At 45.1% G+C, this 72,089-nt stretch overlaps 1 long non-coding RNA gene across 1 annotated transcript; it reads left to right on the top strand.

The window, feature by feature from the left end:
• Positions 1-30,022: 30,022 nt before the first annotated feature.
• Positions 30,023-59,954, top strand: LOC146196167 (uncharacterized). Its single transcript, XR_014706088.1, has 5 exons — positions 30,023-30,196; positions 39,726-39,781; positions 43,804-43,881; positions 52,121-52,286; positions 56,236-59,954. It is a non-coding gene; the product is annotated as an uncharacterized LOC146196167 (long non-coding RNA).
• The last annotated feature ends 12,135 nt before the right edge of the window (positions 59,955-72,089 follow it).

The raw sequence follows: 72,089 nt of genomic DNA, 5'->3' as shown, positions 1-72,089 counted from the left end.
GACATCAAGTTATTTGTATCCATGTACTGTATGCAGTCATGGCTGATTGTTATAACAAAATGACAGGCGGTTAGTGAAGGACATTACAACATTTTTGCTGAAGTTGATGTCCATCTGCTAAGGATTGCAGCAACCACAGAACATATCAAAGGACTTATTCAGAAAGAGGTGATCATTTGCAGTGTTAATAGTGTGATACAATACAGAATCATAGTCATATAGACGGATCTTCGAGACTATATTATAAGGCAAACTATTAGTGCAGAGTAAAAATAGCAGAGGGCCAAGCCGAGAGAATTGGGGAACACCTGAGGTTACATCAACTACGAAAGAATCTATGGAACTGGAGCAAACAGACTGGAAGTGATGTGAGAGGAAATCGGCAGTCCATTTAACGAGGTGAGAGTTATTGAGGATGAGCTTCAGTGTACATAACTGTTGGTATGAAGGACCGTATCAAAGACTGAGAAATTGGTGAATATGGTGTCCGTTTGGTTTCTGGCATCTATGTTAAAAAGAATGTCATGATGACAAGAGCAAATTTGGTTGACTGAACTAAACTAATTGTACGAAATCTGCTACGAAACCCGTGTTGAGTCACTGAGCGAAGACTACTTGTTTCAGATGATGTATTCTAAGATCCTACATGAATTCGCAGTTAAAGAGATGGACCTATAGTTTGAAAGAATTTGCTTGTTGCCGGATTTAGGGAGTGTAAGTACAGTGGCGAATTTTCACGAGGAAGCGATGATGTGAGTTCAAATATTTAAAAATATATATATCAATGATATCGTGATAGTGCTGTTGTTAGCGGGATAGAAATGCGCAAATTACGTCAAGATATACTGCGGTTTACTAAAGAAGTGGGACAGGTGGAGAAGAACTGCTTTATGGTCAGAAATGCAATCAACAGCCACATACCGGAAGTCGGTTTCTTCTAGGTTGAGGCTTAGGAATATTAGGTCTAAAGGCGAATTAATCATCTGGTGACATAAATATTTGGGTAAATCCAAGAAGCTACAATATCGGTATCACGTATTTGCTGTAGAAGCGTCGCGACCAGAATGAGACACCAAAGGCAAGCAAATGCCGGGCACAATAAAATCAGCCTTGAAGATGATCTTGGTAATAGAAGACTATGTAAGAATCGGCCAACAGCATGCAATATATCAAGGGAGGATCTGGGGGGAAGCTAAAAATGGCAATATAACAGTCAGCTGTCCTAAATAAACTTTGCATTATACTGACTCAGTGTTTCAAATAGCAGGTAGTATAAAAATTTAAGATTTGAATGAAGGAGTAAGGGTACACCACCCACTGCTCTCGTGCGGTGAACATCTATATCAACGTAACCAGGTGGAGTTAATATATAGTTAATATGTAAGGTTTTAGTGGTGCCAATAGTGTAAGGGCCCGGAAGTTTGTTACAGATGCTTCTAGCATTAGACGCATGACATGGAAACTGGTTTGAGAGATAGGTAGCCGTCAAGGGGATAACTGAGGAACCTCAGCAGATTCAGACACATCATGGAAAGTGTCCCGTTTTAAGCTACCTGAAGCTTCATCCCATGTGTACCTGACATCGTCATTAAAACCGTGGTCATCGGATGCGTCATCTTTGAACCATTACCACTAAACATCACAAAGTTTAAGTGACAACTCAGCTGGTTCGTAATGCTGAACAGTGATAGTCGAAGAGTTTTGGTAGTAGCTTTAACTGGGAGTGTGGTGTGCAGGTTAACACCTGCGTATGGTCAATAGTTTATCCTTATTAGCTTTATATCTAGCGTAAAAAGCTTAGACAGGGAAAGTTCACAGGTACATAGTGTGGGTGCAGCGTTGGCACTGTTCGTTTGCCGGCTAAGTAAGCAGTCATAGGGTGTGGTGGTTACAGAGCGAAGTGGTGCAGGATGCACTAAAATCATTAACAATATTCCAATGCACACGTCATGATTTCTGGACAGGTTGATTATGCAATGGTCGCCGCCAAACCATGGCCTATTCATAAAGACCTGTGAGCTAGCGTTATCTGCCAGTAATGTGCCACCAGCCCTGGGACCTTCCATCCACTGTTGTTGATTTTATCTGTTTGATTAGTCAGTGTCGAATCTTATAGGGTCGCTGTGACTGGGTTCTCTCCTTATTTATCTGAGATATATTGAGGGTCGTACCTGCAGCGGCACCATCCAAAGTGACGAAGGGGAAGAATAAATTCGGGGGTAATATATACGTGCAGAGCAATACAGTGCAATCGAAACAATATTAAGAATGACATCAGTGCCCTACGTAAGGAATAAGAAAAAAAGAAACGGGCACAACAGTAGCGTCGGTACAATCTATAAATCTTTATTTTAATGTGCGCAGGAGAAACCATAAGGTCTTGATTCTGCAACAAAAATAGGAATATAAATGCACAGCAAGCTTTGCGCACACAAAAATAAGACAGAAGAAAAAATTGCACATGAAATGGAACTTATATAACATGAGTCACGTAGAGAATGAAATCAATGAGTCACATGTCTCGCAGAGCACATCACGAAAACGATAAACAGGGGGAAAGAACAAAATAACAGTTGTTGACTATAGTAATACAAAAGTACACGGAAGATAACCATTTCAGGAACGACAAATGTATAGCGTCTGAAATGCTAGCTAGCAATACAGTGAAATGCTATAAGTAGATAAAATTGAACGCGGAACAGCCAGATTCAAATATACAGTGTCAATGTTAAAATGTAAATAAGAAAATGGTAAAAACTGTAAGTTTACAAGCACATTAAACAATGAAAAAAAGCAAAGCTGACGTAAATACAATATAAAGACTAAAAAATGGAAGGTATTTGTGGTAAAGTACTGTTTAGAATACAACACTACGAACCGCTATATATAGGGTTTTGAATATTTGGGGGCTGGGATTTAAAAAATTCCTATGCAAAATCTACTGCCCCATTCGAGCTGAAATAACGTTCACAAAGTAGCAAACTATCGTCTACGTTATCTGATAAGTGATTCAACATCGGTACTTGCCTAGATTTTCCGAAATCGAGAAAAAACTGCTCTCGGCAGCGTGCACAATTTTCGCAGAAGAGTGTTGAAAAGCTATTTTGACATGGTGCGTCATCTGTCGGGCAGCGAGGCAAGCGCGCCAACGGCCGGGATGGAGCTTGTCTCACTGCTCGACAGATGACGCGTCATGTCAAAATAGCTTTTCGACTCTCTTCTGCGAAAATTGTGCACGCTGCCGAGAGCAGTTTTTTCTCGATTTCGGAAAATCTAGGCAAGTACCGACGTTGAGTCACTTATCAGATAACGTAGACGATATTTTGCTACTTTGTGAACGTTATTTCAGCTCGAATGGTGTAGTACATTTTGCATAGGAATGTTTTAAATCCCAGCCCCCAAATATTCAAAACCCTGTATATATATATAAAGAGCGGGTTTCGGAAGATGTCCAGAAGAGGCCACAAGAATTAAACCACCTCTGGCGCATAGGGGATGGGGAATGCAGAAGCGGAGAAACGTGCTCAATAATACATAAAAGAACTCCTCTCAAAAGGGATAAAAGCACAGATGAAAAGTATGAAAGGTATGAAGTGGTGAAAAGTAGAAAAATATTGTTACGGGGGTAGTTCAGGTTGAGGTTGCAGAGAGCGGAGACGGGAGACAAGGCTTTCACACAGCAGGCCTTTTCTGCAGGCACTAGCCGACACTGCTCGAACGTCGTCGTCGTCCTCGTCAAAACTCCCGAGATTACTTTTTTTCCCCTTCTTATGCGCATATCAGTGCATGCATCGCCTAACGGAACACTACCCCGCCGGCTGAAAAGGACCGTCCCGGTACGTACTAGCGTCCAAACCTGGCTCCGTGTAGGTAGTACGGCTTTAGGCGTGCAAAATGGATAGTCTCTGTGCGTAGTTTAGAGGTATGGCGTGTGGGATGCAAGGGCGCAATTTCGTATGCCACTGGAGGCACTTGTCGTAATTACGGTATGGTCCTAGAACTCAAGAGACTTCTGATGCGCGTACAAGAATAGAGTGAGAAGTTTGGGCTTAAACTGAACATTAAAAAGACAAAGATCATGGCGTCTTGCCCTATCAAGTCCTGGAGTATCAATGGACAAGAAGTGGAAGCTGTGACAGATTTTCTCTTCTTGGGCTCCAAGACTACCTCGGAAGGAGACTGCAGCCATAAAATTAGGAGACGCCTGCTTCTGGGAAAGAGAGCAATGGTTAGCCTTGACTGCCTAGTAAAGAACAGAGACATTAGTCTGCCAACCAAGATCCGTCCCAGGTAGCACAAAGTGGGCTATGAAGGGTGGGCCCCGGTGGGTCCGTTGTAGGCAATGCAGGACAGCCCCAGTGGGCTCAATGTGGGTGCTGCACGAGGGGCTGACGTAGGCCCGAAGCGGGCTGTCGACAAAGCCCCAATGGGCCCCACTAGGGGCCGATGCAGGCAGCCCTTGCGGGGCTGCCCACATTTTTTCGGCATTGTTAAAAGGGCACATCCCGCCAACTCCCCGCGATGGTCCTACTTTGGACCGATTTGGGCAGCCGCTTTGGAGGAACATTTTTTTTTTATTTCAGTTAGCCCCTCAGAAAATGACATAGGACCAATGCGGGTTCTATAGCGCTAGCCGCACCTGGGCTTCCCCACATTATTCTCATAGTGGTCCGACGCAGGAAATTGATGGAAAGCCCTAGTCCAAGTTTTCCCAATCAATATTTATGCACATAATTAAGTAATTATTTTATACATGTCTGCACTTTCTAAACAGCCACAATATTAAATTTTACAATAATTCATACCATTCACCTAGCCGAAATGACTTCATGTACATCTTGTTCAGGCTATGGAGATGTGTTCGGAACAGCAATATTGTGCTGGGAGTTGCAGGCTGTCCAAAGCAACCACCTAAGAGGCATCAGTTAGCAATCAGTTTGTTTTAGTATTTGCAGCGCAATTTGCATGAGCGCGAGAACTAAAGCCATGTAAATTTCTAATCGACTAAACATGGCAACAGCTGTTATATAAATCATCTATAATAGTAATTTAGGGCAACATCTATTGCAAATAAAGGTTGGAAACAATGATTACGCAATTGCACGCACGCCTTCTAGCCCCACTATGGCCGATGTGGGACCTAAAGGGGTTTTTTGTGGGCAGCCCCAATTGGGCTGGGTGTTGGTTTTGAACCTAAAGCCCACTTGCTGTTGCACGTGCCTTCAAATTCCCCACAAGGGACCAATTTTGGTATCATGCGGCCCCATTACGGCCCATGTGGGATATAAAGCAGTTTTATGTGGGCAGCCCCAATTGGGCTGGACGTTGTTTTTGAACCTAAAGCCCACCTGCTGTTGCACGGGCCTTCAAAGTCCCCACAAAAGACCGATTTTGGTACCATGCGGGCACGCCCGCCTTCCAGCCCCATTACAGCCTATGTGGGACCTAAAGCGGTTTAGCTAAGGCTGCCTCATTTGGGCTTCACGAGGGCTTGCCCAAATTGAGCCCTTATTCATATTTCACCTGCCCTCAAATAACCTACAAGGGGCCGATTGGGGCAGCATGCGGGTATGACCGTTTTCTTTCCCCACTACGGCCGATGTTGGTCTCACAAAGATTTAATGGGGGCGGCCTCATTTCGGATCTATGAGGGCTTTCCCATAAAAAGCCCACATTTAGGTTGGATTGCCCTCAAATATCCGGCAAGGGACCCTTGTGGTCTGGATGCAGGAATGTGCGCTGCATTTGCTCAAGAAACGCCGCTATGGGACCCTTGCAGGAGGAGCAACGGGCAAGCCCAAATGGGGCTTGCCCACGTTTGTCCCATCGGGTACCAATGAAGGTTTTATGATGGTTGCCCCACCCACACTTGCCTACATCGGACCTACTGGGGCCCCACATTCTGTGCTACCTGGGGTATAACTCGTGCTATGGTCTTTCCAGTTGTGATGTATGGATGCGAGAGTTGGACTGTGAAAAATGTTGACCGCCGAAGAATTGACGCGTTTGAATTGTGGTGCTGGCGAAGATTCTTGAGAGTTCCTTGGACTGCCAGAAGATGAAATCAGTCGATATTGTCGACCATAAAACCTGACTGCTCATTGGAGGGTCAAATTCTAAAGTTAAAGCTCAGCTACTTTGGTCATCGGATGAGAAGAAAGGAGTCGCTGGAGGAAGATTTGATGCATGAAAAGGTTGAGGGTGGCCAGAGAAGGGGTAGGCAGCGAACGCGATGGTTAGATGGCATCCTCGAGGCACTGCAGATGAAGTTATGTGATGTTAGGAAGATAGTGAGAGACCGGAAAGCGTGGCGTGACATGGTCCATAGGGTCACGAAGAGTCGGACACGACTGAACGACTGAACTGAACCTGTATAACAGGGCAAAAAGTTTTCCGAGAAGCCAACGCGGCGAGCTGGGAGTTAAACTAAACGTGCGAAGTCTTGGGGAATCGATGGACTTCCCTATACAGCAGGTGTTCTTGCTGTTTCTTCTGCTGCCTTCGCTCGTACCGAGTGGTGTTGGTGACCACCGCTGCGTCCGTGGCTCAGTGACACATTACGGTGCGGAGATGACGACTTCTCTTCTCGGACTGTACACGTTTATTTACACTTTTTACAATTGGCGTACTTACACAAATGTCGTCGGATGCGACATCAAACGTAGAGGGCTAACTGCGACTGGTGAATGATCTGAGGTCAGAGGCTAGCAGAATCAGGCCTTGGCCTCCTGCTACACTTTAGGCCGGAGTCCCTTGAGACCTCCGTCAGCCTTGCTCCGAGCCCAACTCTCTTCCAAGCCCAACTGTCCAACACTCGCTTTCTTAGCGTTACCCCAAAATTCCAGTTTTGTCCGTTAACCAATCAACGTACGCCACTCTGTGGCCAATAACATGCAGTCCTTTAAAATGGGCTGGCCAATCATTGTGCCACACATACCCTCTCCTACGCATGTCAAATAAAACACACACAAAGCACGCACTAAGCGGCGAGTGGTTGCGCACGCAAACACATACATCTGCAACTTTTCCCTCTCCGAAATCCTCCCACGCAAGAGGCGCCAAACAGTCGCAAAGACAAACGGCGTCAACGGTTACACTTCCGAAAATACACAAAAACACACACGCGCAAAGCTCAGGCCCAAACATTCCGATCCCTGCTCTTGGTCGGTTGCGCGCGGGCGGCGGATTCAAAGGGACACACAGGCGTCTTCTCGGGAAGACATGTCAACAGCGCGTTCTCCCCAGGTCCGTGTTACGCCGCGTTTCGGGATTTATGGCCTCCGCGCCCTGTCCACTCGAACCGGGAGACACCGCAGTTAGCGCCGAACCTACAACCACTGCGCTTATGCTGTGCGCTCTGACTGCACTGTTCTGCCTCCCTCGCGGCACGGGACGGAGAGAGCCGGCGGCGTCGCCCGCTGCCATGTGTTCTGGGCTCACTTCCGAGAAGCGGTCGCCCGCGCGACCATCATAAATCTGCCCGCGTCAAGCTGCCCCTTGACCTTGGCGGCCCCTTCGGAATCTCGCTTCTGTGCGAAGCCCGCAAACTTAACTCTTGCGGCATTAGCTTTTTACTGAGGAAGGCGATAGGTTTCTCAGAACCATCCAGCTCCTGACTCAGACATGCACCTACCCCTTTTTCCGAGGCATCAGTAGTTAGCACGAACGCCTTACCTGTCTGTGGGGCACTTAATGTCGGAATTGCCTTCAACGCAACCTTTACATTGTTAAAGGCTCTTTCAGCCTCTGAGCTCCATGGAAGATTGTTCGGCACGCGTCGGTTCGTGAGATCGGTCAGAGGGCGTACAACTTCGGAGTAAGATGGTATGTACTCCCGGTAGTAGTTGAAGAGGCCCAAAGCGCTACGTAGTTCCCTTTTCGTTGAGGGACTCTTAAGCTCTGCTAAAGCGCTCACTCTCTCTGGATCTGGGGAGTGTGTGCCAGATCCGACCACATGCCCAAGGTACCTGACTTTAGGCTGAGCTAAGCGGCATTTTTCCGGGTTAATCGTTAGCCCCACCGATGCTATCATGGCAAGAACCGCTTCCAGGTGCTGCATATGTAGCTCCCAAGTCTCAGAGTAGACGGCTACATCATCTATGTAGGCGCACGAATAGTCTCGGTGCTTTCGCAGGATCTCGTTCATGTTCCTCTGAAACGTTGCCGCCGAGTTACGAAGTCCGTACGGCATCACTCTCCACGCGTAAAGACCACTGATGGTCGCAAATGCGGTATGCTTCTGAGAGCCTGGTTCGATCGCGATTTGCCAGTAACCTCTCGTCATATCTAGAATAGATATGTATCGGGCCCTGGCTACCTCGTAAAGCTACTTTGCGCGAAGCTACTTTCTACGGGATATATGAGTCCCCATTCTTTCAGTTGCTCCACCTGCCGTTCTACCTCTCCTCTCAGTGCTATCGGCACACGATAGGGATACGCCTTGGTAGCTTTAGCCCCTTGAAGCAAGATGATTTTGTGCTCACCGACGTTACACCTTCCCGGCCTTTCAGAAAATGTACTGCCGTACCGTCTCAGCAGGTGATCTAGCTCCGTCAACTGTCGGTTTGACAAGTGCGTGCTTTCCTCTAGCAGTGCATCCACTGTCCTCCCGTTTTCACTAAATTGTGGGGTTGTTTCAATCTCGCCAAACTCTTCGTCTGAGTCAAAGACCACGCCTACGTTATTCACCCGAGCGTAGTACTTCCTGAGGCGGTTCGCGTGCACCCATTTTTCTACGTCTCCCGGGAGCTGTACGATATAGCTGTCTGGCCTCACCTGCTGTTTCACTTCGGCAGGTCCAATCCATTTGGGGTGCATTTTCGCGACCTGTCCTGTTTCTAGAATCAGTACCTGATCGCCCGCCTCAAATGATTTCGGCCTCGCCCTGAGGTTGTACCTATCCGTGTATAACTGTTGCATTTGCTCGCCTCGCTGATCTGCGGCACGGGCTGCTTCAGCCATTCTCTCTCGGAGCTCGGTCAAATACGCAGATGCGACGTTATTCAATCCTGTTGGGGGCTCCCACGCTCCGGTCCACGTCTTTTGTAGTATGCTAAGAGGCCCCTGTGCCACCCTACCGTACATAAGCTCGAAAGGGGGTATTCCTGTGATCTCGTGCGGCAGCTCACGGTACGCCCAAAGTAGACAGGGTATATATCTATCCCAGTCCCTGGCATGGTCGTGAATCACGTGTCTCAGCATGGACTTGAACACTCCATTCCACCTCTCTACGAGCCCATTGCTCTGCGGGTGTTCCGGCGTAGAGAAGCGTACTTGTGCTCCAAATCGCTCTGCCAACTCTTTCGTTAGCCCTGCCGTGAAATTAGCCCCTTGATCACTACACACCAACTCTGGTACGCCGTAGCGCGCAAAAATGTCCAGCAACGCCTGACAGGTGGCTTTAGCGGTTAGTGCTCGCAGTGGAATTACCTCAGGCCACCTCGTGCAAAGGTCGATTAAACACAATGCATACCGATGTCCGCACGCAGAAGCCGGCTCAATAGGCCCTATGCAGTCAAGGTAGACTACCTGAAATGGCTGCTGCGGCCGTGTCAACGGGGTTATCGGAACTCGGTCCGTCACCTTCCTGTTAGCGAAAGTCTGACACGTGTGACACGACTGGCAATACTTTCTCACATCTGCAGACATTGTTGGCCAAAAGAAGGCACTGCGAATACGTTGCTTTGTCTTTATCTCTGAAAAATGCCCACCGCACGCTTTATCGTGTGCTAGTATCAACACTTCCCTTCGACGCGTCTCGGGTAGGACCAATTGTTTGCACTGCCTGCCATTCATGTCATCTTTGTGAAACAAGAGTCCTCCTTCAACCACCATGCCATGCGTTCCATCGCGTCCCTGTGCCCATGAGCTTTCTAATGACGCATCTTCTCTCTGCTCTTTCGCGAACGTGTCCGCGCATTGCTCGCCGTTCGGCACCGACGATTCTGGTGCAACTGCTCCGTCCTGAACACCCGTAGGGCCGCTTTCTATCGCCTGGTCTTCGGCTACCTCTCTAGGACGCACGCTCTCCTCAACCGCTTCACGGGCAGCTTCTTCTGCCTGCACAATGCGCACGGCTAGCTCAGTGGCTTGTCTCTGCACTTTCCTCAGCTCATCAAACGCATCTGGGGTTAGAAGCGCATCTATCCCTTCCGTTAAATGGTCCGTTACTGCGCACAGTGTCATAAGCTGAGGGGCTACGCCCTCGTCATTAGCGGACAGGCTCAGTGGGACATACATCAAACAGCTGGAACTGTCTTACCAAATGCTCCTTTAAGGCGAACCTTGCCTGCACCCTGAATGTCTGCCTCAGCCGGGATGACATTCCTTCTCAGGATGGTAATGTCAGCACCTGAGTCCAAACAAGCCGTAAATGGGCGCCCCGCAGACGTGAGCTCAACCCAAGTTAATTTCGACGTAGAAACGGTGTCTGTCGGCGTTGCCGCGCACTCGTACACATCACATGCAGCTCTGGCAGTCAGCTTTTCCGGTGCGGAGCCCTTGGCGCGCTGCCCACCCATTATTGCTTTCGGCCTCGTTTGGTTGCACTGCCATTGGTAGTGACCCATCTCACCGCAGGTGAAGCACCTAGAAGACGGCTTCCGATCGATCCCATGGAACCTTCCTTTTCCTACGGGGTCCCGCCAACTGTGTGAATCAACCTTACTCGCTTCAGCAACCTTCCGAGAATTTGGGCGTTTGGAAGCTCTGCTTTCCTCGTATCCCTGTGCTAACTTGGCAACATCCTCAGGTTTTAGCCATTCCCCTGTCTCATGCTGTAAGACATACGTGCGCATGTCATCCTCCATTAGCTGTTTAACGCGATCTGCAATCAGAAGCGCCCGCAGATCTTCCAAGCTTGTTATGTCTCTACTACGCAGGTAGTAATCAAGCAACCCTTCTAGTTTCGTGACAAACTGTCCCCATGTTTCGCCGCCTTTCCGACAAGCATAGAACCTACGCTTATATTCCTCAGGTGTGAGCTTTAACTCACCCAGAATATAATCACGCACTTCCTCGTAGGACTGCCTTCCGCTTACTGCCTTATTTGCTATCAGCATGCGGCTTTTCTCGTTTAAGAATGGGACAATTATCGAGCCGCGTACCTCCTCGGGAATCTCGCAACTTTGAAGCATACTTTCCGCGCTTCGAAACCATGCGGAGGCCAACTCGTCTTTCTCTGGCATTGGCGCGAGAATAGCGCGTAAATCTTTTGCATATCGACCCAATCCAGATCGAGCGCCTCGCCCACCTTGATTCTTTAGTCTCTCTAACTCCACCTGGAGTCTCAGAACTTCAATCTCCAGCTCCTTTTCTCGCAGTCTGGCCGCTGCGTTGTTTCCTCCTGACGTTAGACCTCTGTCAAGATCCGCGGTTACCGACGCACTACTAGAACTTTGATCATGATCGCCAGTAATGGTACTGCTCAAGGTCTGCCCCCGCTCATCGGAAGCTGTTGCGCCGGAGCTCTGCCCCACGCCATCAGAGCTGTCCGTAGACTTTTGGCTCTCTGATCGAGTTACGACCATGGTGAACCCGGAGAAAACAGGACAAGGACCCACCTGTATACAGCTAGTGTCAGTCCGTCGCACTGGGTTGCCGTGCGGTCACTGCTTTCGGTCCGTCGAACGCCTGGACACCATCAGCACATCAGGCTCAGCATCGGTCGTCGCCACTCGAAAAGTCAGTCTCGGTGCCCTTTCTGCTACGCCGGAGCTGCGCAGCCTCGCTGGAGTCGCTTCCCGTAGCTGCCTCTCTAGGGCGGTAGCGTCGATTCACGGGGCACCTCGACTTCAAACTTCTTCTTGGTCAGCCTTGGCTCACCGATGTAGTGTGCCACCCTCCGTGTACATCAGTCCGAGGCGTCGTCGATCTCTCGCCACTCCGCAGAAAATCGCTGGGCCGATCCTGTCTCGACTGCGCCAGTTAAACTAAACGTGCGAAGTCTTGGGGAATCGATGGACTTCCCTATACAGCAGGTGTTCTTGCTGTTTCTTCTGCTGCCTTCGCTCGTACCGAGTGGTGTTGGTGACCACCGCTGCGTCCGTGGCTCAGTGACACATTACGGTGCGGAGATGACGACTTCTCTTCTCGGACTGTACACGTTTATTTACACTTTCTGCAATTGGCGTATTTACACAAATGTCGTCGGATGCGACATCAAACGTAGAGGGCTAACTGCGACTGGTGAACTATCTGAGGTCAGAGGCTAGCAGAATCAGGCCTTAGCCTCCTGCTACACTTTAGGCCGGAGTCCCTTGAGACCTCCGTCAGCCTAGCCTCCCTCTCGAACAACCCGTCTGCTCTCCACTCTCGTCCGAGCCCAACTCTGCTCCGAGCCCAACTCTCTTCCAAGCCCAACTGTCCAACACTCGCTTTCTTAGCATTACCCCAAAATTCCAGTTTTGTCCGTTGACCAATCAACGTACGCCACTCTGTGGCCAATAACATGCAGCCCTTTAAAATGGGCTGGCCAATCATTGTGCCACACATACCCTCTCCTACGCATGTCAAATAAAACACACACAAAGCACGCACTAAGCGGCGAGTGGTTGCGCACGCAAACACATACATCTGCAACTTTTCCCTCTCCGAAATCCTCCCACGCAAGAGGCGCCAAACAGTCGCAAAGACAAACGGCGTCAACGGTTACACTTCCAAAAATACACAAAAACACACACGCGCAAAGCTCAGGCCCAAACATTCCGATCCCTGCTCTTGGTCGGTTGCGCGCGGGCGGCGGATTCAAAGGGACACACAGGCGTCTTCTCGGGAAGACATGTCAACAGCGCGTTCTCCCCAGGTCCGTGTTACGCCGCGTTTCGGGATTTATGGCCTCCGCGCCCTGTTCACTCGAACCGGGAGACACTGCAGTTAGCGCCGAACCTACAACCACTGCGCTTATGCTGTGCGCTCTGACTGCACTGTTCTGCCTCCCTCGCGGCACGGGACGGAGAGAGCCGGCGGCGTCGCCCGCTGCCATGTGTTCTGGGCTCACTTCCGAGAAGCGGTCGCCCGCGCGACCGTCATAAATCTGCCCGCGTCAAGCTGCCCCTTGACCTTGGTGGCCCCTTCGGAATCTCGCTTCTGTGCGAAGCCCGCAAACTTAACTCTGGTGTCTAAAGCAGCACGAGAGACCCGCAAGAATGCTGGGTGTTGCGGTGACAGAAATCATAGCGACTTTCTGGAAGTGGTGGGAGGCTGCGAGTCGGTTGCGAGCAACAACGCGGGCCGCATCAGCTCGGGCTATGGCGTCACGAACATGTGAGCTAGCAATGGCGACATAAGGAAGCAGGCTGTCAAAAGGAAGCAGAGGTTCACGGCCGTGTAGAAGATAGAAGGGAGAGTAACCGGTAGTGTCGTGACGCGACGTATTGTATGCAAATGCCACAAACGGCAGAGTTATGTCCCAGTCGCGGTGATCATCAGAAATGTACATAGACAGCATTTCAGTCAGTGTCCGATTAAGGCGTTCGGTTAGCCTGTTTGTCTGTGGATGGTAGGCAGTCGTGAAAGAATGACGAACCTTGCACAACCGTAGGATCTCGTCCACTATGCGTGCAAGAAAGCAACGGCTATGGTGTGTGAGCAGTTGGCGGGGAGCTCCATGGACGAGTATAACGTCATTGATGAGGAAAGCAGCGACATCAGTTGCACAACTGGTTGGTATTGCTCGCGCGACCGCGTAGCGTGTGGTGTGATCAGTGGCCACCGCGATCCATTTGTTCCTCGATGCGGGCAGAGACCCACTCGAGAAAATGGATCTATGGGGATGTCGATCGGCTGCAAAAGTCCAGCTAGTAAAACTGATGGCTTTTTCCGGCTTTGACAGCGGTCACAAGCAACCACGTAGCGGCAGACTGCGCGGTATAGGCCTGGTGAAAAGAACCGACGGCGCATAGTGTCGCATGTGCGATAGACGCCTAGGTGACCCACTGTGGGAACGTCGTGAAGCTGTTCAAGGACGGTTGTGCGTAGGTGCTGAGAGACTACTAGTAGAATGTCGGGGCCATCAGGTCGCATATTGTGCCGGTATAAGTTGCCGTTGTGGAGCACAAACAAACGAAGGAAAGGGTCATGGCGATCGGCGCTGAGGCGATAATTAATTTCGCGAAGCTGAGGGTCCTGGCGTTGCTCATGGAGAATGTTGGAAAAGTCAAAAATAGAGAGCACGCAAGCGTCATTGTCACATTCAGGCTTGCTCGGCGGGTCAACTGGATGACGGGACAGGCAATCGGCGTCTCGATGCAACTGGCCAGACTTATAGACCACTAAAAAAATGTACTCCTGAAGGCGCAAGGCCCAACATCCAATGCGGCCGGTAGGGTCGTTGAGTGTAGAAAGCCAACACAATGCGTGGTGGTCAGTGACTACTGTGAATGGCCGCCCATACAAGTAAGGGCGGAACTTTGTAATGGCCCAAACCAGGACTATGCACTCACGTTCAGTTATGAAATAATTCTGTTCGGCCGCAGAGAGGAGTCGGCTGCATAAGCGATGACGCGAAGGGAACCGAGCTGACGTTGTGTGAGAACGGCACCAATTCCATGACCACTTGCGTCGGTGCGTACTTCTGTGGGCGCTGACGGATTGAAGTTAGCCAACAATGGCGAACCGGTGAGGTGGCCAATAAGAACGGCGAAGGCGGCCGATTGTTCGTGGCCCTAAGAAAAGGAGATCTCTTTTTTAAGAAGCTGCGTAAGTGGACGGGCGATTTCCGCGAAGGTTGGTACAAATCGCCGAAATATGAGCAAAGTCCGAGGAAGCTACACACGTCGTTGCGAGATTTCGGTATAGGAAAACCACTTACAGCGCGAATTTTGTCAGGGTCCGGCTGGATGCCATGGGTGTTAACCAAATGCCCTAGGACCTTGAGTTTCCGGCGATCAAAGCTACACTTCTTGGAATGCAACTGAAGGCCAGCTCGGCGAAAGACGCCAAGAATAACCGAAACACGATGGAGGTGGCCCTCAAAGGTTGATGAAAAGACGATGACGTCATCGAAGTAGCACAGACATGTGGTGCATTTTAACCTGCGTAGTAAGTAGTCCATCATGCGCTCGGAGGTCGCTGGGGCATTACATAAGCCGAAAGGCATCACCTTGAATTGTTAGAGGCCATCCGTGGGGCACTACCCCGCACCACCACCAAGATGCTACGGATGTAGTTTAGCTTGAGGTTGCAGCGAGCGGAAACGGGAGACAAGGCTTTCACACAACAGGCCTTTCCTGCAGGCACCAGCCGACACTGCTCGAACGTCGTCGTCGTCTTCGCTAAAACTCCCGAGATTCTTCTTTTTTCTTATTATGCGCATATCAGTGCATGCACTGCCTAACGTAAAAATATTATCTATGATAAGGCAATTACTAAGTTCCTCTTCAATGATTGGTGAAACAAGTATGACCTGCATAGTGTTAAAATTCCGAATGAAAGTACTTCAAAAGAGAATTAATTGCATACCATAACTAGTACGAGCCATTGGAAGTAGTCTGCTATGTTTGGAAAATGCTATGCCTCACAAGTGTATGATGTGAATACAGATATGTTTTATATCAATAGAGCGGGCGTGACATATAGTTACGGCTAAATTAGGCTTAACTTGGAGGTCTGGGTACAAATATTTATAATATATTTAAATAATGTATAGCTCATATGAATGGGGCTAAAGTGATAATAAGTGTGGTTTCATTCTACAAATGATGAAGGTATGAAAGGCGAGTGTTAATTTTATAAGCAAACAGTGAGTTGGCTTTGCATATATGAAAGGTATGGAGCTGACGATCATGGCTCATGCTCAAAATTACCCCAATTCCAAACGCAATTTTATAGGGGTTTGATCTGATACGGGCACTGTACCTTAAATTAGTGTAAAGTACCCACTACACTGAGAAATGTAGCATTTATCTGATGCCGAAATAACAGGTGGATTAAAATCAATAGGCGATTTTTTCTGAATACTGGTGTGAATGAACTACCAGAATGAAGAAGTATTGTCAGTATTAATATAAATTTCTGCACAAGACAGTCCAATCGCCCTGAACATATTCGCTAAATTAAATGCAGGATGAATATATCGATATCAGGGGTTGAGTAGGCTCAGACAGACAACTTAGGGGGTCATTAATATAAATAATAAAATGGAGTGTCCATATTATCGACGCCCAAGGAGCCTCTCAGATAATAACGACTCAGTTAGAAACATGAAATAGATTGCCACAAATAACAGTTTGCAATATTAGAAAAAGAGAAGCCATCATCATGAGTTCACGGAAGCTTACCACACAATAACATACTTAAGGAACTACTTTCGGCTCTTCCAGGCCCGTGTATGTGCTCAAGCTGAGGAGCCCTCCTCAGCCATTTGAAGAGGCTGATGAATCGGATGTTCACTTCACAAGCTGGCAAAAACGAGCCGTGGGGAACAACGTCATCGTGTTCACCATCGTCGTTGTACTCCTCATCGGTGTCGCTGTGTGCTTCGCCTTTGGAAAGAGCTCAGTAGGTTTCAACTATTTGAACCCCAGCTGCAAGCAAAGCGGCTTTTGCTCTCAGGGCTCTGCTGTTCAAGACGAAGCTTCTTTAAATTTTCCTTCGCGAAAAGATGGTGGTGCTATTTCGTATACCCAGAGCTTATGAACAAACCTGACTGCTTGGTCGTAAGCAAGGAAATACGAAATCCTAATTATTGGGACTACTTTGTAGTTCATATTTAATCTGACCGAGCTATTTGGGAAAATTTTGCCCAATTGAGCGCTCTCTAAAATTTAGCATTTTCAACTAACCACTCTTTTCAGGCATGCCTTAGTATATTTTTCCGCGCGCCGACCTCCCAGAAAGTGTGGGTGGACGACAGAAAACGGTTAACAAAATTGTCGCCCTTCGTCACTCTTCATTATGAGCGTCGGTCGCCTGTGGAGTAGCTCGGGAATGAAAAATATTTGCTTTGAAATTCAAGATGCACTCCGTAACGTAAACACTCGAGAATGTGAGATATTTGCTTTGAAATTCAAGATACACCCTGTAACGCAAACGGGGGCGTTGGGGGGGGGGGGGGGGGGGCAGAATATTATGCACTATATACGCGCTGGTGTTTCTTTTATCTGAGCGCAAAGTTCAGTAATATTACTCGCTGCATGTCCAATCAGGCCACAGACTCCATGACAGAGTTGTAGCATCATAATGTTTGTGCCGTCATGCGTTCCCCACAATATAGATGCCATGGAAGTGTCTATTTAGGTCGCCGCTTTTCACCGTCATCCGTATTGCCGTTATCGCACCCGCTATGACCTTCGTGCCATACACAAGGGTAGCATGTAACGTCCTCCACTGATAAGCATACTTTTAAACATAGATCTTGATTGAAGCCAGTTGGAAGAAATATCAAATCGGTCGTAGTATGATGTCCTATAAACGTTCCTAAAATAGTTTCATGTGAACTCCATTTTCTACCTCAGTTATCTGTCAATATCTGTAATACTAAATCCAGTTCGTATTAAGTAGAACGTTATACACTCTGATCGACTCTGTTTAATGCACCTTGATTTCATTCTTGCAGAAATCGAAAGTGACCACATTGCATTACGATCGGCTGACCGGTTTCCTGGTTTCTAAGCGTGTGACGGCAGCAGTGAAATACACGGTAGGTTTAAGCTTCATCATTCTCAATGAGATGTCACATATCTTTTCAACGCCTCCGTTGCTCTCCATAGTGCCAATACTATGTGGCACCTTAGCCTGTGCTCCCTATGCTGACTGGAAAAAAGGGGTGAAGATGTTACGTGAGACGTGCGTATCAAAAGAGGGTGTTGTATATTGTTGAAAATAGTTCATTGTTATGCATACGAATTTCGAGAGGTGGTCCTACGTCTACTTGGCCGAGGCGATGTTTTGTGCTACAATATTGCTTATGAAACATGCAATGCGATGGCAGCATTTAACTACGGTCTTTACGAGATGCTCCTCAAGCTTGATTTAAGCTGGCTACGTTCTCGCACAGAACGAAAAGATAATGGTTACAGATGGTAAAAACGCCTTAGAGATAAACCACCCGTCAATCAAATGAAATCAGAATGTTGAGTATAAAAGTATTTCTAAGTACATAAGTAACGTTTTCTAGCATTCGAATTCACTAAGCGAATGGCTGTGACGTACGCTGCAGTTTAGGTTACAGATGAACACTACTGTTATTTACCGTGCACTCACAACGGATACTACAAGGCTGCCTTACTTTTAGGCAAAATTACCAAAGTGACGGTTGACCCAGATATTTTATTCCTGTCATTTACCTCAAGACACATCTGAGAAAGAAAAAAACAAAGAATTTGCGTCGCTTTTAGCTAGAGATCCGTTTTCTGAGCATTGTACGCAAGAACAGAGTACAGGGCGCAAGAAATCTTCGGCCCTTCAGGTAACCGGCGGATATCTGGCGGCACTGGGGAATAACCAAATCTACCCTTAATAGGAATCGAGTGCTTTACTCCAAGGTTACCTCATCTATACTTCGTGCTGTGCTTATTTCGTTTCTGATGTGTATTTAGCGCTAAATACGGTTACCATCACGGGTTCCGCTTTGCCTGCATTAAAAGGCTCCCGTTTGGATCTGGATAGAACGAAACTTTGTAGGAGCAGCAGCAGAGAGCCCTAATCAATAAGCGGACCTCGCGGCGTGATTCCGTTCTGTCAACGATATGGATGGATGGATGGATGGATGGAATATAGGAGCGTCCCCTTTGAAACGGGGTGGTAGCAGTAGCTATCATGCTCATTTTTCTCCCTATATCTGAATGAGATAGTGGTAGGGTCCTATGAGCAGCGTCACCTGGCGACAGATAGTGGAAATATTCTAAAAATGAATAAGAGAACATTTAAAGCCTGCCGTACTCATTGCCTCAGTGGCGCAATGGATTAACATTACTTACCTTATTATTTAGCGAATAAAATGTATGTTGGAATGCTGCGTTTCTAATTTTTTTTGACATTTGTTTTTAAATTGCAACATTGAAATAAGCTACTAATATTTTTCTGGAGGGTGTTCCCCGTTAGGTTGCATCATGTGATCTTTTAATTCTTAATAGCCACAAAACCTGCATTGAACACAGCCGCGAGACAACAGAATGACAACGTTTACACTATGTAATAATTTTCAACGTAATCATTTCCTGCCTTTAGTGAGCGTGTTACCTTTAGTTGCGTTCAGACACATCTCTCAGTAACAATCGCTGTTTAACCCACTCAGTGGCAACCAGTGACGAGAAAGAAGTTGCGGGACCCTACCGTTGAGAAGACTGAATTACGCGACCTCGCGGTCCTCGAGAAATCGTCTGTGAAGAGATCAGCAGTTTACCGTGCATAGAAAGACGCTGGGGGAGGTAAAAGACTGCATTAACTTTGGGCAGACAGTAGCGGCAGATTCGGAGAACTAGAGTGGAATAAAAGGCAAAATAAAAACTGGCTGCAGTGCGTTTGCCTGCAACCCTCAGAAAATGAAGGGCAGTTTACCAGTATCCCTCACGAAACATTGCAGAGCACTTGTATCTTAGTGGTTTGCAACAATATGCTTCAAAGACGCCAACTTTACTGAAAGAGTTACGCTTAAATTGAGGATGACTCATCTCGCTCTAAGAACAAATGCTAACGTAACACTGAGAGACAGGAGGAAAGTACTTTGGTACATTCACAAGACGGAAGTTAGAGATACGTCGGTCAAAATTAAGTGGAAGTTCTTTATTTACTTCCGGCCATTTTATTAGTTGTTTTTATTTTCACAGTTTCGCATTCATTTGGCTTATTATATATCAATGTGCTTTAGAGTGTTTGTTTCTCGGTGCTTTATTCATTCATAACTTTGTTATCGTAATCGGGGGTGCGTAATTCCCTGAAGTGTTTGTTGCAATCTATAGTTGTATTGGTGCATTTGTTTGTTTTTTCTTGGCGTTCAATCGTGTGTGACTGTCAATGTCAGTTTTAAATTAGGACCAAGTTAAAAATGTGTCGAAGTGATGGCGGAGTATTATGCGCGTCAATTTCTCGGATGTTTTGGTTTGTGAGCGCATTCTAATTGGTACCGGGTCTTAAAGAAAACTGTCCAGCCTCCAATTTTTGCCTCTCATGCATATTTTGGGGCGCATACCAATAGAGTAGCGCACCTTAAAAACGAACAATTGATCAGCTTAACGTTTCATAGTTTTGCAACATAACGATGGAATAAATGCTGCAGTATACGAGCGAGGTGCTTACCTTGTGGCCTGGTTTCTTTAGGCAAAAGCGGCACGTAAAGACAAAAAAAAATGTACTACTATAACCTGGACATTTGAATGAAGTTCCTGCCCCAATTGGTTTTATAGTGGCAGGGAAATACAGTGAGGGACAAACGTTTCCAGGACGTGAGGTCATGGAAGTATATTTATTTCAGCAAAATTTATTTATTCTGGGCAAACATCGTGAATGAAATGTGTTGTATCACGAGAGAACGTGACCGCCTCATTCAGAGAAGAGATATGAAAAACAAAAATTAGCGAAGCAACAAAGAAAAATTATTTTCCACAAATCCGCATCGCCCGAACCTTTGTCCCTGACTGCTCGTCTGTCCTCTGCCTTTTAATGTTATTAGCCGAATTCTACCAAAAGCTTTATTTTCAACAAGACTGTCGGCGCCTATTGAAATAAACGTGTTTTTATTCCGAAAGTTTTTTGGTAAAAAGAGACTTAGCAATCGTTGCAGAGTAGATTTCTTTTCTTTTATTTCAGAAGGTTCAGGTGACAACACTGAAGACTACACGCATGTTGACAAGCAACTCATCCTTAAATGAATTTACAGGAAATTCAAGCAGCCAAGTTGACCCTCCCGGTCGCGATATATTTCTTTCGACTTCCACAAATCAGAACGCCTCTTCAGCAATGATGCCTGAAAAGGAAATTGCGCACTCATATTAAAGATTCGTCAATTTCGTAGACGAGTTGAAATACTGAATCATTCCCCAGATATAACAGAACCTGTACTTGAGATTTATACACCGGCCGAAAGCAAAATTTATCAAGCGATGTCTGAAGCATGCATGTTTCCCGAAATTATCCGGATGAGGCAGAATATCTGAGTATTTTTATTACAGCCTATTTTTAAGTGTTGCCATCACTTATAGCAGTTTGTGGCCTTGTATAAGTGAGATAATTGTTTTTACGCTGCCTCTTGGGACTGCTTATTTTAGATAACTTTTTTTCGTTTAAGCTTGCTGAATTACAGCGACGAACTACAATATTTTACGTTTTGTTCTGAAAGACCACAACCTGGTAAATTCTGTGTTTTAATTCGACACACTTACGGCGCACATTAAAATACCACCAGGGTCTTTAACTGAACCGGACTTCTACCCATATGAGCCTCCTATAGAGCCAGGTATAAAATAGATGTGTGCATGCAGTTAGGTAGTAATGCTTTCACATCTGGTATTTCCCCATATTTTTTAATCGAGACGAGTAATCTTGGTGGCTGCAGCTTTCCCAGCCAGTAATAGCGGATCGCTGAACGGTCAGGCTAGAACTACAATTTCATGTTGGTAATTTTTGGTTCAATTTATTTGGGAAAATGCATTTGGTTGTAAAATGGCCGTGCTTCTAAAAACAATATTGACGGCTGTCACGCACATGTAAATAATGCAATAAAAGAGAGAAACCCCAGATACGTGTAAAGTTCACTCAAGTGCACACATCACATCGCTGATTGCAAAAGTAAATTAAGCAGGGACACTTAGTAACACTTACAAGTATGAAGACGAAAGCTCGTTTGCGCAGTGCACTATCATGTGATCTGTCTATCCGCTATGTACTCTTTATTATTTCTGCTTCAATTACACCGCCTAGTGCACTCCCACTCGGACACCGCCCTTCCCTTGCCTCTCGCCGCAGATGCTATGAAAGCCAGCGAGCCATGAAGGATTTTTGGAGCGAAAAGCTCAGCTTCTCTCGTGCGAAGCTGGAGGTCATGTCACCATGAAAATATGACCTTGAGACAGTTGCAAGGAGGTATGGCCATGACGTCATACCACGTTACTCGCCAACACTGATCCGCTCGTCTCGCGACCCCGCCGACCACTCTCTTCAGTATGCTGCGGCGGCATACCATGCAACTAATTTCGTTATCTCAGCAGATAAACAAGACGCTCACGCGCCTGGCCGCAGCAGACCGTTGAGCTGGTTGCCGGAGAAAACTCGTCGATGGCGTCTGGAAAGCGCCCCGCCCCGCTGCTTCAGATGACCCCGCTGACAGAGCAAGCCGTGAAGCCGATTTCGCTACCATGGGAGAAAGAGAGAGAGAACGAATGGCTGTCGAAACAGATGAAGAACACGAGGCTTGTCTGCAGAAGCATTTTCAGTGAAAGTACAACGTTGAAAATGGCGACTGCCAGCATGCTGCCAGACTCTCCACATCGACTTTGTCTAGGTCGGTACGTCGATCGTAAGACAGTTTAGTCAATCGTCTTCATGTAATACTAACGAAATTTTACATAATGAAAAATCAATGGAGACGGACACCAGAGTTCTCGCGAAAAGACCTCTACCCAGAGAGGAAAACACAGAAGACAGCAAGCCCAAAAAGGTGGCAGAAAATTCGAATGAGGAAGCATCGACCCCGACTTACAGCAAGCTTAGGTTGGACATGAATGTACTCATGAAGCGAGCAGGAGCTCAAGATGCCAGAATAGATGCAGTTTCGGCTAGAGTTGACAAACTAACCGAGCAGGTAGATAATCTTACGGCGGAATTCGTCATGGTCAGAGAACAAACAATGACTTGCTTCCAGCAAATTATGGAACGACTAACGACCATAGAAGCAACGCTTCCCCCGGTTGCCGTCAACCTCTCCCTCAGCTGCCACCGCAGCAACAGTCCTAGGACATCATGGTCCCTCACCACCAAATTAAAATGTGTCAGTGGAACTGCAGAGGTTTCCACTCCAAGAGAGGGAACCTGCAGGCACACATTCAAAAAATTTAAAACACACCCGATGTAATCACGCTACAAGAGGCAAGCGGCAAAGTAAAGCTAACCGGCTACGCCGCGTATACCCCGCTAGAATTACAAAGGGGCCATAAACCTAGGTCGTTCACGGCTACGTTAGTGCAGAGAAATTTGACAGCAATACAACACGAACTCTAAAACACGAGTGAAGACTATGTAATGATTGAACTAATCCCAAACACAAAGGGAGACAACAGTCTCTTTATTCTGAATATGTACAATTCGCCCAAAAACCGAGGGGCAGGGCTGGCAGATCTTTTACGGAAAGCCATAAGACTAGCTGACAGGAAAGGGCTAATAATCACTGGGGACTTCAATGCCCCGCATCCGGCTTGGGGATATAGGATGACCGCCCCAAAGGAAACAAACTATGGATGGAAATTCAACACTTAAGACTAACAATACTAAACAACCCACAAGACCCCATAAGGATAGGCAACAGCATCAGTGTAGACACGTCCCCAGACTTGACTCTGGGCAGAGACCTTGAGGGCGAGAAGTGGTCACACACAGGACACACCTTAGGTAGTCATCACTATATTATAGAGATTGAAATACATACCAGACCGCTGAAGGGGATGCTGCACAAAAAGAAGCTGACAGATTGGGATACTCTTAGAAGAGTCAGGGATAGGACCACTCCGAGGGAGATCGTGAATCGAAATCCATGCGTTGAACGACTCAAAAGTGATGTAAACACACACACCAAAGAGATCCCAACCGTCGGAAATGATATTACAGATTCGAGGTTGGCCCACATTTGGGAAGCCCGCGAGAGCCTTACAAAAAGATGGAAAAAGCAGAGGCGCAATAGAAGGCTGAAGAAGCGAATATCTACACTTGAACGACAGATAGAAGAATACGCGAACGAACTTCAGAGTAAACCCTGGGGGCAGATTTGCGATGAATTGAATGGGAAACTTGGGTGTAAAAACACGTGGCAACTTCTTCACCACTTGCTAGATCCAGGACGAACTAAGACAGCCGCTCAAGGAAAGCTGGAAAGATTAGTTCATAAATACCAGGGCACGGCTGAAGATCTCATAGAGGAATTGAAGAGCAGATACTTTAATACGTGCAAAGGGGGTTCATCTGCATCATATCGAGGACCAGAGAACACAGAGCTAGATAGAGACATATCAATAGTGGAGGTATGGAGAGCAATGAGTCAGCTAAGAACCACAACAGCAGCGGGAGCAGATGGGGTCAGCAATAAAATGCTGAGAAACCTAGATTTAGTATCGGTCACAGCACTCACAGACTTTCTTAATGGGGTATGGAAACTAGGTAGAATGCGTTCAGAGTGGAAACATGCTAAAGTGGTCTTCATTCCGAAGCCTGGGAAGAAACTTGAAGTAGGCAACCTCAGGCCGATATCGCTAACATCGTGCCTAGGGAAGCTGATGGAGCATGTAATACTAAACCGACTTAAGGAGTATGCAGAGAAAAGGGAGGTATTTTCCGAAACAATGCTAGGTTTCAGGAGCAAGCTGTCCACGCAGGATGTTATGATTCAACTCAAAGCAGACATAATTGACGCGTCCAATAAAGGAGGCACAAAAACTGTACTTGGCCTTGATCTACAGAAAGCCTTTGATAATGTCAAACACGAAGCCATATTAAATAATCTCGAGGAAATTGCCCCTGGCAAGAGGATTTACGATTACGTTAGGGATTTTCTAACCGAAAGAACAGCAGAAATAAGCCTTGGAGACATCAGGTCTGAAACAATTAAGCTAGGAGACAAGGGCACCCCTCAGGGCTCAGTTCTTTCGCCTTTCTTCTTCAACCTAGCGTTAAAGAACCTCCCATTATTACTGAAAACTGTGTAAGGGGTGAAACATACGCTATATGCTGATGATGTCACGTTATGGACATGCACAGGCAACGATGGGGAATGAGAAGAAAATCTTCAACAAGCAATCGACATTGTTGAAGAATATGGGGAATAGGCAAGGCTTAAATGCTCAGCAAGCAAATCGGAACTTCTGGTAGTCCGAGGAACAAAAAAACACAATAATTATCACCAGAGTAGCAAAAGACTGGCTGCAAGGTTTGTGCAAGCCTTAAAGAAAGCCCAAAGCGAAGGCCCTGCAACGGAAAGTCTCGAACCTTTGTCGAAATTTCGTGATGGCATATCGGAAAAGACAGCATGCGACCACACTTGAGGCACTGCCTTTTTATTGGTCGTCAGCTGCGCACTTGGACGTGCTGGAGCCCACTCTATCGCGTACCGTCCGCGTAAGTGACTTTCAGCAGATGAGACAGCGAACTACTGACAATAGCGCTTCAAGTTATTGAACACGTTTTTTGTGAGCAAATTCAGGAGCGGACCAAGATGGCTCAGCGTAAATATTCTTCAGCGGACCGGGCCAGTATTGTCCGAGGTTAAGGTGCAGACATCAAACGCACCGTGTAAGTGGAGACGACACAAGGACCATTTTCTAAAGGCCCGTTCACACTTGCGACTAGCAGCGGTCGAAAAACGACAGTCGCAAATGGTCGCATCGGTCGAAAAGCGACTGCCGCGGGCCGATCGGGCACTGTTCGAATTTTCAGTCACGCGACTACTAGTCGCAAACCATTTCACCAATCAGCGAGGTCCCGGAGTACTCGATCGAGCACCTTCTCAATGCATTTAAAGAATACCCCTACCTTTTCAACAAATGGCACCCGGAATTCAAAGGCAGGGAGATAGGATATGGCCTGGGAGGAGATTTGAAAGATATTCGGACTATCCGGTAAATACCATGAACTTTTGAGAAATGGGTTTTTCACGCAGGTGCAACATTTTATATTGACACCACGCTGATTGACATCGTCTATTCGTCATCGAAGTTCTCCTGGAAACACGAGAGCGCGGCATGCGTACCGGCTCGCCTGAAAAAGCTGAAGTGTCTGGCAGGCGGCAGCTACCGACGTTCACTGTCATCGCCCAGCAGTTATCCTACTCCCAACTCGTTCGGAACGAGAACAGAACGAGAAGGCGACTGTCGCAAGTGTGAACATCGGTAGTGGCGAGCTGCTCTCCTCTGGTCGCGCGACTAGTAGTCGTGCGTCCTCATCTAGTCGCCAGTGTGAATAGACCTTAAGAGCCTCTGCTGCAACAACGGCGACTCCAGTTTGGTTGGAGGAGGATTCTGACGTCTGTTATCCAGCCCTCGAAGATAATTCACCAGTATCACCCGCTGTTCCCGAAACTAGAACTGCACCATGGCCAGCGTAACCAGTCCTACCAGCCTGTACCCCCGTCGAGTTAGGAATTAGGCCGCCTGACCGATATCAGCCATCGTGACTCTCAAATTGCGATGCAATTGCGATGCATGGCTTGCTCACTTATCGTCCATAACAGGTTTCTGTCAATAGGACAGACAAAAGGCTACAAATCGAAATGTAGGCATCGCCAGGCAGGCAGTGGTATAGGACAAAAACAAAACTGCTGAAAGCTCAAGTGAATCTCCAGTGAAAGACGATTTGACTGCTGTCGCAATGTCTTAGTTTTATCTGCTACTTGGAATTGAGTAATTGAGACTCTCGCTTCAAGAAGCGGAAGATCATATGCATCTGCCCATATATGAAAAAGGTAAATACGATGGTCGCCATGAAGCCCAAATACCACTAAATGGATGTTAGTTTTCAATATGAGGATTATGAAGCTTAAATTTCTTTAGAACTGTTCTCATGACAATATGATGATATCTTTGAGTAGCTCATTGCTACAGAAACGAAGTTTGAGAAGTTGCGTTTGAACGTTGAGAACTCGAGGCCACAGTAGAAGGTCAGACTGAGGAAATTTAAAAAGTGCCCCGGATCAGTATGGCGGGCAGCGAAATCTAGCAATTCTTGGTTTGCCTGCAAACAAAAGTGAAACCTTGCCACACACCTTAATCGACCTACCTCTCTAAAGAGCTTGAACTAAATAATTTGCAGTCGCAAAAAATTATTAAATCTCACTGCTTGCCGGTGAAAATCGACAGAATAGCCAGATTCTGATCCTAAACAAGAAGGGACACTTTGCTTTCGGTCAGAGTTAAACTGCGCCACCCTATAATTAGAAGCAACTACCTGTGCTCTTTTTCAACGAAGCTCTGATGCAGCGAATTCCCCATACGGCCTCAGTAGCACAGGTAGAGACAAAAAAAAAACTAGACTACAGGTTCGTGTAGGTGAAGGCTGGCAAAATCCACGCCAAATAAGCTGGAGGCGCCGGACTCAGGCGAATTGTTTCAAAACGACATTTATGATTGATTTAAGCATGGCCGGACAGTACTCCTCTTGCAGTTGTCACGGCTGAAAGAACTTGATTACTGAAAGCGATGGTATAATTTCTCGGTTTGGCATTTGAATATCCGGAATCTGAAAAACTACTTTGAGGAGCTTCAAATAGTTTGATTCGATCTGATGAACTAGACTCCGTAATTTGGATCTCATTGTCATCAATATAAGGAACCAAACTGATAGCCAGTGTCACCCCCAAGGGTTCAATGAATTGGTTTCAAAATGTTAGAGACGGGGTGGCAGAGCAGCAGTTGTTAAATAAAGAATGACTGGACTGCTTCAGAGGTCTCGATTATTTTCACTTCAGCGGAATCGGTTTTTCTGAAAGTCAAAAATGGGTACTTAGTTTTCGGTCTGTTCGCATTTTATCTACCGCTTTCTAACAAGGTCTTGACGTTTTTAGTGGATATTAATACAACAAGCAAAAGATTCACCGGATTCCAAATCTTATGCTTAATAGGTGGTACTAACCATTTTGGGAAAGCAAACTATTTCCAGCTTTATAAATCTTCTAGCTGACCAAGGTATTGAACATGCAGCCCAAATTGGTTTCAACATGTTTTTCTAATTTACTGACGCAATGCGCGGCTCTAACGTAACATCAGGGTTTGTGGTTACGTTTAGCAAGTGAATAAATCCGCGTGAAATGAATTAGATGAGAAATATTAAACATTTGGTCGAGAGGCAGTGCTTTCGCAATAAGGTGACGTGTTGTATGCGTTTTTTCTCTCACTAATTTTCATCTAAAGCATGAATTGTCTGAAAATATCGTAACATCGATGTTTTCGAAAGTAAATTACCAGACCTAGTAACTAAAGAAAAAATCTTAAATGTTACGCCAGCAACATAAAATATACATTATTATGTCTTGATTTTTGCAATTCAGACTGTGTAGAACGTGTTAGACGCTTTTATACTGTTGTCAAAAATGAAACAGTTCCGATGCATCCAAAATACCATCCCAAATAAAGATTTCGGTTCCGTTCGGTTTCGTTTAAGAGCCACGCGTCAACATTGGGCGCCCTTCTTGTGCTCAGATGACCTTTCCAAGCTTTAGTTCATATATAAATGTGGCAAGTGCAGTTTGCACAATTTTCCTCTTCAATATTTTCCGTTTTTCTGGGGCACGCACGCGAAACGAGACTGCATGTTTTTTAAGAGATGCGCGACTCCAAGAAGCTAAACTGACAGCTTCATCAACTAAAAGATGAAACCACGTTTGTCTATTGTTGTGATCAATCTTGCAGAAGAGGCTGACAGATAAAGAGGCAAGAAAGGCAATGTTTCAAGAAAACTTTTCCTTGCAAGTGTTCTTTCTTTGTACGAAGTTTCCTAGCGAAGAAACTTCGTGAGGATTATCCCAAAAAGAAAACAACTGATTTCATCGCGCCCCCGTCTGTTGAAATTTGCTTCCAACCAAGAATGCCCGTCTTCTTTTCAGTATTTCTTTAGGCTGACTGGCTGACGTTATTTGACTGAGTGACACGCGATCGCTGTCTCGACGATTCAGAGTATCCAGTGGCGCCATGGCAAAACATAAAATTCAACGCGTGTGGAGGAAGGACAATGGAAGACTAGACATTATAATAAGCGCTGTTCACCAACTGATCATTTATTATGAAGAAATATAAAAATATGCACATGAAGATTATCGTCGCATATGAAAAAGGCACGCCAGATATCTATGGCAATAAGTAAACGCAACCATCAAAAAACATTGCACATACACTGCTACCACCTTTGACACATGAACAGTTGTTTCAAAAAGCTTACCTTGCCGTTAAATACCAATATGTCATACAACGTTACGCAGGTGCGCTCGTCGATTGTTGGTATGTGTATAAACCGCAATTTCTTCACAACAAAATCTTAGCTGCGAGACAGCGCTGGTAGTGTATGTTTTCTTTCTCTCCGTCTGTCTTATGCGCTGAAGTTTTTCTTTTGGATGGACGACAGCCAACGAGCCAAGTTCTCATTCTTACGCCACGGGATGTTGTCACGCCACTGCTGTGTCAACCAATAGGCGAATGTTGCGGCTGGAAGTGGTCGTTTCTCTGTTTACAGCTTCCTATGCTGGCATATGACGGCATTATAACATCATAATTATAATTGACGAATGGTACTATAAGAAATTTGGAGGTTCAGGGTGTAAGATGGCTGGGTGTTGTAACAATAATTTTTCCCTAGTACAGGTCACCTTGACATTTGCTTAGCCTTCATTTACTGTGTTATTCAGCAGCCCATGACCACCTGGCACCATTTACAGAGTTTTATACACGGACGCGATCCATATACTCAAGTCATACAACAAAACAGCGAAAAACCTACACTGAGCTCGCATTACGAAGTTAGTCGCCTACCTGTCACATGCTTCTTGCCCCTCTCTCACGATCAAATACTTTTTGCTGGCCTGACTCAGTCTAGTGCAGGACGTAAGAAAGCGCACTCGGTGCTTGGGATCGAAGCGCAAAAAGTGGTGTTGGATGGCAGATTTTGAGTATCCAAATCTGCTGCCTATTGTTCATAACCTCGATCGGCAAGTAGCATTGTTCTTCAATGAAGTGGTGTAAGATATTTTTTTCGCCTTTACATCTAGCTTCTTGAGGCACCATGGGGCACTTAGATACAATACGAAAGCAATGATCGATTAACAGGTGCGTCTTCGTACAATGCCGTGCCTCTGCAGCTGCTGAACTGCGGGCGTTCTGCTGCGGCTGCGCCTAGAGTGTTGCATTTTGCAGAGCATGCGAGAGGATACATTCTGCATGGCATGTTTGAGTGCACAGCATATGCTTACTTTTTTCTTTACCAGACCTACAGCACAAAGAAGTTTCCAATGCAAAACGTGCTTATAGCATGAACGCATTAACAGTTCTCGCTACTTTGACTTATTTTTTCACGTTAGGTAAGTCTTGCGGCTCAACCTTTGATATGCATTTTTGGTTGTGTGATCGCCGACTTTAAAAGCGGTCGCATGAATATTGTTACTAACGTACTCATTATACTGCAGAAAGTGTGAACGCAGTAAAGGCGTCGTCATACAGATAATTTTAAAAGGCTGTTACCATTTTAATATGAAGTTAAAGTATAAAGCAAATAAGAGCCCAAGTTGGCGCTTCGCAAAAAAGAAAATATTTTGTCCGTGCTACTTAGTTTGGCCGTAAGCAATCCTCATATGAAAGTAGAAAGAACACTTAAAGAGAAAATTGTTCTTTGAAAAATGGCCTTTCATGTTTTTTTCATATACTGCTATTTGTCGCATTTCCTCGGTTATTGCGCAAAAAGTGCATCCGCTCTCCGTTTAGATGGCGGCAAAATGCATGTGCCTTGTACTTTGCGATGTGAGTGCGCGATAAAAGTACCAGGTGGCCGAATTACCTGGAGCCCTTCACTGCTACTTACGTCCTAGCCGATGGCGCAAAAACGTTTAAGGCCACATTCTGCGCTGCGTGCAACATACAGAACAAAAATAAGAAACGTCCTTTTCTTTTAGTTATACAGATGCCAAATTTAAAATCACGTAGCACTGGTACTAATAAAGACAGCACTAATACGCATCTAAAAAACTGCCTCTATTGTCGAGCATACGCGTCCTCTCAACGGAGGTTGGGAAAGTTCAGTAGAGTGAAACTTTATAAGCATCACTTTCTCCACCTTCATAAATTGAGGCTGTGACAAGTCATATTAGCACCCGTAGGTGACCGAAGTGTAAGTAAGCGACGTTGTTCACCACCACAAGGTAGAATAGAAATCAGTTAGAGATGGCAAGTCGAACAAATTGGTAACCTCCGTTCCTCAAGGCCGTGGTAAGGAGCCTTCATATTTTGGTGTTCGGATCATATTAAGATTATTTGGAGCATGTGCCTATGTTTACAGTATTGCATTCCATACCTTAACTCAGTGGTTCTCAGCCATGCATTTCTCGGGGACTCCTTGTGGGCCAGTAGAAGTGGTGCGTGATCCCTTGAGACCGGAGGGTGGGGAAATCTTTGCGGACTGCTGCCGCACCTCCTGGAGCAGAGGACGAAATTGGGATTAAGTCAAGACTAAAGCAGCCTCCAAAAACGCAAACTTTATTAGCGCGCCGCCACCTGCAGAGGACGTGAATAAGAGGCGACATGCCGGCGCCAGTATTTATGCCGCTTGAAAGGCTTCTTTCCGCTGCATGGCTCAGCTCGCTCGTCGGACACCCAAGATGCTTTGCATGGCAGCCCTGTCCAGCAGTGCAGCCAGAGCTCGAGTTTCACCGACGCTGGCATCAACAAACGCCATAGATGCTCTATCTGCCCCTCTCTCGCGCGCTCTCTGTTTCCGCACTCCTGTAGCGTTTTTCTCACTCTGTGAAGAAAATGTCGACTTTGAACACAACTTCTTTTGCCCCTTCAAAACTGTGTCTAGCCAGGACACAGCTATTGCGCGACATTTCGGGCCCCGAAAAATGGTTCGTTGACCTTCTAGTGTCCCCGGAGGCTTGCCGTTTCCCGAAAACTCCATCAACTGAAGTGCCGCGACGTCACTAGAAAATAAAACACAACAAAAGGCAGGTCAATAAAGTCTTACTCTTTACTCGACCATACAGCGCAATACGCAAACTGAACTGCAGTATTAGTAAAATTGTGTTCTAGGATTAAAATATGCACAATAGAGAGCTTAATACATCGGTTGTGTTCGCCGTGCCATCTTTGTAACGTTGAATAAGGTAATTTGGATATCAGCGCGACGTAATTTTGTTTTTTCAACGCTAGTGTTCCCTAATTTCTTACTGTTCAATGGTTGTCTCTTAGTGAGCTAAACGCTGTTATTGCTGAGGGATTTTGCTGAACGCAACTTAAAGCTAACATTCACTGACTGACGGCAGGAACTGATGATGGGTGAGGTAATTTCATAGTGTAACCGTTTTCCTACCGTTACCTCCTGGACGTGTTCACGACTGGTTTCAGGGATATTAAGAATCAACATCACATTATGCATCCTGCAGGGGAACACATCCAAGGAAAGATGTTTATAATTTATTTGCATGCTGCGAGTTAAAAGAATAAAAATTGTTGGTTGGTTTGTGGGGTTTAACGTCTCAAAGGGACTTAGGCTATGAGAGACGCCGTAGTGGAGGACTCCGGAAATTTAGACCACCTGGGGTTCTTTAACGTGCACTGACATCGCAGAGCACACGGGCGCCTTGCTTTTCGCCTGCATCGAAAAGCGGCCGCCGAGGCCGGGATTCGATCCCCCATACTCACAGAATTTTTACACATGTTTTAGTGTTGAGATATGGAGTGTTAATGCATTGCGCCACAGAAGCAGCGGGGAATGCGGCCTTAAAATAGGCTCTTATTATGCAACTTATTCAACATGGCGCGACCGACGCAACTGGCATGATCAGCCCATTACTGCAAGTAATGTTAATCCGGCAAATTATTTTCATGCTAGATTGGTTGGTTGGTTCACAGGAAGGGAAAGGCGCAGTATCTGTCACACTTGCTCTGTGGACACCTGAACCGCGCCGTAAGGGAAGGGATGAAGGTGGGAGTGAAAGTGGATAGAGAGAAAGGGGGGCCGTAGTGGAGGGCTACGGAGTAATTTCGACCACCTGGGGATCTTTAACGTGCGCTGACATCGCACAGCAACCGGACGCCACTTCGTTTCGCCACCATCGAAACGCAGCCGCCGAGTTTTCATGCTAGACATCGCGAAAAAACAGGACCAAGGCGCACGAGGAGACACAACACAGGCGCAGTAACGGAACTGGACCAACGGATCTTTGGTCCTGCTTTTTCGCGCTACATAGTATGAATCCTCGCCAACTAGCCCAATGTTCGGCGGTTATTAAAATATTTTTTATGACTTTTATTGTATTCACAGCATTGCATAATCAACAAAACATATGGCGCTATTGATTTGCTTCTTGCTGTGTTTTATTAAGGCGAAAACCTTTAATGACTCGTGCTGTCGTGGTCAAAGTGTGCCCCGCTTTAGCACCGTTCTGATTGGCCGAGGAGGGATGCGTCCCTGCCATCTGCAATGAACGCGCTCCAAGGAACGCCACGTGACCGGAGCGATGGTGTACCGTCCAAACACACTTGCGGTGAAATTATGATATATACTGCACCTTTCCTTTCGTGTAAAACAATTATAGTTATATATAGCACTGCAACGAATGCCGACAAGAGGCTAACGATGGTGGCAAATAGGATGAGTAGGCTTTCGCAATTCTCCTTTTAAGAGATATCTATGATACTCTCTAAGGGTTTCTTAGTGATGACCACGACAATTCTGTTCAAGCAGGTTTGGGGGAATGGCAATACGCGTCCCCGGACCCCCATTTGAGAAAACATCTCCTGATTGATCAAAATGTCGTGCTCGGGAAGCATACTGTGCTCCTGAAAAGAAGTGCAGCAGAGGGCACATTACTTCCAGCTTATTGTTTTTATTGAGTAATGTGTTGCGCGCGCGCACGCACGCACGCACGCACGCACGCACGCACGCACGCACACACACACACACACACACACACACACACACACACACACACACACACACACACACACACACACACACACACACACGCACGCACACACACACACACACACACACACACACACACACACACACACACACACACACGCACACACACACACACACACACACACGCACACACACACTTACACACACACGCACGCACGCACACACACACACACACGCACACACACACACACGCACACGCACACGCACACGCACACACACGCACGCACACGCACGCACACACACACACACACACACACGCGCGCGCGCGCACGCACACACACATACACATATATATAGTATTGAACGAGTGAGCATGATTTTTGCAGTTATAATAAAAATGGCTACTGTGTAATATCAAGGCTCTTAAACAAGTTATATGAGGAATAACAACGTTTTTATAATTCATTCTTCTGTGAGGCGACAAGACATAAACAAACGTCACTGACATTACAAAAGGAAAAGCTGACATTACTCATCTATTCCAATTGAAGACAGGCGAAGACGCGTTACTAGCCTATCGAGATTCGTGACAACAAAGTGTCGGGCAAAGAAGTTCTTTTGAAGTGCTTATTTCGCTGTGTTGCTCCAATTCTTGTTACAGCAATGCGTAAAGCATTCAGGGTATAAATCGAAGGCACATGAGCTCTAACTGATAGATATCGCATTATCGGCATACTACATTTCTGTTGTGGAGGCGATGCACACGGCACCACTTTTCCCTTGAACGCCCGGCAACAGAATTGCACTTCCTTGCAAGCGAGGATCCTCTCATTTCACGTAACTTTGCTACTTGCATTTAACAGCGTTACATTTTCCGTACGCGCAACTGTGTGCTTGGCAGGGCTTGACGCCACTGGGCACCAATCTATGAAAGAAAGAGACGTTCCCTGAGGAAGCGGACTCAAAAATACACAATACATATTATAACCTAAATGAACCGTCTATGCTATAAATTGACTCTATTCACGCGATATTTCCTTATTGCTCGATTTCATGTTTTTAAACTACACAATACTCTGGGCCTACGAACTTTGGTCATCGTCTAAATGTAAACTTCTGCATCTATCCGGTAAATACGTTTCGCTGAAAATGACCCATCATTCATTTAACCCTCCACGATTCAACACGGATTTAAAGCGCTAATCCAATAAGCAAAAAGTGAGAAGAAAGGTTCAGCACTAATCAGTATTTGATATACAATCAGACAGCAAATAACTCGTAAATGGTCTTAAACGTTCAAATCCCACTTCTCTAACACCAGGCTTCCATTCCTAAGATATACAAATCCTAAAACAAAATTGCAACATTTATGACCTTCAGTCATCTAGCAATCACTCTGATTGACGAATCTTTCAAAGAGGTCCCTAAACGCGTAGGCAATGCGTTATTGAATAACACATTTTGCCGCTCTTTCCCTAATCGGACAGGCATGCATTACACTTTTTTATTGCGATAGCAATACTACTCTAGGTTTCGAGCCTTCAGCGTAGCGCGGCCGGCAGCCACGTCTTCCCCACGTGACGCTGTGACGTCACACCCCACCTGACACTGAGTTGATAGCCCACCAGAGCTGGGCTATCAACTCAAGCGGTCGGCAGGAGCTGCCAACTTGAGTCTCTCGTTCCACATCTGACGGTGACGTCAGATTCAGCCTGCTAGGACCCTCGCATTCACGTTACCCCTATAGGCGACTAAGGCACATTTATACGGCTTGGATAAAGCGGGGCTTTATATGTCGGCTGAGGAAGAAGAAAAAGTGAACAAAAAGAACGCTCGGTCACCCGCAGCTAATGCTTTCGCTCAATGTTTAGTTCAGCAGCGTTGAACCCTTGTAATTTTTTCTCTTGCTTGCTTTCTCCCGATGAAGCCGGTTAAATTTAATCCATTCGGAATCAGAGCCACTATGAGTCAAATAAAACAGTCCTCGTCATATAATATTGATAGAATCACATTGAAATTTCTTCAGAACACTGCTACGTATTGCTCTGTTTTATGAAGATTCATTTTACTAAACGCTTACGGGGAACTAACTGTGCAATGACTGAGAAGTAGTGAAATTCAGATTTATAAATCCGGCAAGTCACCAATACCATTCAACTATCGTGCATTTCGTTAATCTCAATACCCTAAGAAGTCCTTCAGAATGTAATCACTACTATACTACTTGCCTTTCTAGCAATAATTCAGTTTTACGCATTTTCTACGTGCATTGCTGAAATAATAACCTAAAAAGATCTACTAATGTTCGCTAAAGACTGAGATTCAAGAGTCAGTACTGATTGTGTGTTCATAGATATCTCTAAGGCATACAATAAAATGTGACATCAACTTCTTATTCTTATCATATATACTACACTACTTTAATGACTAATTGCATTTTTGTGTAATTGCAATGACACAAACTAAATCAGAAGTGTGTCATTGATCCGTTTAGCGTCCATTGTGTTTTTATATCAATGACCTACCCAATTCTGCGTCTATCTCAATCTCTCTCTTCGGTGGCGACTGTGTAATCCACAGTAAAATAAGTAACCATTTAGATATAACATTACTTTACGAATAATGTAATAATGTCGATTCTTTGTTGTCTCTTGGGCAAATAAAACAGATGCTGCGAAATACATAACAACGCCAATTTCGCACTATCAATCATCCTGTCCCAGTTACTGCATTAATATTTCTCCACTTGAGATATTTTCAGCTAATAAGTAACTCGGATAGCATTTTACAAATAGGCATTTCTGAAACCTCATATAAACTACGAAACATTCAAAGCCAGTCACAGGCTTAGGTATCTGAAATGGAATTTTTCGAGCACAATCTTCGCAGAAAAGGGAATTTTTGAGCTGCCTACGTCTGATTCAGTCTCTAGCATCCTCTCTTCCACATGATAGCACGGACGTGTATATCTGAATAGCACCTCAGAGAGCGTACAAAATCGCTTTACTCGTTTGCTTCTCACTAATTACCACCGTGATTAAAGCGTGAAACCATAAGAAAAAGTATAAATTTGGCCTCTTCCCCCCCCCCCCTTCTTACTATCCGTCGTAAGATATATTTTTATCTGCTATTTGCCGCTTTCTTAAAATCTATTGTCAGAACTATCAACTCAGCCCCTGATGACTTACACCACTTATGCCTCTCCACGTGCCTGCAATCACTACAAAGTTTCAATATTAGTCCACAAAAAACGATGACTTATGCAAATTAATTTCTGCCATGAATATGAGGTTACCAGAATGACTTTGCTGCTCTGGTTACTATTGAGGAGAACCATCACTTTCGCATTTCCCACACTAACATGCTTGAAATCTTCCTCTATTGCTTGAACTTGGCTTGCATTCTGTTGTGTATTACCGTTCTTTATTACTTCTTATGTTGATGCGGAAGCACCTCAATTTATATTTGTGATCCCTTACAGCCAATCTACTGCGTATTAAGCAGCGTATAAGTCCGTTTTTCATGTGTGGTTGTTTTTGCTTTGTCGTTGTTTATTTTTGTCCTACAAGGAGATCAAGCGCACCATTTCTATTGTGGTATACCATCGTCGTCTCGGCGAAGAAGACGACGGCCTGAGCACGCCTGCCATGCACGCGCAGTTCGTTCTACGTGGCTACAGGAGTGAATGCCGGTGGTTCGCTGTCCCGTTGCCGCCTGACACAACGGGTCCTGCCAAAATATATTTGTGGAGACCCGATGACCAGTGTCTGTGGTTCATCTCCACACTTCAGGTAACCGGCCCCGCTGTGCCAGGCGGCAATGGGGCAAGTGAACCGCCGGCATTCAGTCCTCTAGCCACGTAGAACGAACTGCGCGTGCATGGCAGGCGTGCTGATACAGTGCTGAGGCTGTCGTCTTCTTCTTCGCTGAGACGACAATGACATGCCACACTATTTATTCCCCGTCATTCTGTCATACTTTAGTCAGTTCTAAAGGTAAAGTAAATAAATGACAAGCTTGTATTTAGAACATTAATTCCCTGAAACAAATATTCAATTTCATTAAAGCGTCTGCCGTTATGAAGGCATTGCCTACTGAGAGCATATAGAAAGATAAATGAACTCAGCAGAACATGCCTACACTTCCACCACAGCCATCGCAGTTGCTTTTGGTAGTGTCGGAAAATCAAAGAAAAACAGCGCGAGTCTGCGTGTCCATATATTTCCCCTTTAGTTCACTGCAATAAAAGGCTTTTAGAGGAAGGTTAGCATCATATACTTTCGTCTTGACGATATTCAGTTCGGTAGTGTATAATTACGAGAGAGTCGGGACTGTCACGGCGCATGTTTTTAAAGCCGGAGACGCAAGTTTCGACCTGTGAGCGTACATATATTATCAGGAATGCTATGCTTCAGCTTTGAACCAAAAGAGGAACAGCGTGCGACTTGCGCTGGGAAGATGAACGTCCTAGGGGAATCAGCGATGCCTAATCAGAATCGAGACTAAAATAATCAGGAATTGTTTGGAGGGTGCTTGGCATACAGAATATGCATGTAAATACTTGCAGGTACGCAAGCTTTCTGTTTATATCTGTAATTGTATAACTTTTATATCTGTTATTGTCCAGTTCCGCAACTGCCCAACATATGAACTGAAGCCAAAAAAAAATTGAACTTCCTGTAGGTAAGCTGGAACAGACCCCCGGAGCCGGCTGCAGAGAATGTAATGGGGGGATAAGACTACAAGACATGAAAAAAGGTTAAATTTAGTCTACAACCTTAAGGTGCATAAAGTTTCTGAGACAACCAGAAAGATGTACACTTACACAGAAACTAAAATCTGAGCAGATGACAGATGCTTCAATGAGTATAGGGAATACGATAGTCGCGAGAAGAAACACGCAGCCGGTGGAAATAGATAAATAACTATTGCTCTAACGGTGAGATGAGAAGGTTCGCCCGTGCAGAGTGGGCGTAGCGAGTATTAATATTTACAGGTATTGTCTGCAGTAAAGACGAGCGAGGTCGGTTAAAGGCTAATGTAAAATACACCTCAGCAACTTGTCGTTTGCTATTCTTTGGATACCAAATACATCAATATACATGGTGTTCGGTCATATTCCTGGAGAAAAACTCATACGCAAGTATAAGGTTCATTTTGTTGCCAAGACGAACATGCGTGAGTGTCAAGAAAGCAAATTGAAAGTTGTATGGCAAAGAATAGAAAATCAAATAGACCTCGCTTGCTTTCGGATGATCAAAAAATTATCAAAATATTGAAACCAGTGGCGTCTACCAGAATCTAAAGTAGAATATTTTTTATCTTTCTTATAAAGTGCAGAACTGGTAAAGGCTGTTTGCAGCATTCATACGGTAACTAAAGAAAGCAGTAGTTTGTGAAATGAAAGCTATAAATGTTTACCTGACAAACCACAAAGATAGCAGCGCTCATTATCCAAAACCGAAGTGTTGTCTTTAGTTCTGTTCTTGATGAAAAAGCTTGTAAAAGGGGCCAAGTCCTCGTAAGGCTTTTAGCCTATAGTCTTAGCCTCCTCTTAGACACTGTCCAAGGAAGAAATGAAGGAAAAGAACGAAGTCTATGAACCAAAACGAAGATGACAAGATAGAAAAATAATTTTAAAATATGCGCGGGCAAGAGGTAACTGACGCTCTCTATGGAGAAGATAGTGCTGTATTTAGGCTACAGATAAACGTAGAAGCTACTGAAAAGTTAGAACAAACTAGCACTACTACCGCAGTGGGAAAATGACTTCAGATAAGAGGGTGAGAAGGGCACAGCGAATATTGAGCGTTTCGCAGATTATAGCAGGGCCTCGTTTCTAGACACTGACCATTGTCTGTCCAAAATTTACGCTTGATAATACTAGCAGCTGCATGCGGTTATTCTTTCTATAAGTTGCGGTTTCCTTGAATGTGCGGATGTTCGCTAAGTGCGCTCATCATTTTTCTCAGGACACGCCGGACCATTCAGCAGCCTCTTCTGCGACCCACGTTGCAACCCACACCCGGTGAGCCTTTGAACGGCCAGAATTTTATCTGGGAGCTTTTATGTTCTTTTCTGTGTATTACGGTCGCTGCATGTGTGAGTGTGTAATGGCGGCTTTACATGCGTGAAGGCAAAATTCTGAATGACGACACATGAATCCGCATTATACTCGTCAGAGAGAAATTCTCACGTGACATAACTTTTTTTACGCCACCTGCTAGGCCTGAGACATAACAAGGCGTGATGAAGATCGCACATTCTCCGCAACTGCTTCTTACCTTACGCATGCACATGGTATGTGCATTATTTGTAGAGACATTGGTGTCATTTTTCCTGCAACTGTGCATTTGCATACAGTATGTTACCGTAACAAGCGTTTTTACTACAAATATCATTGGCAGTAGAAAATTTGTGCACGTCCAAAAAAATGCCGTAGAAAGAGTATTATGAAGGGACATCGAGGATTGGAAGCTATATGGAGTCCTATTTGTCGATTTTCCGGTAGCATCAAAAGAAGGAAATAAATTAGCAATTTATTATTCCGATGAATCAACTGTCTAAAAGAGTGACGTGGCAGACGCAGCAGCCAAATCCTCCAGAAGCTTATTTGTTTGGCGCTTTTAACGATTTCATCCCTACCGTGTGAATGATATTACTGTGACCGTATATGGGATATGCCATGGGCCGACATATAATTTTTTGTTGCTACACAGCCGTTCAAATTTACACAAACGTTAGTTCATTCCTAAACTATTGTCGTATTAACAACAAAGATTCTGTTTGAGAAAAAGTGCTGATGAAAACATTACAAGTGTTCAACGCTGCTGAACCAAGTGTTTAGCGAAAGCATTAGCTGCGGGTGACCGAGCGTTCTTCTTTTTTTCTTCTTCCTCAGCCCACATATAAAGCCCCGCTTTAACCAAGCCGTATGAACGTGCTTTAACGGCCTATAGGGGTAACGTGAATGCCAGAGTCCTAGTAGGCTGATTTTGACATGACCGTCCCATGTGAAACGAGAGACCCAAGGTGATAGCTTCTACCAGCCCACATCCTAGTGTCACGTGGGGTGTGACGTCACAGCGTCAAGTGGGTAAGACGTACGTGGCTACCGGCCGCGCTACGCTGAAGGCTCGAAACCTAGAGTAGTACTGCTTTCGCAATGAAACTAATATTCAGTTTAATCTCGGCTCAGTGCTCTCTATTCATCTATGCATATTTCGGCTTCGTAGTCATCTACCTCTTAGTCCATGTCCAATTACAGACCGAGTGAAATGTTCGTGACTGTGAAGTTTCAACTTGGTCGCAATGCTACCAACAGAGCCTTGAGTTCGGGAAAATTGCAAATTGTGTACTTGGTTCACAGGAATCAAATTTCTCCTCTTGGAAGGCCAAATACAGCCATGGGTTGCGAATTCTAGTTAAAACTGTTAGCAACAAAGGCTCGTGTTTTCTGTTTTTTAAATTAAAATTATAGAGCTGCAATTAAGTCTGCTTACGTGCAGAAATGGGAAAGATTTGCGATTCCGTGTTATTTTCGTTATGAGGTCGGACTTCCCATTTCTGTATATTGGTAACATTTTGACAAATTCAAATTTCTGGGATGTTCCACCCAAATTAGGAAGTCACCATTGAGTTGTCTATGCTCAAATTAGAGTGGACACCCTTTTTAGTGAAATTCGGAACGAAAATGAAATTTCTGGGGTCCAGGGAGGCCTAATTTCTGATGTGCCCTACCAAATTTTGGAGATCACTGTGGGAACGGCCGTATTCGTATTAGCTAAGACACCACTTTTGGTGACATTAGGACGATATCTAATTCCTGAGATACAGAGGACCTAATTTTTAAGTAGTCCAGCCCATTAAGCGGTCACCGCGAATGGTCCATACTCCAATTAGGTTAATCTTTTGCGTGGTTAAATTCTAACGAGGTAGCAAGTGTGACAGATACTGCGCCTTTCCCTTCCTGTGAACCTCTTCTTCTTCTTCTTCTTCTTCTTCTTCTTCTTGTTATTATTATTATTTATTATTACACATAACGCGGCGAATACTCACAGCGCTCGCGAGTCTCTATGTCGGAATAAGTGGGGTCAATTTGAGTTACAGTGTTCTAGAACACTATAGTTTGAGCTCACTGCAGAGCGGTAAGCCGATCGGTGCCATAGCAAGACGATCGGACAGAGCGCGACGGTGGCCAGGCAACAACGACAGTGGCCCCAGCGGCAACGCGTAAAGCTTGGGCCTTCAGTTTTCAGAAATGCCGTACCAGACAAAGTGACCATGTGGAACAAAGATATTAGGAAGCGTGAGGGCGAAGTAGATCGGTGCCATAGCAAGACGATTGGACAGAGCGTGACGGTGGCCAGGCAACAACGACAGTGGCCCCAGCGGCAACGCGTAAAGCTTGGGCCTTCAGCTTTCAGAAATGCCGTACCAGACAAAGTGACCATGTGGAACAAAGATATTAGGAAGCGTGAGGGCGAAGTAGATCGGTGCCATAGCAAGACGATCGGACAGAGCGTGACGGTGGCCAGGCAACAACGACAGTGGCCCCAGCGACAACGCGTAAAGCTTGGGCCTTCAGCTTTCAGAAATGCCGTACCAGACAAAGTGACCATGTGGAACAAAGATATTAGGAAGCGTGAGGGCGAAGTAGATCGGTGCCATAGCAAGACGATCGGACAGAGCGTGACGGTGGCCAGGCAACAACGACAGTGGCCCCAGCGGCAACGCGTAAAGCTTGGGCCTTCAGCTTTCAGAAATGCCGTACCAGACAAAGTGACCATGTGGAACAAAGATATTAGGAAGCGTGAGGGCGAAGTAGATCGGTGCCATAGCAAGACGATCGGACAGAGCGTGACGGTGGCCAGGCAACAACGACAGTGGCCCCAGCGGCAACGCGTAAAGCTTGGGCCTTCAGCTTTCAGAAATGCCGTACCAGAGAAAGTGACCATGTGGAAAAAAAGATATTAGGAAGCGTGAGGGCGAAGTAGCAGCCCGGGCAGAATGCATGGGGCGAAATTTCAGGGTGGCCGATCGCAATTTGGAGGTCAGAACTGAACTAGCCGCGCTCTAATTAGGTTAGGATATAGGTTTTGGTCAATTCTGACAAGGTCAGGTTTTATAGTCACAGGGGTCAGATTTTCATGGTGGCCATTGCTAATTTGAAGATCGCAAACGGGTTGGGCATACGTTAGTTACAGTGGATACCACATTTGATACATCAGCCCTCTGCCGACGGGCTCTGGTGACGCCAATCATCTGCTAAGAATTGCTTTCGCATTAACTTTTCCGCCACTAGGCGTGCTGCAATGGCATCATCAAGTGTCGTGCGCCCCCTAAGCAGCGAAACAACGATCAATTTGACGACAGACACTCCTGCAGCACAAAGCATTCGTCAAAAGAACCTAATTTTGATCATTTCACATGTTATGATTAGATCATGCAGCTCGGTTACCAGTGGGCGCTCGGCCATGTTACCTGCCAGCGACCATATGCCTGAGCTCAGATTAGCTGAGTCGTGACAGGCGGTCTTGTCACGTTTCCCTACCTAAGGACCAATCAGCGCGAGCGATTAGGTCACGAAACCCGGTTACCTGATACCTTAGCGCTGAGTGCTTGAGAGGCTAATGGCACCCGATTAACGTTATCACTGGACCAAATATTCAGCTTTATTTTAGAGAGCGCGAGGTTTCTGGTATGTCGACAATCATAAGCATTGATAATATGTGAGTCTAAATAAATATGCAGTGCATGCCGCCCCCTATGAGTTAAGGTAGGCTGGGAGAGGGCTTTAATGAAAAAAAAAATTAACTCTACAAAAAAAGCGACCTTGACACCAAAAAGTGTCCGTATTCGACAGAAGCTTCTACTACCTACCATAGACCATACTTTGTGGCTCATACTGTTGCTGCTATATATCAGCTGAAGTGTGGAAATAGTGGGAAATTCGCTATGTTATGTTGCAGTTGACCGTGCCTTTTTATGGCAAAGGAGAAGAGTCCCTCAATCACTATCCCTGTCGCTGTCGTTTGCTTTACTTTCCAGGAGGAGCCATTGCAGCAGTGCTTTTTCAGTTGTGGTTTCCTGAAATACGGAAAATACCACGATGGTAGTGTTTGCTGGGTGAGTACTGGTTATCTGCTAATCGTTTTCATAAAAAGCCCTTCCAAAAGTCAAATGCGATAAATGCCGAACGCGGTAGTGATAACAGCACTATAAAGAGTTAAAAGTATGCACAGGCAGCAAAACAATTTTTTAACTTGTGGTACTCAGTATTTTCTGGTCATGGAAGTAACCGACGAAAAAGTTATCAAACTAGAATAAAGCAGCTTTTTCGGAAGCAAGGCAGACGATATGCACTGTTATTCTGGGCGTAGCCAATATTAAAAAAAAAAAAAAAACAGAAAAAGAACACAAGTATAGAAGAGACAATGATATTTTCAAAAGGTTTAAGCAACGCATGTACCTTGGATATTCACTTTGGAATAAAAAAATTAGACAATTTCAGCTTTCTGTGACCTGCTTCAATTGTTTGGCAAGCGTAGGATATTTCAGTACGTGTAATGTACACGCAAGTTGGAATCTGGTCAGCTTTGTATGGGTTGAAAAATTTTGCCTTAAATGTACGTGGCGCTCTTACTAGTTAGGTATGTTTATGATCACATTACTATAAAGCGCCAAAAGTACAGATTTATAGCAAACTTAAGCTGTTGAGGTTTGTCTATGCAGATGAATAATTGATCGCGGGATTAAAAAATACTTAGCTTTTACTGGTTTCAAAATATTGTGACATAGTACTAAAATATTTTTAGAAATATTACGGCCATAGGGATAGAACTAGCAGGAATTTGTAACGTGCGGCAAATATTTTCTTTTAAAGCTGCTTCTTCGCTCTCATCGAGCACAGACGACTTGCATAGAAATACTACTGTGCAATTTTTTTATTATAAATTGGAGGATGATCTGGGTCTTATTTTCCCATTAGGGTTTAAAGTCCTCAAGTGATTGAAGCTATTAGAGAGGCCGTAATTGAGGTCTTTGTATAGTTTGACCAATTGAGGCTTTTTAACGACGACTGGCTCAGTGTACGCGTGGGTTGCATTTTCGCCTCCTACTAGAAGGTCCCGCCGAGGCTGCAGTCAACCTGGCTTTTTTAGTATCGCAAGTCTAGAGTCCCAACCAGAGGCACCACGGCGAGACAAAAATTTGGAGGATCTGTGGAATGTTTGGTTGTGATGTTGCAATAATAGAAGGGAAATAATACGTTACAAAACCCCAGAATTTATTCGAAACGTCTCAATATGCACGCTAATTTGGAACGATCTGTGGGAGAATTCCCAAAGGAGGAGTAGATTTGGAATAAGGGAGTAATGAGTACGCAGCACTCACTGAAGATAAGTCAGCGTGGTGGAAACTTATACAATTCCATCAGAAACATTGCAGGACATTGCTCAAACCCTGGGCATCGCTACTACAGGGTCGTCGCTCTAATTTGTTACCTATACAGGAGGGCCTGCTGATCAGATGATAAAATGAAACAAAACCTGTCAATAACTCGAAACGGGGACAGGAAATGCCAATGAGTAATTGCTCTCTTATTAGAAATCTATTGTTACATGAAGGCGTGGCCTACAAGACTGCAAGCATGTTCGCACAACCCCATGATATACGGAAAAGCATGGGATAAGCGCCACAACAAGGGAGAGCCAGCGGCATCCGTTTGAGCGAAACTAGAACTGAAATATAACACCTTTCAAAAGGTGTTCGTGTTATTCTCAGTCAATAGCTTATGCGGTTTCTCGTTCTGTACTGCCGTTTTTAACACTATTCTTTCGACCAGATTTTACAGCCGCTCTCGCGTAGTCATTTTCTGCTGACTAGTGCACCGCCATCCTGATCTGTCTCTGTGGGGACCGCGGGACTGCGGAATCTCCGAGGCCGCGCCGGCCCAGCGCACGCCTTAAACGTTAGGCTATTATCGTTAGGCTAATACCCTACCATCTGGTCGGCTGACCAGGACTAATGTTTTATAACTGCGAAGCCGCTGACAAACCTATGTAGTTTTCTCTGTAGTCGTATGGGTGCGCTCAGGTGGATAGCAATCAGTAAATACTTTCTAGTTATGAGAACAAACTTACAGGGGCTATTAGGTTGGGTACAGCACCTCAAAATGACCCTGAAGAAGGTATGAGAGAGATTTCTCCTAACATTTCTAGCTTATATGCAAAACGCCTCAGGACAACAAATCTTGAAAATATATTGAGAGCACTGAAACCAACACGAATGAGGTTATAGAAATAAACTAGAAAAGCAATAAAATTTAAAATAAGTCAGGGGTCAAGCGCTAGTCATTTTGTAAATATTTCGACTCAAAAGAGACGTAATTTGATCATGAGAAGGCAATACAACCAAGGGTTGTTATGTGTAAGGTGTTTAAGTGAAGACAAGCCCAACCGGAAGTTCCAGAGTCGCATTGCCTGCATGAGATTAGAGTTTCCTGTTTAGTGTGGACATCACATAGCATAGATCATCAATGGCAAGGGCAGTAGTCATTAATAGATCATAATTAAATGCACGATCGCTATGACTTCATCATATCTGCTCTATGTGAAATGGAGAATTTATTTTCTTTGAAATCAGTTTCGGGCTTTAATACCCCTATCACACGGTCATTTTCAACGGTGATTGAGTCGATAGGCCTCGAGATTTTCAATTGCGATTGAACGCTTAGGAGTTGTGCCGCTGCCACACGGCAAAAACCCCAAGGCCGTTGAAATAGTTGCAGTGTTTGGCGCCAAAAGTTTGTGCGCCATTATTGTTGCTTTCGGTTTCGCTTAAAGAACCAAAATATCTCTATAAATGCCAAATAAAGTAAAATTGTTATCTATTTGTTAGTAACTGCAAGGTTTTAGTTGCTTTTAGAGGTAATTTTTTTTTTTTTGAAATGCGTTGACGTTCATACGGCTCTGCTTTTCATTACGTTTGTTCTTCTTGGCAGAGCAGGTTACAGTGGTAGAGAGTACAAAAATGAGGCGCCTCAAAAAGAACAATACTATCTTTAAATTATTACACACAATAATATTTTACCGTGTGAATTATTGATATGAAATACTAACGCTAACACATATAACACATAAACGCGCTGAGGACGAGAGTGCACGTGGCGTCCTCGAGTCAACGCTAGCAACATTGCGCGACGTTCGAAGGCCTTCGAGATCTCAGTAGAGTTCGGAGTTGTTCCGTTGACTTGATAGACTATAGAGTCAATGGTAATTGAAAACGCCCGTGTGGTAGCGTTCAAAGGCCTTCGTGTTGACAGACAATCGGTTAGAGGGCCTTCGAAATGCCCGTGTGACAGCGGTATAAAGTTAGCTACGTGCTCGCACATAAAAGCCTGTTTTACGCATTTAGTCGTGCTCTTTAAAAAAATGAATCCGCTGTCAAACATTAAAATTTGAGCTTTACAAATATATAGTTTAGCAGACCGGAGAGAATGAAGAGAGGAGCTGAATATCTGATAGAAGTATAGTACTTCCTGATCAGTCATTAGAGCTTCTTGAAACGTACTTAGGAGCAACGAGCTTAGCGCTGCAGTCATATTCAAGAGATAAGTTTGAATTTACACGTTATTCTATGTAGTATTGGTACATAAAGCAGTCAATGCCCTCATTTGGAAATAGCATTGAAGCAGATATGTTCCACCACATAGTGGTGCAGGCACGCCCGCATTTCAACACGTTTTCGTTCCTCTTTGCGCAATGTTGAGAGAAGTGGCCCTAGAATGATAACAAAACTTCATATAAAATATACTTTTCAGGGAACGTAATGACCGTGATAAGAGCGATACAATGAACTGTTTAGTAGGAAATATAGGGCCCCAATACAACCCAGCCGTCCTAACTAAACTAGGGTCTTTGTTGGCTGCAGCACGGAGAAGATACCTGAATGCCTTTTTTTGTTAGGTATTGGCTGCACAAGAATGTTAAACAGTTGCCGTTCACATCACACCCATTAAAGGGGCCATGAAAGGTCTAACATAAGGTCAACCAAAGGGTCAAAATATTGGTGTTCCCTGTCTCGTCATTCCATGGCAAGAAATTTTGAGATAACTTTGTTAGCACTAGAGATATCGACGAAATAAAATGGAGCTCCACCTCTCACCCTCAACTAAGCACTCCGCAATATTAGAACAAAAAATCCAGCATGGAGATTGCGCCTCAACCTTTAATACATAATTTGCTGATTTTCGGATCGCAAACTTGCCATTTCTTACGTTTTCGTCAGCGTTGTGTGCTATAATGGCCTTCAGCTCCAAGCGCGACTGCTGGCAATTACCGTTGCGGTGGCCATCAAACATTAACAGTTCACCTCTCGTATCACTTGAACAGTGGCGACCGCAGCGATTCATCGGCAGGCTCACAGGACTCGCCGTTTAGTGGTAGAGGCGACCATAAGCGCGAGAACACGGACCTGCCTCGCTCACGCCTGAAGAGTTCACACAGCACACTAGTAGATGATGTTTTCAGCTACCACGCGTTTCCCTGTGACGTCGCAGCCGTCAGGGAGGAAGCGAATCGCACTCTTTGGTGGTCTGGCACTTACCATGACATTATCATATTCGTGATGTACGGAGAAATGAGATTATAGTTCCAAACGTAACTACTACCACGTTGACCAATAGGGCCCGAAAGATTTCGAGAAACAGTGATATAAAATATAATAAATCACTGGCCCAATTTCAAGGGGTACAATTTGTTGAACAAAGCTTAAACACGTTCGCTCTATATATTGAAAACATTTATCGATGGCCTTTCCAGACACTTTGTGGTACCTTTAAGATAGAAAAATTATAAACAAGATCACAAAATATATTGCGCATTTAGGGAAGCAATGGCGGATGAAGAGCCGTTGCTGTTAACTGAATGTTTGTTCCAAAGCCTAGGACATAAGCTGCTCATTGCTTCTTAGTATAAATGCGGTAGGTATAAATGCGGTAATTTGAGAAAGTTACTGTCGGCGAAGAGGAGGTGACTGGCATGAACATATGCCTGATGAAAAAAAATTACAACAATGTCTGAAGTTCTCAGCGAAAAATAAAACGAGCGCTTCAAAAGCCCTGCAGTTGATCGGGATCGCAGCTGCAATCGCTCTGATAATTTATAGGAAATGCAGCCTTGCATGTGAATGCGCTTTAGGTTGGAGGCGTAACGATCAATTCGACAGTCTCTAGGTAATTATCACAAGAGCAACATTTATCAACATAAAAATTGTAAAGTTTGAATCCGAAGATGAGGCACGAATATCGAATTACGTCTTGCCTCTCGCACACGTTTCAGGAACCACAATTTAAAGACTGCATAGCATAGTCGTATTTTGGAGGCGTGGACATTACGTGCAATCACCCCATCTGAAATGTAACTCATTACAGCGATCAATTACAGCTCGACCACCAAAGTAAGTGTTAATTAAGGATAACCAATATATTAAAATCGCATTATTTTTCAACGAACTCTATAACCATAGCCCAAACTTTTTTTATGCTGCAATTTTCAACAAAAGTCGTTTTCCAAAGTAGTTCCGAGTGATTTTTACACGTTTCATTACGAAGACGACATCCGCCACACTGAACACTCATCTATAAATAAGTTCTAAAAGGTAAGGCGGCGTTATACCTATGGAGATCATACACACTCGCTCGAAGCGCGCAGACCTTCCGAGATGGCTTACTGATTAAGGTGCTTGACTACCGAACCGAAACCGAGTACGTGGAATCGAATCGCCAAGACCCCTTTTCAATGGAGGCGAAAAGCAAGGCGCGCGAGTGCGAGAATGAGTTCACTTATCGAAACGTTGGCTCGGCTGGCGAGCGGAGACTCCCCTTAAACTCCTGTTAACTGCTTTCATATCTAGTATCCAGAATAGCAGCTTGGGCTTGTTAGTTTTTCATCCTGAGGTAATAGGGCAAAACGTTTTTCCCCCTGAGGTAATAGCGCAAGACGATAAGACGACACAACGAGCGCTGTTGCTATGTTGCCTTTGTACGTTAAAGCCAACAAACCAAACCAAAGATCATCTATGAATTGGCGAACTTATTTGTTCGCTCAGCGAAAAGCCACTGCACGTCAGGTCGCTAAAAAACCTGAAACAAATGTGTAGGTATTTTTGTTTTTCGTAAAACTCACAGGCGGCTTCTCGCGTGGAAACATAACAAGGTGGGTTGAATTTATTCGGCGAAGCACTGTTCGAGCCTTGACGTCCTTCTTCATTAGGCGCCCATCCGGCCTTAAATAGAGGAATTCCCACAGATTAGGATCAGCTGCACGCAGCACGAAGACCGCGGAGAGCGCTACATACCCGGCAGCTATGCGCACCTTCCTGCCGCCTAAAAATGTGACGCAACGACATCGTCACAGATGCTTCGCCCTGTAGCGGTTTGTGCACAGAGGTACTTGACAACGGTTAATCCATTTACGAAAAAATAACGGAATTGCAAAAAAATGTTGCTGTTTGAAAAAGTAATCAATTATGCTACACAGTTACTCAAAAACGTAATTAATTACAAGCAATCTAAAGCAAATAAGCAATTACGTACAACTATGTGTATAAGAAATATGTTGCCCTCAAATTCAACGAAGGCTGACTTGTGACCTTTCCACGTAGTACAACATAAAGGATGAGTTTGGCACAAATGCTTGATATCACTTTTCAAATTTCGGGGACGGCTTTCAGATGCAACACATAATTTGCGAATTCGATTTTAGTGCTACGCAAATTTGCTGCATTATGCTTCAATTCGCTGTTCCTTCTGCTGGTCTGTTTCACATGAGAGCCCGTTAGTATATTTTAATATGCTGCCCTTTAATAAGCTATCAAACGTTTTAATTGATTGTGTGATTAGGATAATGAAACCCCACAGCAAGCCATATGCGAATTGACTCTCTCTTAGCTGTAAGTCGACAAAAATCAATGTCAGGTTATGTAACTTGACGAATTAAACATGTTTGCTGATATTAAGTCACGCAACACGAGCTAACTTACTTTATGCACGACAAAACAAATAGATAGCTCTTAAAATCTCTTATCTACTATGGTCATTTCGTACGATTCTGTTATATCTTCAAGGTGGTGTGTGCTATTTATCTAAATATATATTACGCGTCAGGAATAAAACGTCACCGAGAAACTACTCAGCGTTTGACGAAGATTCGAATCATTGATTCCGGTATTAAGTTCCAATTCCTTCAGTTATCGCAAGTTAGCCCTAGGCAAGGTCGACTATGTAGCGCTTGTTTGTACGCATTCCTGTTCAAGTGTGGACAACTATAAACTGACGTAAATTACAAGCAATATACAAAAATAACTGAGCGTTTTTAACCGAGCGCAAAAATGTATTTCAATATCTTTTAGACACAGCTGCGGTCTGTACAAGTTGTATTTACAGCAAGGTGGACATTATGCTTGTCGTAGAGGCTGATCATAAGACAAGTTAGAAATGATAAATCAGACATGTACAAGGAGTAAGATTATAGTGCAAATCCATAGGCCTTCAAAATTAAACCCAAGCAATTTTTTTTTTATTTTTAAAATGCAATGTGATTCAGATTATCTAGCGTCAAAGCCAGTATTTGAAAGTCGTTAGTATGTCCGTCTGGCATTGCAATATCAGAAAGTGGCTTCAATAGTATCTCTTACGCATCAAATACAAACGTCTTTCGATCGTATATTTGATTATAAAATAATGAAATTAAGGAAAGCTAACTACAAGACATACGACGTCAAAGGCATATTTTTGTCATTTGATAACCCGATCCGCACAGTCAATCCACAAATTTAAAAACGGTGCTGACCGTTAACACTGAAGGCCGTCAAATATGTCATATATCAACCCTTAGAATAAAAAGTACAAAAGTTGATTAGGTAATTTAATGTATTTATTCACTCAATAATCAACCTTTACCAAGCACTTCTTGGCCGGCCACCAGTAAAAAAAAACTGTACAGGTGGCAGACACGTTAAATTTACAGCTAAAATAACATGTGTTAAAGGTAAAAATGACGTGCTATTTTTATACCAATATAGCCACAAATATTTTTTGCCCTGAAAAGCAATGAGAGATATGTATTAAAATACTTCAATTTCCCGTCATTTTAAGTCCGGAGCATTTGATATCGCAATTAGGCATGCATTAGGGGCACGTATTCGTGCTGTCACCATTTTACATTTCAACCCAAGATCCCCCTCCTTCTTTTGAATGCAATACGAAGTGGGAGGCTTTCAGTTGGGAATTCTGATTTCATTTAAAGCGAGTTATACGAGACGAGTGCTCTTTTTTGCAGTTACATAATTGTAATTCTTTTATTAGTACTTCTCCAGAATCGGACAGGTGTTCGCAACGACGGGGCACTGCAGCCAAGGAATATGCCTGAAACTCTTTACTGGAGGGTACAATGGCTCTGATGCACAAAAATACTGCGGAAATATTCCGAGAAATGCTTCCTGGCTCCAGAACAACACAATGTCTACAAAAGGTAGGTTTTTTCGTCTATATGATTTTCGTCTATAGCAGATAACTTTTGCTACCTTCGCTACTGCTACGTAATGGGGTCATTTGGTGTCAAATATAGTGCACTTTGGTGAAAAAACCAATACGCGTCAACATTACACCGAGCATGCAAAAAGCGTCTAAGCTACCGCCGCCTATGAGTGAACATTGTGACAAATTACGGCACAAACAGGCTTTTATGTAAAACAAATCTTACATTAGTTGGCCATTTTTTGTGTATAAACGCGTATTAACGCATTTCATCATTCACTTGCATTTCGGTAGGGCAGATTCGGCAATAGACTCTTTCAATATGTTCTCTTCAATTTTAAAAATGACCATTATTTCAAGTGCATTCAGTGGAGTACTGCTCTTGAGAGGTAATCGTGCTTCACGCAGTCTGACTTTTCTGCAAGCGCGTTGTTGACGAATCGTGGCATGGGGCAGGGGATACTTTGTATGCGTTTACTATTCCTTCCTTCCTCGAAAGCACTTCGATCCAGGTGTAAATTCGCGCGATGTCGACCAGCCGTCTTATCAAAGCATTGAATGTCGGAGAAGTGTACAATAACGTGTAAAGGGAAGGCACTAAGGGTGCTCTTTCTCAGCGGCGATAATCAGTGCAACAGGTGCCTACTGAGTCTTAAATGTGGAAGCTCCACCAAAGGTCTCTACAATTACTGTCTATTCGCTGGTCTACTGTGTTCCGGCCACTTTTAAAGCTGATTTACGTCCAGACGTGGCTTCGATCTTCTTCATGCTGTCGGGTCAACTTCGGCTGCTCACAAATACACACCGCCGCTACGCTGTTGTCTGTTACCTTCGTTCGTGTATCTATTAGGCATGCTCCTTTGCAACTTTCGCCTTACATCAATGGCTAGGCTCGACTCTCTGCATTTCGCTGCTTGCGCTATGCTATTTCGCGCAATGATTCGCTTTGTGCAAACAATTATTTAAATGAGGAATATTTGTAAAAATATTCCGCTCGTTATATAATAAGGTTCTACAAATATCGTGCTTGCACTCGTTTAAAATTCAAATTCAGTAGGAGAATTCTTACTACGCTGTTGAAACAATTTCTGCCCTTCCCTAAGCCTACAGCATTGTGTCCCCAGATAACGCTTAAGCGTAACGCGCACGATCAAGCAAACGAGGGGAAGTAAACGCCACTGGTAATTCCCGCGCCACCGTTCCTGCATAGATGGAAAAGCGTTTCCTCTTGTCTATAAGGACATATAACGGCCCAAGGGATAAAATGAAGTAAAAGATTTCCTTATTCATAGTCTCTTGCGAACGCATTCTGGACGCAGATGAGGTCCTTCGTGTTGGTGAATTGTGCGAAGTGCCTCAAAAGCGCCGTCGGAACCCGATATATCAAAGTTTGAGGCATACGCCGCATGCACGAGTTAAGACGACCTCCTGCTGTACTTTGGAACTCAAAGCCGATGTAATTCGTGTCGTGCTATTTAAAAAAAAATGATCTCTTTTCAATGAAACTAAAGGAGAAAACCGGTAAAAAAATTACTTATCGAGAGAAATAGGAATATTTTGGGGCCTAAATTGTTCTTTTCTATTTTACATTTCACCCAGTTTTTGTAGCTGATGCTGGTGAAAAGTGTTTCAAAAAGAGAATTTCGAGACTGATTCAGGCAACCTCCTTAATATCAGCAAACATCAATGGTCGACAGATTTGCCGATAACAGAACGCAACCGTTAAAGACTACCGACAGCCCGCAGTTTCAGCGAGGCGACAGAGTAAGCAAGAAATATTCTGGAAAGGAAAGCAGTAAGAACCGCACCTTGTCGTCTAGTAAAAACCAAAGAATTCGTTTTTTTTTTCAGAATCAAAACGGTTTATTCAACACGTAAAACATTGATCACAAACTGTTCAGCACATAGCAAAGCTAGTTTGGGCCCGATTAGTCAACTTGGGTCCGGCCCAATCGAACAAGCACCCCTTTTGATATTTTTTTATCAAGCCACCTATTCTCCATCGAGATAAAATCAGATGCATAATAATCAGGTTGCTGAGCTTTCAAAGTATAATATTAAATACTATACGAGGCTATTTTTCAGCTGCCACTGCATTGCCCTGCAGAAATAGCGCTTGTTTCTTTGAGTAGAAGCGTCTCTCCATGTTTTGCCAATTGCTTCAACATGCCATAAAATTCTATTCCACGAAAATAAATTCTAAGGTGTGCCACAAAGCGCGAGATGCTGGCATGTCTTCCAGCTGCCGAGAGGTCTGCGGCACTTTAATGGCAGCGTATGCCTCTATCTGTAATATAAGACGAAGCTTCCTAACTGACAAAAGCAATAAAGAACGCTTTCTCTCCATGTGTTTCATATATAGGTGGTTCGTGTGTATGGAGTGAAAGCTGTTTCCCCGCAGTGCTTGATATATTAGAGCGAAAGCTGTTTCCCCGCAGTGCTTGATATATTAGAGCAGCTCAAAATATTCAATGGATGTTTAATGCAATTGTGTGCAAGGCAAAATGTTGCAGTGTAAAATGTTACCAAATTACTGAATACGTATTACGGAAGCGTAAAATTCTTTCCTAGGCATGCATATTTACCAATTTTTCTCTTCACGCGTATTGGGTCCCATCTTTGAAACAAGGGCCGCTGCTTTCATCGGTAAATGTGCACCGCAATGCCTGTATATTCGTGCGAAGTAAAATGTATATGTAGGGATTCACATCAAATGGCGCTGAACGGGGTCATGCGCGAGGTTGGAGCGGTTCCTCTAGACTCTCTGTCCCATAGTAGCGAAAACATATCCGCTCGCTTGAGTTATTGTTATGAACAAAAAGTGAGTTTAGTTCTAGTTCAGAATTCCCGTCCTCCAACAAAATGCATGAAAATCCTGCAATGGCTTTCAAGAACACAAGTCGAGCGATAAGCGCCGCTGCACGTGAGCACAAGTGAGGTATTGACAAATCCGTTAGGCGGAGCTGAGGCCCACTGGGCGACAGACGGACGCACGAGTGCGGTTGCGATTACCCCCATTGTTTATGAGTTCGGCGCAATTATTTCGAACATTAGGGCATGACCATGACGCAGTAAAAAAACCGAGAGTTGCTACAGGCGGCGCTATTGAGCGCGTTATTTTAACTATTACCTTTTTAAAATGGCAGCTGCAGCATACAGACAAATCTTTTTTCATAACTTAATGTTTTGGCTTGAACTGATTTAGAGCACGTTTTCCCTTCATTCGTTGATTTCGTTATGTCCTAAAACTGGACTGGTTGAATATATCTGTATAGATAATTTGAAATGTGCCGATGTATTTTGCTATTGGCCAGTGCAATTGTCACTGCAATATCTGTGACTCCATAGGGAGAGCTCGCGGTGATTTCTGTTCCTTCTTTAGTGCAAGCGAAAACCAAATCAATTGAACAAAGGCATGAACATCAATTACGAGATTATTAGCAAGATAGGAAGGCTTGAGAGATGAACTTGGAATAGAACGTATGAAAATATTCACATCGCACAATAATTTATTATTATAATTACAAATATTTATTTCAGCCGCATATATTTCCGAACTAAATATTATTACTTTGTGCATTTTGACGAATTCTAAGACATAGTGTGAATTCGCTCGGTGTTCACTCTGAACACCAAATTCCAGCTTTGTGAAAGCGTGATAAGCCTAGTAACCATGAATTATATTACTTTTGGTCCCCTTATTAGGAGCAATAAGGTTTTGCATTCTCTTCTCAACTAATAAAACCATGCTTCTCATTGCAATCACAAACTCTCAAAAAACGTTTTTCTGGTAGTTTGTACATACTGCAGAGTACTGATTGATTTTAAATGGCACGCATATTTTTTGAAAATTGTTATATTATTACTGATATCATTGTCAGCGCTATAGCATGCTTTTTTTTAGAAATTGTATTTTAATTCTTGCACCTCACATATTGTTTCAGGGCCTGTCTTCAATGTTAGTGATGCAACCCAGCACAGGCCCATTGAAAGCTACAACACGTCTACCGCAGTTTCACCGTCACATAGCTTCCAGACCAGGGATAACACCACTATGCTGTCACCAACTACTGCTGCAGACAATACAAGTTCAAAATTGCCGCCCGGAACAGTTCCCGCAACGAAAATTGACAGATTCTTGCTATCGACCACCACTATGCCACCGCAAGTGACAGCGCATACAGAAAAAGTGAGCTCAGAAACTGCGAGTGTAAGTTGGGAACCAGGAGCATCAAACGCGTCTGGTAATGACTCTTCATGGCATAAAAGCACAACGAAAATTCCAGTCGAAGCCTTCACGTTTACAACCATCAAGCCTGAAAACACAACAATCGCTACAGTCGCTACTACTGAAGGGAACAGACTTTCAAGCCAGGTAGCCACAGCGCTTTATCCAGAAAGTTCGTTGAATACAACAGGACGTAGGCCATCTGTTGCGGCAACCGAGGACAACACGGCGAATAGCACAGTGAAAACATTGACCGAAGTGAAGGGCGGCGAATCTACAGCATTTCCTTCGGGCACCTCAGTACCAATTACTACGGAAATATACGGAAGCACTACGATACCACCTATCCACTTTAAAAACACTCCACCCCCAGACACAGCACACGCATCGGAAGTGACTGCCAACAAGTCAAGCCAAAAGCCTCAGGCGGAGAAATTAGTAGTTGTCACCCCCCCATCTCTCACAGATAAACCTTTGAGGACAGACATGGGAGGTGCTTCTACGCCTGTCGTGCCAGCCGCCGGAGTTTATGGAAGTTTATTAGGTACAAATGAACAGACAGAACCATCAACTAAAATCCTAGTTTCCGTAGCGAATCCTGCCATTACAAAGGTTCCAAGTAATCTAACACATGCTAAACAGGATTTGACTGAAACAGCGACAAAAAATGTTACTATCATACTCAAGGAAACGAGTGCAACAGGGAAAGAAAATAAGAGCATAGTTGCGCTCCAGCCTGTGGTGGAAATCCCCTCCCCAGCTATTATATTCGCTGGAGATAATGCTACAGAAAACGCGACAGAATCACCATACTCCCTTCCGAAAATTACTTCTGGTCCTCCTCTTAAGAGTACTACTGAACAACCCCAAACAAACACAACCACAGGCTTCATATCTTCTACTGACACTGATAGAGAAACCCGACCGGCTTTGGAAACTCCATCCACTGGCTCAGAAATTTTTAATGCAACAGAACCTCACAAATATGTGACAGAACCGTTGACTACTCTAAGTCCGCTCACGGCGCCATTTACTCAAATGCGGCCCTTAAGTGGCATCACTGATACAGCTGCTGCCCCAAGTGATAGTAAAACTGCATTGGGTGTTCCTGAGGCCACAGGTGATGATAGCTACTCGAGTACAAAAACACCTATTCCTACTGAAACACACCATACATATTCCGTCGTCACAGGAGCACCTCAGAGGTTACCTTTGAGACAGACTTCAGCGGCTATTGCTGTATTAACCACGACCAGACGGCCGCATGCTAGTAGTAGTGTTACTGGGGAACAAATGATCGGCAACACATCGGAAGCATCTGTGACCGCTCTGGTCACAAGCCGGCCATCTGTCGCTGACGTTTTAACGACGAAGCCTTTGTATTCAGAAATAAGTGTCACCTCAGCATCACCCAACATCTCCGTGCCACCAAGTGCTCTCAAGGATGTTATATCTCTTGTAACTACTGCGCCACTAACCAGAAACCCGAAAGCATGGCTTCAAAATGAAAGTGTAACGATGGTCAACGAAGCAGCTACCACGCATGTTTATAAAGCACCCTACCAGAGGCCTACTATAGCAACAACGACACTTTATCCCGCAGCACCGCTCGAAAATTACACGACACCCGGAGCTCTTCTTCCAAGTGAGATGCCTCTGACTAGCACAGGGACAACATTGCCCAAAAATGCGACAGTTGAAACCACCACCGCACAGCCAACTAGTACTTCGACTGCTACAATACTGACAACGACGCTTGCTTCAGAAGTGTCGTTTCCTGGATCAGAATCAGGGAATGTTAACGATACACCATTTTTACCGTCAGAAAATCTGACAGGTGCAAGTCGGACAACGACACCGAGTACTCTGGTAATAACGCACCAAAATGAGACAGTAAAAATAACAACTGACAACATTACTAGCACAGACAAAGCTGTACCCGTAACGGAGAAACCTATTGAAGTAGAAATCACACCTACTTCTTTAGAATCCCCTGAAATTACAGTGACAACAAAAATTACGCCGGCTTATCTGGCCCCTGTTACTTCAGCTCCTAGAGCTAGCACGACACCCACATCGAATCTAGATTTCTTTGACAGCACAACGACTCTGCAAACAAATGACACTGGTAACCTGTATTTGGACAACACCGATACAAAAGGTTCTAGTACAAGGCCCGCGAGCGTTGAACGAAAGAACAAAACCGACAGTGCCTTGACGGTTTCAACTGAGACTAAAACAACAAGCACAAATTTCTCGGACCAGACTTCAATGCCGGTGAGTGCAACGAGCAGTGAAAAGCCTGCCTTGATGGCAAATGAGTCTTCATTGTCAGCAACAGTACCTTTTGTCAAAGCAATGGAAGATCGGAAGCCGGAAGCGGAAATAAACAGCTCCAGCACTAAAGAATATAAAGGAAGAAGTAACACTACAACTCAACTCTCATATGCAGGCCTGGGAAATGTCACTACTGGGCAAGTGATTCAGTCAACGCATAATGCGACGTATGCCCCCGAGAAAAGCCTTACAACTCCCACATTTACTCAAGAAAGTGCTATTGTATCCGAGAGCGCTACTACGCATCGGACCACCAGCCGCAGCAACATCTTAGTGACTGCAAAGACTACGAAACGCTCAAAATCAAGCAGTTCTGCTCCGATACTGTCATTGTACTTGTTCTTGGGAGCAATAGCGACGATAATATTTCTTTAGTTATATTTCAAAAGTCTGTCAACTGCGAAGTCCGTACAGAATTTCAGAAACGTGCATGTAACGCCATTTTTCTTGAAGCTAAATTTATTTTTACAGTGTTCTGCTTCCAGGAGGTGCATAAGCAGTAAGGATAGTTTTAACTATTTTGAAATTCATTGGATTGATACGCTCAGTTTTAGTCGCCATGTTCACAGTTATGCTAATTCATAGTACGCCCAAGTACGCCCAGATGCACTTGGGTTATGACGATATTTAACGACTGCTTGCCGTGAAAATTACAACTGTACGCTGAAAAACGAGACTGTAGTTAAACATTTTTGCAATGCTGCGGATACCTGGAATCAAAGTGAGAACAATCTGATTACGGAAAAATAAAACCTATTGTGTAGTGCTGTTGCCACAGAAAGGCGCCTACGTAAATTCTAGTCGTAGTCACAAGGCCTCTGCGAAAATTCTCAAGAATACATAGTGTAACTAACTGTTGACGGACCTAACGCACATGTGCACTTAAGTTTTTGGCAGATCTCTCTCCTTTACACAAGAATGTTTCTTATAGGTATATAGGTGTAATACTCCACGAAACAATAAATATTGAGTGCAGTACGAGAATTTGCGTGTGTATCTTATTTGTTCTAGTTTATGTAGTCTCATACATAACAGTATCCTGACACCAACTTTCTATGTCCTTACACAGAGAATATATAACTATTATTCGGTGAATATCCATTTCTATGACTCGCACAAATATATGTACAGGTAAGAATGTAGGTCTTCTTTAACATCCACTGAAGCGCTTCCATACGGTCAGAGAGGTAAGCCGTGCTGCTTGTGCAGAAGCTTTGCAGTTGATGAAAACTCGTTCCCATCAGTGGCGTTCACTGGGTAGACATAGCTGGTGTTACTAGCAGTGTGGTACGCAATTCTGCTGCGTTGTATTACAGTGTCAATACTAGCAAAAAAGTGCCTCAAGTATTTAAATACGACAAAGAAATTTTATCAGGTGACAGCTGTGCGAAAACGAGGATTGCACACGTGTTGACATTTAAAGGTAATTAAAATTATTGCCTTGACGAAAACTCGGTAACGAAAAGTTGTAGAGCACCTCGAAAATCAGTCAGCTGGATTTACGTCACGGTGCTATTTACTTATCTTTATTTATTGGCCTTCAAGAAAGCTGTTACATCCCTTTCTGTTATCTTACGTTGCTCACTAGGTGCCTACAATAAGCTTCATTGGAGAGAGAACTGAAGAGAAAAGCGGAATGTGTTGTCAGCAACGAATTTCGGTTCTTTAAAGTGGCGCCGCGATTGCGAAGCAGCTTTTTGTACTGTGAAGGAGTGTTATCGGCCAATAAAAATATTAATGTACGTAAATGCTACCTTGATGAAAGAATTCAGCTAGCTGTTTTTTAAGAAAATGTAAACTTTTGCATTCACTCATTTACTTCAAAACAGTAGTTAAAATTGCTAATAAATATGGCTAATTAACTAGCCTTAATTACCGGATGAATGTCAGATTTCAATCATCCCGCTGTGCTGCTGAATACTGGAAGACTGCTGTTAGATACCAGTACATAAAGCCTGAGATTAACAGAATCCACCTTACCATCGGCCCAAATCTTTGAGATCAATAGCATTCAAACCAATGGTCCTTATATTCTCACAACTTGCTGATTTTCTTGAGAGTAACAATTTCTGTTCTCTAACAGAGCGTCACTTCAGTATGTGTTTGGTGAAATTCAACTACTTTGCTTCAATTACGGCTTGCAATTTATTTATAATAGGCTTCTCATCTGACTGCCTATTTTTTAACTTTGCTGAAGCATTGAATGAAGTTAACACTTCCCTGGCATTACATAAAGTGTGCTGAACACTGACCCTGTTGTTCTTGAATGGATTTCCTTATTCTTGTGTTGAATTTGTCAGCGTTAATGTAGTTATTCCTGCCATGTACCACTTGGTTTCGGTGTCCCTCAAGGATGAGTACTTGTCCCCTTTCCTCCCCCCGCCGGAGACGCGCAGTTGTTACGGCGCTCGAGTACTGTTCCCAAGGATGCGGGATCGAATCCCGGCCTCGGCGGCCGCTTTTCGATGGAGGCGAAAAGCAAGGCACCCGTGTGCTATGTGACGTCAGTGCACGTTAAAGAACCCCAGGTGGTCGAAATTTCCGGAGTCCTCCACTACGGCGTCTCTCATAGCCTGAGTCGCTTTGGGACGGTAAACCCCACAAACACAAACCACTGGACCCCTTTCCTTTCTATCTCCTATTATTCTATAAAATACCTTTCTTTTCTTCAGTATACTGTGTATCCTGATGCTAAAATGAATAAATAAAACGAGCGCACTTCAAAATCTGCACAGGAGAAATAATAATAATTTGTCCACAGGAAGGGAAAGGCACAGTATCTGTCACACGTGCTTTGTGAACACCTGAACCGCACTAGAGAAATGCACAAACATGAGCGCTACTGTGTTGTCCGAAAAATTAGTCCGTGGGTCTCCGCAACTGGTTGATACTGCACTTTTTATTTAATGCAAGCCAATTATAGAACGCTAGTGAACTTTAATGAGTACCACGGAACGCTGTTTGTGTGCGACTAGAGGCACGTGATGTAGTGTGCAACACTGAAACTCAGGCTTTCGCATTTCTCCACTAAAACTTCTACCATTCTCTCAAAATTTTTCATACTGCAGTTGGTGATTACCTCTCTTTACACTTGCCATTACCGTTCCAACGCATTTGTGCACGCAAATCACCTTTCCCGCTCGTTCACTTTCACATTTCAAATTTCGCGCCACTGTAAGTTCGGCCTTCGGCATCTGAAGTAGAGCACCGCGTGACGCCATTTGGACGTCACCATTCCCTCTCCTGGCTATTTCGAAGTCTTACTGAACTAATTGGGTTTAATTATTTACATGAATATCCCTCACGCACGAAATTTGTCGCCAGCGAGATCTTTTCATTCCCTATCGAATGCAACTATTTTTTTCCTTGATAAGGGAGTAATTACTCATTGGCATCCGCCCAAGCGTAGCCAAAATTCACCCTGGTCCGGGGATCGAATCCGGAAGTAAAGGTCCGGTTCTTTGTTGTTCTTCAAATCGTCCGCACCTCTCCAAGGTGCTCGAGGATTCGGCAGGCGACGTGAAGGTCACACTCACACTCAATGAGAGGTAGGAAGACGAACTTGCAGTAACAAAACGAACATTAACTTTATACGACACAAACACAAGATACAGAAAACCTATTTACAGGAGGCAGAGAGGCGACGCACTTTACAAAACAGGGACTGAGTGAACGACTAAGTGCAAAATGAGCGCCTAGCTCTCTTTACCACTTCTCAGTCAGGGCCTACCTGCTACACTGTCTTCGTCGACGAGAACCAGAGCCAGAACCGTCGGTGGCCGAGTGGCGCGCTCTTAAATACCCGCCGCCGAATCCACCAGAAGCGGAAACGGCCTAGCGCCGTCAAAGCTATGCCTTCGTTTCCGTCCGGGTCTGGCCACTCAAGTAGTTTTCATACAGATAAAGCACCATATCCTTGATTTAAAAGCTCGCGATACACGTACCATTCTTGGAGTCGACCTCGCGAAAGCATTTGATAATGCAACACACTCTTCCATTCTTAATAATCTACAAACGCTACAGGTAGGCAGCCACATGTATAATTACATAAGGGCCTTTCTCAGCAATCGAACAGCAGCTCTCACACTGGGCCCTCATACGCTTTCAAACATCAAGCTCGGGGCACAGGGAACATCGCAAGGAGCGGTCCTTACGCCGACGCGCTTTAACATTGCCCTTATTAATTTCCCAAAACAACTTTCTGAGGTTCCAGACATACATTTCGCCCTTTGTGCGGATGACATTACTCCCTCGGTATGTCGAGGCATTGACGCTACCATAGAGACTCACCTCCAAACAGCCCTCAACACTATTGACACCTACGTGAAGGAGAGAGGCCGATTATGCGCGCTGTCTAAATCTGAACTCTTCCTTTACCGACCCAAATCCGGACGCCTTGACAGCCCACCTATCACTCTGACACTCGGTACACAATCGATTCTCATAGTAACTGAAATAGGAGTATTAGGAATGACTCTATACTGCCACGGAGCACATGGAGATCTAATCAAAGCAGTCCAGACTCATGATCATTAAAATACTCGGCTCATCCGTCGTGTAGCACCTCGGAAAGCAGGCCTTGATGAAAGAAATACACTTCGCCTCACACAAGCAGACGTTACCAGCAGAATCGCGCAAGCTGTTCCATACTAACCCCTCACTAGCAAGGAACGTGATCAAGTGAACGCTTTACACCACAGTTCTACAAAAGCAGCCCTGCGCCTTCCACCCAGACCTCAACACTCCGCTTACTCAAACTTTGGGCCAATAATACGTATGAAGAACTCCGTGAAGCCACGCTGACCGCCCACATCGCGCACATCTGCAGGTTGCGCACTGATCTCTTCTCTACACATATCACCAATAGGACTCCCATCTAAAGGCACCCCATGACCTCCTGCAATTCGCTCCAAAGATTTCCTACCCCCCTTCCTAAAAACATGAACCCAGAACGGGGCGGCAAATGTAGAACAGCCAGAGCGCAAGCCTTACACGGGCAATAGGAGAAGACGCCAGTGTAGCATATGTAGATGCTGCCAGTTATGCAAACACCCATTGTAAGGTACTAGCAGTTACTAACAATCATGCAAAACCTACAACAGAGGCCGAGGACGCAGCCATTGTAGTAGCCATGACATCCACACCTGCTGCGAAAATAATTCCGGATTCTAAAACAGCTATCCTAAATTTGCCAATGGTTTAGTGTCCCCCACCACCCACCGCGTTTGCGTTTTTGGCAACGCCGACAATCTGTCACCCTTATTTGGACACCCGCGCATGCGGGCCTTCGCGGTAATGAGGACGCTCACTCCTTGGTCCGAGGTCTCGCTTTTCAGGCTGGGGAGGAACAGTCATCCTCAGATGCCGGGGAGTGCCTGCTGTCCTTTCATGACATCCTTACTTACCACCGCGAAAATAGGCGGGCTTACGTACCCCCTGCCCAGAATCTTACAATAAAACAAGCTGCCCATTGGCGCAAGCTGCAATCGCGCACAGCCCCATACCCCATCCTTCACAAGTCCGCTTTCCTGACCAGTTGTCCTCTTCCTGCAAGATCTGTGGCAAACCTGGCGACTTTCTACACACACTACTCACCTGCCCCCCATTCCCTCATCCCCTTGCACCAGAGGTGGCCCTATATTACTTGAGGAAGCTACTCACCAGTACCTCCTATAAGGACCATCGCAAGAGTATTACATGCGCTCTCACTCGAATAGCCATCCAAGCGCTTTCTTTTGCTTTGTAAGAGGACCCTCCGTACATGAACGGGGCTCTCAAATGCCATGTAGAGGGCGACGCCCCCGCCCTCTGTAATATTGGCAGTAAATGTTTCTACCACCACCATGCCTCCCCCTCGGCTTGCTAGAAAGATCTTGAATTTACTCGAACACCGTCAGCACACGCGGCCTTCCCACGCGAAGTGAGGAGGAGGGCCAGGTCTGTGCGGGGGGATGCACGTATGAGTCAGCCCATGTCGATGAGGGCGAGGAAGCCAGCTCGCTGGCCGATATTGTGAAATCGGTCGCGTCGCGTTCTCTAAGCTGGTGGAACCTTCCATCGCTGCCTTCTGCGGCGTGCGAACCAAAATATTAAATAGGCCACCGTGGCCTTACACCGGGACCACCGCTTTTCCGGGGCAGTCGTTCTACTAACTGAGCTAACTAGGACGGTCAGCTGAACAGATCGCAGGGCGAGAGCGAATTAGTCTATAACTCAAAGTGGGAAAGTTTTTGACCGAATATTTAGGGGAAACTCCCAGGTGGACTAGATTTGTGATAACGGAGAAATTAGGTATTGGCATCCATTCAAGCGCAACCATACAGCCATAAAAGAAAGCTATGCAGCTTTCTCAGAAACTTCCTAGGTAAAGGAAAATTTGTCCTGGCTGCGTTTTGGTGGTTGCCAATGAGTATTGACTCCCTTATCGCAAAAAAATTCAACCATAGGGGTATCCCCTAAATTTTTGATCATCAGCTTTCCCACTTCGAGTTATAGATCAATTCCTTTTCGCACTGCCATCAGTTCTGCTGATCCTCCTGGTTAACTCAATTGGTAGAGTGACTGCCCCGGAAAGGTGGTGGTCTCAGGTTTTATCCCCGGACCAGGACAAATTTTTCACTAACTACAAAGTTTCTGAGGAAGCTTTATAGCTTTTCATTGTAGCCGTATTGCTGCACTTGTGTAGATGCCAATGAGTACCCTTATCACAACTCTACTCCACCTTGGGTGCTTCCTTTAAATATTGGATCAACCATTCTTTTTACATGCCAATGAGTAAATACTTCCTTATCACAAATCTACTCCACCTTGGGTGCTTCCCGTAAATATTGGATCAACCATACTTTTTCTTATAACTTGTTTCACCGAAATATAATCATGTGGACAAACTAGTGATCACACGAACTTGTAGGCATACTACCTAAATGCTTACGTAATATCTCTTGGTAATGAGCATTCCCAAAGTACGCAGAGTAGGGCGAAAGAAAAATGAGAGAGGGTGGTGACTGGTCCCAGCCACCTGGCAGTTTTAAACTTGGCACCTATGGCTGAAGAACAACGGTAGATGCCCTAATTGTCTCAGATGTGTTTCAAGCATTCACGCGTTCTGTAGCAAGTATTCAGATAATGTCTAGTGAAGCAGTACTACCTGCTAATGGCCTTTTTAGCTGCTACCTTCAATGATATATTGCGAAGGCAGAGCATTGTTATTTTGAGAGTGTCTAGGCCGTACGTACCGGCCGTTTTCGACCACCTTTCGGCTACAAGCAATGTCATCTGGACCCGCCATCACAATGCAAACAAGAGCCGGGATGACTCAAACAAGAATGACGAGTCTGCTGCACTTGTCGAAAATGTCTATGTTAACTGCTTCTAATACCATTACGTTAGAGCTGGTGGCTTTGCCAGTTACTAACGGTGGCCAGAAAACATGTCATGTACGCATAACAAAACACCTGTCAGAACTCGAACGTTCCCGTAAGGAGACGCCTTTGCCGTCAAGAGCAACGTCAGCGGACGTAACGTCACGATAGCGTGTATATAGACCAACACCGACCTGTGACGTAAGCACGATGCGGTGGCGCTTCTGTCGCTAGCGTGGTCCGACTGGGGGTGAAAAGTAAGGTTAACACCCATAGGAATACATGGAAGTGAAAGATTTCAAAACAGTTTTCTCATTTCACAGGGCACATACGATGTCGTTATTTAGCACAGAGCAACCATGAACATCCTAAAACAGATCACGAAAGTATGAAATCTCATTAACGAGGCGAAGTATTTTTAAAACACCGCGAAACGTATGGGGGTGCGAGTTTAGAGGGCGACCCATAGAAATACATGTAGACACAACTTACCGCAACATTGTGCTCCGTTCAGCAGCGTTGAACCCTTCTCGTTTTTTGGTGAACGTCTTGTACGACGCCCCGACGTCATGTTGAATGACTGATTTATTTATAGGAAGGGAAAGGCGTGGTAACTGTCTCACTTGATTTCTGTGGACGCCGCAACGGCGCCGTAAGAGAAGGGAGGAAGATGGGAGTGAAAGTGGAAAGAGAGAAAGAGGAGCCGTAGTGGAGGGCTGAGGAGTAATTTCGACCACCTGGGGATCTTTAACGTGCGCTGACATCGCACAGCACAAGGACGCCTCTTCGCTTCGCCTCAATCGAAACGCAGCCGCCGAGGTCGGGTTCGAAAACACACTACATTCTCTTGCAAGTAATGCAAGTCTGACGACTTGCGGACCGCTCACAGCACGATAAACTGACCTCGCACAGTTGCAGACAACCATGCATCACCGGCGCTGTCGCCAGCCGACGGTCCGGAGCTTGAGGCGGCCGCGGTGGGTATCGCTAGCTGCGCTGTCGTCTGCTGCAATGCGCGAATCTCGTCCAGTCTATATTGTCGTATGGCGTTTGTCAACTGCTTTTTAAATGTAATTATGTCTAGGAAGTATCACTGAAGCGAGAGTATTATCAAGCTTATTTACCCTATGCGGCAGCATATCAGACTAAGCAAAACAGCGCTATTCGCTACACCTTGCAGCTTGCCTTTTGGCGGCGTCTGGATTCATACCACAGATTATTCGGGGAGCTTTTAAAGTAGACTGCCTCCGTAATGACGCACCATACTTTATCACACACTTCTTCAAAGCGCGGGTCAACGGCCACCACTTCTGATGCTCTGCGAAATGAGAAAAATGCTCCGGTAAGTTGTGTTTACATGTATTTCTACGGGTCGCCCTCCCAACCCGCACCCCCACATAATTCGTGGAATTTTAAAAATAGTTGGCCTCGGTAATGTGATTTCATATTTTGACGATCCGTTGTAGGATGTTCATAGTTGCTTCGTAGCGAATAACGACATCACAGGTGCCCCGTGAAATGAGAAAACTGCTTTTGAATATTTCGATTCCATGTATTCCTATGGACGTTAACCCTATTTTTCACCCCAGTCGGCTGCGGCGCCGCGAGCGCCCCCTTTGTTTGTAAACACGGTGTTGGTCTATACATTTCGCCAAAACATTACCCAAAATTACATGACTTCATGGCAATGGTTTCTATGAAACACACAAACGCAAACACATGCATTTGTGCTGACACTAGATGGTCCCCTAATCATCTGCGGTGATCTTAACCTGGGCGCTACAAAATTACAGTGGTTCGTGCGCAAACCACTTGAGGTCACTATTGATAAAAACCCACTTCAAGCCTCTACCATAAATTCAACTTGCATAGATGACATATTGGTGCACGTGCTGTTCGCTGCCCTGAGCGAAAAGGCACACCCCATGCGTGATTACAAGAAGAAACTGATTGATATATAGGAAGAGAAAGGCGCGGTAACTGTCTCACTTGTTTTCTGTGGACACCTCAACCGCGCCGTAAGGGAAGGGAGGAAGGTGGGAGTGAAAGTGGAAAAAAAAAGAGGAGCCGTAGTGAAGGGCTATGGAGTAATTTCGGCCACCTGGGGATCTTTAAAGTGCGCTGACATCGCAAAGCACATGACGCCTCTTCGTTTTGCCTCCATCGAGACGTGATTAAAAGTAGGTGCCCTCAAAACACCGCTTTGTTCATTGCAAAAAACATGGATCAGCACGCAAGCAAGGTCTAGGCGTAGCATAGATCGGGCAACTAATGTGCTCTCTTTTCTAGGCGAAAGCCTTTCTAGTCTCATGAAACGAAATCCTGCTGTTTAGATGTGTGCGCGAGATTTGGATGTGAATGTTGTTGGTGTTGTGGCTGTAGGAAGAAGGAAAAGAAAATGCACGGGCCTGCTACTGACTCTGTAGCTGAGCCACCTCCGCTGCCTCGTGCAGACAGAAGAGAAAACAGAGAAGAGAGAAAAGAAAGAGGGAAAGAAAGACGCGCGCCGCAACGGCTGTCATCCACCACCAAAGCGGTGGCGGGTGCAATGACGGCCTTCAACAGGTGAACATTCGGTGACAGGCCAGCCCCCGCCGCAAGCGACGGTGACCTACCTGCCCCAGTCCCATCAGGGGAGGTGTATCTCTGCGCGAGATATTTTATATTACGTGAGATTCCACGAGATTTGTTCTTCTCTAGCGTTACTGCCATCTGCAATCCCACACTTGAACTTGCGCCAAGGAACGCTGTGCGGTAGGCAAGCGCGATGGTGTACCATGGAAACACACTTGCCGGAGAATGTTAGAGATACTGAGCCTTTCCTTCCCTGTAAACAAATTATAATTATGTTTAGCACTGCACCGAACGCCGATATGAGACCAATGATGAGCGGCGAATCGGCCTCTCCTTGTTGTTGTTGTTGTTGTTAAGAACTTTATTTTTCCAACGATGTAGGAGGCCATCTACTGCCCGCCCCGGCACGCAGGCCTATGGGACGGAGGCCGGGGCCTCCGCGACTAACGGCAGGCGAAGCGACAGTGTTTCTTCGCGTCTTCAGCCGCCAGGCGGATAGCTTGCTGCTGGTTGGCGGGGGACTCACTCCGCAGTAGCAGTTCCCAGGCTTCTCTATTATTTATGTTTTCCTTGGCGCCAGGGGAATCAAGGAATTGCCACATTATATGATCCAGAGTACCCTTTTCTCCGCAGGTTTCACATTTATCGTCCACCGTTTCCTCCACTTGCGTGTGGAAAAGCCAGACGGAACTTATAAATTCCCAGATTGAAGGCGCCGCCAAGCGACGGCCTCCTTGTTATTTAGCGTTCGGTCCAGAGGTGGCAGGGACCTTCTGCTAAGTCTGCAGTGTCCTAAGATTTCCTTATACGTTGGCAACCTGCCGTCCAACCCATTGCTATCAGATTGATTGATTTATAACTTATTGATTTATAGGAAGGGAAAAGCGCGGTAACTGTTTCACTTGTTTTCTGTGGACACCTCAAGCGCACCGTAAGGGAAGGGAGGAAGGTGGGAGTGAAAGGGGAAAGAGAGAAAGAGGAGCCGTAGTGGAGGGTTACGGAGCAATTTCGACCACCTGTGGATCTTTAACGTGCGCTGACACCGCACAACACACGGACGCCACTTCGTTTCGACTCCATCCTATCGCAATCAGGCGGCTCTACAGCTGCCCGGAAGTAGAGAGCTCGGGCTAGCTCGTGCGCCGCCTAGTTCTAGGGGACGAATTCGTGCGCTGGGGTCCAAATAATTCGAATCCTTCTTTCAAGTTTTCCTTTCTCTAAAATTTTGTCTCTATTTCGATACCTTCCCTCTTCCAAAGTTCCAGACAGCTGTTTTGCTGTCACTAATAACTATGCTGGCTTCCGTTCCAACGCAAGCGAACGCTATTGCAACTTCTTAAGCCATGTCTACATTTCAGCTTCTATCGGACGCAGCGGCGCCGCCACCGCGTCCGTTATCTATTCATTATCTAATTCTTTATCTACTCGGGTCTCCGTGTGACCAGTGATCGCTCCCACTAGATGACTAATGCGGGTCCGTGGTGATAAGTGCTGATCTTCCTCCTACAAAAAAGTAATCAAGTGTCTTTAGCATGGAATGAAACAAAAATCGCGAGCATGGAATGAAACAAAAATCACGCTATGCCGCTAGCGCTCCCTTAGATTGAATAAAAGCTCGTTTTCCCGAACTTGTCTCACGCAGTACAGTACCCTGTGGTACTATTGCTTTCGTAAATTTGCTGCTAGTACGTATATCTAATTAGCAGCATCAGGCATTAAAGGCTGGTTGCTCCCTCCGCGTAACTTCCCCCGGACATCCGGGAGGAGAGGGCGGTACCGAGGATAATGTATGAATGATGACGGGCAGGAAGGTTTTGTGAGACCTTGAGGTGCGGCGCCTTCTGGAGCCAAACCTCCTCCCATCTGAGAACGGTACTGCTTTTTAACTGTTTGCACAAATAACGCAGCCGTCATGTGTAGTCAGGTCGAGATGAAATGCGGACGCGAATGCTAACTTTCTTTGCAACATAAAACGAATGTGTACCATCGCCCGCAAACGACTCGAGTGTGTAAATGCGTGGCTGGGAGTGCCAACAGTTCCACTCATTCCGAGGTCGTTCTGTATGTTGTACACAAGAGATATATATGTTTTTCCGCATTCCAATCCAACTGCGTGCGTGTAATCGTGAAGAAATAAGATAGCATACGTCTTCAAGCGTGATATAGAGTCTGCTTGCTCTACTATTTGCATAACCATGCCCTGCAGCACTTAGCGTTTACCACCAGTGTACGCTTATTGCGCACCAAGTTGTCGCGCACTGGTGTAGAGAATACAGAGCATGCAGATGAGCAATCAAATTAGCAGTCATGCAAAGTTTCAAAGTGCAGTTACCGACTTGTGACGCTCCCGCATTTCTTCAGCTGCCTCCTCCTTCCCCTTTTGCTCTAAATTCATCCAGAATTCATCCAGCTGGGGTGGATCCCATCCCATCACCTCAGGACATAATTTTGCAAATGCCTTCCATGTCTCGTTTTTCTTTTCTTTTTTTACAATCAGGTAACATTTTCTTTTTCTATCACATGGGGAAACCTGTTTACGAGAGGGGCCAGGAGTTCCTTTTTTATTAAGAAAACTGCGATGCCGTCATGTGTTAAAAAGAGCATCCAGCATAAAAACAACGAGAGCAATGCGCAGTCCTCCGCATCGTCTGCAAGCTCCTCGGCTGTTATATACATTGTTGCCAGCCATGCACGTATTTCGTTAAAAAGAGGCAGGAAACGCTATTTGCAACGCCCGTTAGTGTCATGTTTCTTTTGAAACCACTTTCAGTAGTTAGGCATTTATGAGTGCTAAGTAAAATAAGCAGTTTTATCGCTGCACAGTGCGTGTTATTGTAATGAAATGTTCGTAATCTCGATCACAACGAGTTCTGTGCTCCGGCATTCGTGCGCGTTTAACTTGACAAAGAAAGTCGGCGTGAGCGTCTATGAAACGCGCCAGCAGACTTGGACGTTTTTAAATCGGCTTGGTGCTCAAAGCCGACTTACCCAAGTCAAGTCCGAGCACGTTTCAAGTTACATCTCTGAATTCGGTGAATAGACATTGCATAATTTGCAGTGAATTTTTTATTGCGAAAGCAATACTACCCTAGGTTTCAAGCCTTCAGCGTAGCGTGGCGGTAGCCACGTACGTCTTACCCACGTGAAGCTGTGACGTCACACGCCACGTGACACTAGGGTGAGAGCTGGGCTACAGGGCACTGTAGCTGGGCTCCCAACTCAAGCGGTCGGCGTGGCGCAGTCGGAGCCGCGGCTCAGTTCGCAGCTGCCAACTTGGGTCTCTCGTTCCATGGAACGA

This window comes from Amblyomma maculatum, chromosome 3, assembly GCF_055883805.1.
Source record: "Amblyomma maculatum isolate TAMU_Amacu chromosome 3, ASM5588380v1, whole genome shotgun sequence".
Taxonomy (NCBI): domain Eukaryota; kingdom Metazoa; phylum Arthropoda; class Arachnida; order Ixodida; family Ixodidae; genus Amblyomma; species Amblyomma maculatum.
This window is presented reverse-complemented; position numbering and strand designations above follow the sequence as displayed.